Source organism: Salvia hispanica, chromosome 5 (genome assembly GCF_029641045.1).
Source record: "Salvia hispanica isolate PSC_SH4W2 chromosome 5, Shi_PSC_v1, whole genome shotgun sequence".
Taxonomy (NCBI): Eukaryota; Viridiplantae; Streptophyta; class Magnoliopsida; order Lamiales; family Lamiaceae; genus Salvia; species Salvia hispanica.
Window position 1 is genome coordinate 22027340 of NC_142696.1, and position 70820 is coordinate 22098159.

General features: G+C 35.2%; 8 protein-coding genes and 1 pseudogene across 9 annotated transcripts; 5 read left to right on the plus strand and 4 right to left on the minus strand.

Moving 5' to 3' along the window:
- Nucleotides 1–11926: 11926 nt before the first annotated feature.
- Nucleotides 11927–13155, plus strand: MYB59 (myb domain protein 59). Of its 2 annotated transcripts, none has more exons than XM_048082978.2 (3): nucleotides 11927–12171; nucleotides 12287–12416; nucleotides 12483–13155. In XM_048082978.2, exons 1-3 carry the CDS (start codon nucleotides 12048–12050, stop codon nucleotides 12895–12897), a joined length of 669 nt encoding a protein of 222 aa, XP_047938935.1. In that variant the 5' UTR covers nucleotides 11927–12047; the 3' UTR covers nucleotides 12898–13155. The 2 variants fall into 2 exon arrangements, with proteins under 2 accessions (XP_047938935.1, XP_047938936.1); XM_048082979.2 differs by having other exon boundaries at nucleotides 11953–12200.
- Nucleotides 13156–14457: 1302 nt separating this feature from the next.
- Nucleotides 14458–16343, minus strand: LOC125191377 (small ribosomal subunit protein uS8-like). The gene is made up of 4 exons (XM_048088923.2): nucleotides 16199–16343; nucleotides 15201–15351; nucleotides 14957–15117; nucleotides 14458–14768 (listed from the first exon to the last, which is right to left on the minus strand). Exons 2-4 carry the CDS (start codon nucleotides 15331–15333, stop codon nucleotides 14670–14672), a joined length of 393 nt encoding a protein of 130 aa, XP_047944880.1. The 5' UTR covers nucleotides 15334–15351; nucleotides 16199–16343; the 3' UTR covers nucleotides 14458–14669.
- A 913-nt stretch (nucleotides 16344–17256) lies between these two features.
- Nucleotides 17257–19937, plus strand: LOC125188975 (Protein-tyrosine phosphatase-like, PTPLA). Its single transcript, XM_048086110.2, has 9 exons — nucleotides 17257–17551; nucleotides 17613–17698; nucleotides 17801–17848; nucleotides 17919–18007; nucleotides 18441–18494; nucleotides 19182–19249; nucleotides 19329–19378; nucleotides 19488–19576; nucleotides 19677–19937. Exons 1-9 carry the CDS (start codon nucleotides 17493–17495, stop codon nucleotides 19779–19781), a joined length of 648 nt encoding a protein of 215 aa, XP_047942067.1. The 5' UTR covers nucleotides 17257–17492; the 3' UTR covers nucleotides 19782–19937.
- A 137-nt stretch (nucleotides 19938–20074) lies between these two features.
- On the minus strand, nucleotides 20075–21190 carry LOC125188974 (aquaporin TIP1-2-like). Its single transcript, XM_048086109.2, has 3 exons — nucleotides 21010–21190; nucleotides 20664–20914; nucleotides 20075–20593 (listed from the first exon to the last, which is right to left on the minus strand). The coding sequence occupies exons 1-3, from the start codon at nucleotides 21140–21142 to the stop codon at nucleotides 20219–20221; spliced, it is 759 nt and encodes a 252-aa protein (XP_047942066.1). The 5' UTR covers nucleotides 21143–21190; the 3' UTR covers nucleotides 20075–20218.
- A 5920-nt stretch (nucleotides 21191–27110) lies between these two features.
- LOC148926453 (uncharacterized) lies at nucleotides 27111–27640 on the minus strand (annotated as a pseudogene).
- Nucleotides 27641–29196: 1556 nt separating this feature from the next.
- On the plus strand, nucleotides 29197–29790 carry LOC125198773 (RING-H2 finger protein ATL16-like). Its single transcript, XM_048096422.2, has one exon. The coding sequence runs from the start codon at nucleotides 29197–29199 to the stop codon at nucleotides 29788–29790; it is 594 nt and encodes a 197-aa protein (XP_047952379.2).
- A 252-nt stretch (nucleotides 29791–30042) lies between these two features.
- RIBA3 (monofunctional riboflavin biosynthesis protein RIBA 3) lies at nucleotides 30043–32120 on the minus strand. Its single transcript, XM_048096419.2, has 6 exons — nucleotides 31778–32120; nucleotides 31470–31694; nucleotides 31063–31388; nucleotides 30850–30979; nucleotides 30471–30767; nucleotides 30043–30380 (listed from the first exon to the last, which is right to left on the minus strand). The coding sequence occupies exons 1-6, from the start codon at nucleotides 32087–32089 to the stop codon at nucleotides 30117–30119; spliced, it is 1554 nt and encodes a 517-aa protein (XP_047952376.1). The 5' UTR covers nucleotides 32090–32120; the 3' UTR covers nucleotides 30043–30116.
- An 876-nt stretch (nucleotides 32121–32996) lies between these two features.
- LOC125197922 (11S globulin seed storage protein Ana o 2.0101-like) lies at nucleotides 32997–34626 on the plus strand. Its single transcript, XM_048097049.2, has 3 exons — nucleotides 32997–33219; nucleotides 33299–34019; nucleotides 34270–34626. The coding sequence occupies exons 1-3, from the start codon at nucleotides 33024–33026 to the stop codon at nucleotides 34421–34423; spliced, it is 1071 nt and encodes a 356-aa protein (XP_047953006.1). The 5' UTR covers nucleotides 32997–33023; the 3' UTR covers nucleotides 34424–34626.
- Nucleotides 34627–51280: 16654 nt separating this feature from the next.
- On the plus strand, nucleotides 51281–53433 carry LOC148926454 (uncharacterized). The gene is made up of 3 exons (XM_089059135.1): nucleotides 51281–52396; nucleotides 52465–52540; nucleotides 52691–53433. The coding sequence occupies exons 1-3, from the start codon at nucleotides 51281–51283 to the stop codon at nucleotides 53431–53433; spliced, it is 1935 nt and encodes a 644-aa protein (XP_088915261.1).
- Nucleotides 53434–70820: the final 17387 nt, after the last annotated feature.

The following is a 70820-nucleotide window of genomic DNA, read 5'->3' on the forward strand; positions in this document are numbered from 1 at the left end:
CTTAACGACTATTTTCTGGCTGATCTTGATGAATTGTCAGATAATGAAGGAAACATTCTGGTAAGTATATTAGTGTTCTATTAGCATGTGAAGATGGTGTCTATCTATACAATATATAAAAGGGGGAGTTTTGATTTAAAAAATTATATTAAATTAAATATAGATAATTTAAAGACCAATTTACAAGATTATCATTTAATTTAAAAAATTATATAAAATTAAATATATATAATTTAAAGGCCATTAAATGTTTATTAAGTGGACTATATTATGCATTTTGTTAACTTTAAATAACTCTCCTCTCCACTAAAGGCCATTTTATGTTTTTATGTAATGTTAAAAGAACAGATTTCTCGTGTTACTATTCTGGTAGTTGGAGCTAATTTCCACATAACTGCTTAAAAAAATATCTGTTTCTTATGTTGTTGCATGGATGGTAATTACTGTTCTCATTTGCAGTTATCAAGAGACAATTGAGAATATTACCATGAGAATGGGTGAAGGAATGACAAAATTTATATGCAAGGAGGTAGAAATATCATGATAGCACGGTTTCTCACCTATTTTGCCATGATTATGAAGTTATTTGTTACCTTGCCTTTGTGCCACATCGATCTTATGAAATCTAGATATGAAAACGGTCTACCATACCACCAAAAAATTCTAATACAAGGAATTGTGATAGAATTTTGTCTTCCTATTCCAATTTAATGTTTATACATTATTGATAAGGCTAATTTCATGCATCGGTTATATGGTGAAAAGCGTTACATTTTGCTGGGTCTAACACGGTTTCTAAGCCAGGTGTGTGACAAAATCGCTAGATCAAGGAGATGCTGAAGGAAACAGTCTAGCGAAGGAATGAAGTAAAAATGAGCAGAATCTAAGGAAAAAGAAGGCTTGAAGAAGGGAGTCAGTAGCTGAGGGCAACAAAGTCCATCTATACCTCGCTGGGCCCCACTCCAACGCCTATAAATAGAAGAGCATGCAACACACAAAGGGGACTCTTTTTTCACTCACTCTTAGCTCACACACAACACACACTTGGGAATGGGAGATCTGGGGTAGTTTCGGTTCCGAAGGGGTTTTATTCTTCATAAATTTCAGTCGTAACACCGTCCGCGTGAGGGCGAAGATACAATCTCTTAATTTTCAGTTTGTTTTTGCACTTTTACGGTCGAACTTCACTTTTGGGAGTCGATTTAGTTGTTGATGTTACTGATTGTCTATTCACTTCTGTTAGTTTGCGATTATCTGTGATATTTCAAGTTGATTCACGTAGATCCTGCTGTTGAGAGTTTATTTTAACGAGTTATATGTCGATCTCTGTTTTTGCTGCTGTGGTGCTCGATCTGGGAATTTTGTGATAGATCTGTGGTTTGTTGATTGATTGGAGGTTGTTGTTTAAATCTGAAGTTATGAAATGTTTCTTTTGGCCGGAGTTTGTGTCGGACGCTTGGATCCGGAGTGGATTTAGCGTCTGAGGTTGGATCTGAAGGGAGGAGGTCGAGTTGTGCATGGATTTTGAGTTTTCTGCTTGCTTTCTGTTTTACTTCGTCTAACATCTGTAGATCTGTTTAGTTCTTTATTGTTACTCATCAAAATGGTTTAGATTCAGTCTGCTCTGTTCCGATTTCGCTCATGCTGTTTTTCTTCTGAGTTTTTACGCAAATTGGTTGAAGAAGATGATGTCGCTGTTAGTTAGTACCAGAGTTAGTTGTTTTTTCAGCTTTTCGTCCGTACTCTGCCTTTTCAGTTATGGTCCCCACAGTCAGTTTGTTACCCATATCTAGGTGATTAGAGTAGTTTGTTCGGTTTAATTTTCGTACATGCTTTTGCTGTTTCGCCTAGGTCTAGCTGTTAGCGTAGCATTTTAAATTCCCAAGTTAAGTTTATTTTCCTCAACCCGAAAAATGCGTGGCAGCAGCCAACCCCAAAAACAAGTCCAAATCCTTGAACATGATTGTTACGCATCCATCTCTGTGGGATCGATCCCTACTTCCCTATACTAGGTTTAGTAAAGTGGTTGAGGGTTTTTGAAAGAGTGCTCTGTGTGTCCGACGACCAGGATTTTTCGACGACCAACGAGTTCCTAGACCGCGTGATCTAGTGGATTTGCTGGACCAAGGAACCCTGTTATATTCTTTCTATGCACACAGCGTGTTAACCAACATACCGGTCATTTCAATTATATTATATGATTTGTTTCAATTTTATTATGCTTCAATGTTATTTGTATAGATTTTTTATTCTCATATAACTAAAAATTGTTACCCATATTGTTGATTGTTTATAATGATTCTAATTTGGTTTAATTAATTTAAAATTAAAAAGTATCTGATTTGTTCCAAAATTATTATGCTTTAATGTTGATTTGTATAGATTTGTGATTCTCATACAACTAAAATTGTTACTCATATAGTTCACTATCAATATTGATTCTAATTTTATTTAATTAATTTAAAATTTTATATTAAAAATATATTAATCTGTGCATAGCACAAGCGTGATACTAGTTTTACTATAAAAACAAAAAAATATTTTAACCCAATTCTATATGCAGTTATGCACACACAGTCACACACTAGTATAGCATCTGCAGCGGTGCTCTTATGCAAGAGCATCCGCCGTGCCGTGCTCACCGCTGTGCTCTTGTCGAAGGCACGACCTTGCTCTTAGCTAAGAGCACCGTCGTGCCGACGGCAAAAGCACGAGCAGCCGATGTGGCATGCTCTGATTGGCCGTTGATTTATCATTTTTTTTGTTTTTTAATTCGAAAAAATCTGAAAAATTCAGATTTAATAAAAAAATATTTTTCACTTCCCAATAAAATATATCCATTTTTTATACATTTTTAATTTATTTTTTCATTATTTTTATCCCAAAATTCACAGTTTCATCTATAAATACCTCCATTTCAATCCAAAAAATCACACTATACCAAACAATTCTCTCAATCATAATTTTTAAAATTTTAATTATGTAATTTTTAATTTTTAATTAGTGCTATCTTAAGGGAATCGATCGTGCAAAGTCTCAAGATAATATCTCATGCAGAGTCTCAAGATAATGACACTGCAAATTAAAAGTAAATAAAGTGTTATTTGAAAAACTCTACGGTATATAAAGAAAAATTGGACAAAAGTGGAAAATATGTTGCTAGAAATACTCCATGGTACAGAATAAAAGATATTTACAACCTTGGAAGTCTATCAAATGCAAACTCATAGTTGAGGGCACCCAAATTTTGTTTAATGATAAATCTTCTTAATTTCATCATCTCAAATTTATTAATATCCTGTGCATCATTTTAGTAATTTTAGAAGAGCTATCTAAGATGATGAGGAGGCAGCGATGGAAGCGAAATTGGCAATCCTGTCTATATAAATTGATAACAGAAACTAAATGGCATTCATGTTCTCTTCGTGGGCTGAAGCTTAAGTTTAACTATATGGACTTTAGTTTAGAAAAGCCCATCTTCAACTCGAGATGTAATTTATTACTCCCTCCGTTGCACAGTAATAGAGTCATTTTGTCATTTTGGTACGTTCTATAGTAATAGAGTCATTTCCATTTTTAGGAAAAGTCAACACATTTTTCCACGTCCACTTTACTCTCTCTTACTTTTTTCTCTCTTCATCTTTCTACTTTTTTCATTTCTCACTTTACCTTTACTTAACTCACCAAACACAATTTTTCTTAATCTCCTTATTGAAAAGAAACGCCTCCATTACTATAGAATGGAGGGAGTACTAGTTTCTCGTTGTTAGGTTACAAAGAGTATTCGGCTAAACTATAACTTATCCCATAGCATCATTCGATCATAAAAATATTGATAAATATAACTTCTTACTGTATAAGGACGGTATTAGGATTTCGATCTCATATTCTCATGAGAAAAAATTTTATTTTAATTTTTTTCTATAGAGTAATTATTCTTATTACAAAGGTATTGACTTTATATGGTAAAAATGACTTTTTACGGTGCTAAATGTTACTACCAAAAGTTACTACTAGACTTGAGAATTTAAGAAAAATGGCCAAGTATAAGTGATCGATACTCCAATTGAAAGAATAAATTATTCTACTTAAAGAAAATTCACTTTCATAACCCTTATGATACTAATTAGGGCCACTAGTTTGTCTTATTTGTTATGGAATTGTAATAATTAAGTCCGACCAAATATGTTAGTGGCCAACAATAATTAACCCGTCTCGATCTCTTTTTTTGTTGCGCTGCTCACTTTCGTGATGCATGTCGCACATTATTCACGGTTCTAGATAATAAAGTTCTTATTTCACAAATATGGAGTAATTTTTTTTGGTTCTTTTCTTCTTCTTTTAGTATTAATACACAATTTTATCCGGTGCTTGGATACTCGAATATAATAGAGATAATAAACTTTTGAGATTCATATATTTTTTCCTTATCTTTGAATGGTCAATTTGTATAGTAGTAGTAATTTATGTGAATTAACTTATGTTTCTTCATGTTCTTATTAGTAAGCTAAATTAAATCTTTATTTTTATTTATATATTTTTGGACCTCCACCATATCCAAATGGGAGAAAAGATCTTGGGTTTACAAGCAACTTTCGAATTTATTAACCTGGAAATCATATCAAATAGTACTACTCCTACTATATACATCTCCTAAAATTAAATTGTTTAACCTCGATAGCTCATCTAATTTTTTATTGAGATATATGATTGAACATAAATAACATCATGGAGGGAAAAAGTTAAACTATTTACATTTTTAACTGCTCCACTAGAAATCCTGATTACTATATTTAGTAGTGATTAACGGTCCTTAATCGCATGAATAAAAAAATGTTAGACATCTTATTTCCGATGATGTAACGTTTGTCAACTTTGATTGGTGTCATATTTTTTGGAATAGAAATGGGCAATTTACTACGACCACTAACGCTAGTGCTCAATCAATCCTCATTTTTCATGCCACGAAATTCTTTCCACTAACAAATGTACTTAAAAGAATTTAACAAGGAAAAAAAGGTTGGATATTGGAATCAATTTAATATCTTATCTTCAGCTTGTATCAGAGATGTTACTACTTATCGCACTTGCTTTCGATTGTTTTTCTCCCATGTCATAATTCATTGCTAATATCTTCTTAATTTGTGGTGTGCTACACTGTTTTCTATACCGTGCAATATATTTCATATATTCTGAAAATATGATTTTTGTGGGTTCTATAATCGTATGATTTTTTAAATTTAAATTGGAACATTATATTGTACTTGTAATTATCTTAATAAATATGTGCATTATTTGGATGCTCACTTCTTGATGAGCGAATTCACGTGTTAAATTGATAATATGAAACCCCAAGATTCCATTACAATCGTGGATTAATTATTTGTAGTTTATGATTCGATTCGATTACCAATTAATTGGGCTCGACTATACACGAACTATATTAGTTGTAAATTTTAATATTATGCTCTCTCTAGTCAACTAAGATAGAGTCATTTCCGTTTTCCAACAAAGATGAATTACATTTTAAAAAAAAATACATAAAATTTCGTGCCGTTCCAAAAAGAGTTATTTTTCATAAGAGGCTAGGAAGGAGGAAGTACTCCTATTATATAAAAATATATTGAAAAGAAAGCGTCTCGAATATTATGTTTATAAAACAATTTAACTTCATAAGTTCGGAAGACTATAATGAAGTGTGGATTAAATTTTAGTTTTAAGTTTTAATGATTGATGAGTGTTGTACTATTCTCAAACACTCTTTGTACCATAAATGTAGTTTCCTGAAAATGGGAAGTTTTTATTTAAGGAAATTTCTTTTTTCTTCAAATAATTGAAATCCATTTTCCACTAACACTTTTATTTTTATCTTTCTTACTTTATCAATTTTTTATTAAAATTTGTGTGGTTTCAAAAGTTTTTAGTTTAAGTTAACATATACTTATATGGATAAAAATCCACCCTTCCACGATCGAGTAGATTAAGTCCACTACCTACGTTTTCCCAAGGAGTTTGGATCCAAATCCGGATTTATTAGAAGGAAAGATACACATGCATATATGGCTAATTAAGTTGATAATTTTAGGGAATTTGTTGTTTGTTTCAAGAGTTGATAATGGCCTTACAAGGGTAGGAAAAGATTCTATATATTGAAGTCATCACATATTGTCATTTGTCACATGTAGATGTAGTGCTCCATTATAATGTAGATCTAGAAGTTGAAGGAAAATAAGCGGACAAACATATGAGAATCAAAATATCTCCATAAATGTAATGGCTTTGAATATAGACGTATATAGGGCTGGGGAAAAATATCGAAAAAATGATATATCGCTCGTATCGTATTGAAAAATATCGAAAAATTATTGAATTTTCGATATATCGTAATTTTCGATACGATACGATATCGTATCGTAAGTTTTCGATACGATAACGATATGAATTTCCTTATATCGCGATATATCGTTTTATATCGAAAATACGATATATATCGAAAATTTTCGATTTATCGATATTTTCGATATATATCGATATTTTATTTTCGATATATATCGAAATTTTCGATATATATTGATATTTAACGATATATCGAATTTCAATACGATATATCGAAATATCGATACGATAACGATATGAAATTTTTTTATATCGAAAGTTCGATATATCGAAACTTTCGATACGATAACGATATGAAATTCTTTCATATCGATAATTTCAATACGATACACGATACAACGTTTTCGATACGATATATCGTATCGACCCACCCCTAGACGTATATTAAATAAAACAATTGAGCTAATTAGGGGGTATAAAATATATGGCTTGCTGCGTAGAAAATAAGAGAGTGCCCGAAACATTTCTTTTAATTAATTTTTTTATGATATTTTTTAGTCTAAATATTTACGTACTGTATATGTAACAAAATTAGATGTATCATGTAATGATGTAACCAATTCGAATGACTTATTACATATTAATTCATTAATTCCGCTGCAATTAAGGTCCCACTCTTTTTTACTTCCTTCCATTTTTTAGAATTATTACTAAATTTAGTACATAATTAATTTAAAATTAATTTATAACATTCCAGCTCTGACCTCTCTCTTTTTCTGTGAAAGAATAAATAGAATTCAGTACTCATTCTCACTGATCATCTTCTAACAACACTTTTTCTTCTTACATAACTTAAATTTATAGAATAATCGATAAATGTCGCAACTAGTACTCAGTCATTCTAAATGAAGTACTTTGTATTCTGTATTAGATTTTATACAATATTGTTTGTAAATTAGATATAAAAGCAGAATAACTGAAATAGTAATATTTTTATTTTAAAAATATATTACTATTAGAGTTGCACATTATAAGAAGAAAACATTTCATACTAACACGACAATGGCATATGTTGGGGAAATATTAGTATTTTAATTTAGGATAAATTGTGTATAAAGTCATGAATTTTTTTAAAAAAATTGATTTTTTCCGTAAACTTTAAATTTTTGGAGTATGAAAAATCATGAACTTTACCCTCATGCTCCGATTTCCCAAGTCGGGTTTTCCGACTAAGTAGTGTGCTGACGTGTGTATTTAAGCTGACGTGGATGTTGAGTGTGTGATGACATGGCATTCCTTTTTTTCTTTTTTTTTTTTTTAAAATTTTAAATTCTAGATTACCACTTGAGAAACTTCGCCACCTGATTCACTTGGATTTTACATGGTTTTAGAGGGTAGTTTTACTTGGTTTTTGATCGTATATTGTGTATTTTGAGACATGGTTATAGCTACTTCTCTATAATATTGGTATTTTGACCATTTTGTGAAGAATGTGTAGAAAAAGGGTGGAAAATGAGCTTAAATGCGAAAGGAAGCATCGGGATGGAAAAAGGACGAAATTGCAGTACAAACCTGGCGACTCGCCAGGTGCATCGCCCAGAATTACCGTACGTTGCTGGCGACTCGCCAGCTTCAGAGCTTAATGAACCTGGGGACTCGCCAGGTTCGGCCGACAGTGCCATACATGGAAATTCGAGCCCTAGTTAACATAAATATGCATGGGACGCCTCCTACACGATTCTACACGCCTCCAACCCAAAAGTATCACTTTTTCACCTAGGAAGAAGAGAAGAACGAGCAGAGGACGAGTATTCATCGCAAGATTGAAGACGAGGCCTCCAATCCGCCCAATCCAATTCCAGGAGTTCATCTTTTAGTTTTATTCTTGTTCAAACAATGTTTTTGAATATTTCTTTAAATATTTCTTTGACTTTTGTGATGAACATGAGTAGCTAAATCCTTCGTAGAGTTCTACGGGGGAGATATAATGATTCTTATGTTTAATTGATTTCCTTTTTCTATGCCTTGGCTCATGTGGTTATTTTGACTTCTCTCGTGCTTATACATTTATTTGATTGATCACCTTATAAATGCATGTTGATTTTATTACAACACTCGGGAGATGAGTAGTTTAATTTGAAAGAAGAGAAGTTGACGTCTTTGCCAATATAATCGACAGATTTGAGCCTTTGAATGAAGCCAAGTATCTTTGGAGCTTTTAGGAGTTGTTACCTTAGTTTTAGGATGGACACTTCTTTTCTAGGTAGCAATCTACAAATTTGCCAAGTCACACCTCCGGTATGCCAAGTAGGATAAGTTTGTGCCGGTAATCTATTGGGTCAGGTCGGATGAGAAATTTACACTGTCAGGTAAGTTCATAACTTTTCATGCAACATTTAAAGTTCACGGAAAAACCAATCTTTTTTTAAAATTCATGACTTTACTGGCAATTTACCCTTTATTTTACAATAGGTAAACTAATATAGTGGTTATCGACATATAAGTTCGTTCATAATATTTCCGAAGGCATAACACGTCTGAAAATTCAACAATGATTTTGGTGTATAGTTTCCGTGTCAAAACCTGTCAATATTTGTCGATGAATCCGTTAAAAGTAATTTTTGCCATCAAAAAGTCCATCGGTAATCACTAATGGAATGTTCATATGCGGAAAAGCCATCGGTAAACTCCGTGTTTAAGCCATCTCCAATCATTTATGCCAAACAAAAACCCATTTTTGAGTATACGTCGCACAAAAAAGTAGTTTTACTCCAACCATTTACACCATATTAAAATTTTACGTCATTTTTTAGCATTTATCTCACAAAAATTTTGCAGTAACACCATATTTGATGTTATTCCATTGAAAAACCAAAAAAATGAATTTTGGATTTTGTGTTTGGTTGGAGAAATTATTTACACCAAAAATGAGTTTTGGCGGTACTCGTAATATTACGTACTGGTAAGAGTATTTTCCTTGTATAAATGGAAGGGGTTAATAACAAAAAGAAAGATCACTCATCACTCTCTTTGAAAATGAAAGAACATTTAGAAATATAGATTATATGTTTGAGAATTCATTTAAATAATATTAGCGTGTGGTGATAATTGATTCATGTTTAATACTAAAAGCAAAGGCTTGCCTAAAATACTGAGGTATGGTCACACCAGAAACGAATTGGATGATGCAATATTCCATCTCCAATTATCTGTGTTTGTCATATTGTAGGATAGTGGTATGAATACTATTCAAATCATATTAATATTCAATTGTATACTCGACACCCTTCCCTTCCTATCCTTTCACTTCATCTAATCATCAATGTGCGTACTAGATAAAGATAAGATGGCTTTAACGCCAGATTTGATGAATGGTTGACGAAATTTTAGTAAATACGTATAATCATTCTATTTTCTACACTTTCATACTACAAAAGTATTAAATACAAAACAATATAATTTCTTGTTTATTCATATATTTAAAAAATTTTAAATCACATTTTTCGTCTATTAAGCCTCATCGACTCTTTCTCCAACTCTAGTATGCATATATAAACTATATATGAATATAGGAGGGATTAATATGAAAACTATTTATAAAATCATGAACTCGAAGCATATCTGAAATTGCTGAAAATTAATCAGGACCATTAAACATAATATTCAATAGCGTTTCTATTAGTGAATATTGCATGAACGACAAGGTTCAAAAGTTGCAGAATCCTACCAATTGCAACAAAACATATACTCATACATATATAGTACTTCAAATTATAAGATTCGCTTATGGATTTGCTCAACCTTTCTAAATGATTAAGTAAATTGTGGCTGTCATCCTTCTCGATTATGTTGCTTTGCTGTGCAGCTGCCTAATGGCGGTTGTTCATTAGTAGTACCAAGTTTTATGTATATTTAATTAACTAAACATCTATGATTAGGAGAAAAAGTTTGGATTAAGTCAAGATAAGAAGATAATCTATAGTACCTATGTTATGGAGTATTTTGTTAACGAAACTATACGCCTTTTGTATATGCCACTTTGGTTTGGCGATGAAATTGTTTGATGAGTTGATTCATGATGGTTTAAATTTATAAAATAGACTTCTAATCGAATAAATTAGTTAATATGGTATTTACTAATTAATTTACCGGCGTGGGATATGGTGGTTAGTTCCGAAGTTGGGGGCGTAATGTAATACTAATATAATACTTATTATTAATTTGTGAATATACTAATGATCATCAGATAATATGCATAGATACAAATTAATGTCACTTTTTAGAATATATGAATTCAAGTGATATCAATATTGGAATTTTATTCCACAATATTGTAAGTATATAGAAAAGGCATTCTAGAAATTTCTCTTAGACTATAAATTATGACAAAAAAAAATCAATATTTAGATCATGAAAATCTATAGTGGATTCATCTTATTGGATGAATCCATGGCCCTAGCTTCGGACCCAAAAACGACAATATATTCGATTTTCTAATTTATACAATTTCTTAACGAATTTATGGTTTGTAGTTTATATTTTGAAAGTATTGTCATTTTGTTGGCCCAAGAATCAACGAAGAGACAAGAGCTCTTGACAGTGAAATAAGAATTCAAGAAAATGACCTAGGGGTCTCTCCCTTTGATTAACCTTGTTTTGTGCTTGCTCATGGTAGCTTTCTCTAAATGGTTTAAACATTGGGTGTCTCTCTTGGGTCTTGCGCTCTTTTTGCTAGTTTTTTTTTTCCTCTCTTGCGGGTTTAAGGACTCGGATGTTGGGTAGTCTTTGCTTTGGTTGTGCTTTGGTGGACGTTTTGTTGAACAATAACTTGCTGCAACTGCAAGCTTGAGCATGTATTTTTTCTCATACAAAAAAAGTCCTACAAACAACCTCATGAAGTGCTGTTTTAAGTAAAAAACTATTCGAATATTGTGATTCAGACTCTTAAGTAAACAACTATATTAGTGATGTTTTTAAGTTCGACTAAAAATCTCCATGGAATTAAAATCTAGGCTATAGTTAAAGGAATAATTGTCATTATAATTTCTAACATATACGTAAAAGCAAAAATTGTTCGGATCCAATTCTGATCGACGAAGAAATCATAATCATATTCATGATCATGCATAGTAATCACCATGGGACTCGCTTAAATCTCTTCATCATAGTCTGACTTCTCATACATATACCCTTTGTTCATTTGTCTTAAGCTAGATAATCCAAATTCAAGCAATTAATACTCTTTTATGTGGAGTGGGAGTATAAAATAAGGTGAATAATTGAGTCCCCATAAAACATGGCATAACATATGGTATATACTTGTGGAAGAATCCGTGGAATAGTAGCATTGTATGGGAATGGGAGGAAGAGAATGAAACCGCGGGTGCGAATGCAAATGGAAGGCCACTTATGAATGTTACGTCAACATATCAACCACTTATCTAAAGAAAAGCAAACAAAAACCCACCCACACCCACCACCTTTATATATATTGCCTTCCATAACCATCTTCACATATCACCACCCCACAATATAATTTACTATACACTGATCACTACCCCACTCCCACACCCACCACTACTAGTATTAGTATAGTAGTACTACCATATATATATATATATATATATATATATATACTCGATCGGCGTGTGAGTGACTTACATCGACAAACAATCAAGCTAGCGAAATTAAAGAGAAGAAGTAAAGAAAGGATGACGGGGAAAGAAGATGAGTCAATGAGAAAGGGGCCATGGACAGAAGAAGAGGACGTTCAGTTGGTGTTCTACGTGAACTTATTCGGAGACCGGCGCTGGGATTTCATAGCCCAAGTTTCAGGTTTGAAGGTGGCGGGAGACGCGAAATAGGTAGGCTTGTTTGGGGCATGGATTCCCTTCTTCCATCGCCCTTCGCTTAAACCCTTGTTTCTTTCTTTCTTTCTTTCCATTCCTAGGTCTCAAAAGAACCGGCAAGAGCTGCCGTCTCCGCTGGGTCAACTACCTCCACCCCGGCCTCAAGAGGGGCAAGATGACCCCCCACGAAGAGCGCCTTGTTCTCCAACTTCACTCCAAATGGGGAAACAGGTTAGCTTGTCATATGTTTACCTTCTCTAATCCACATATAGTGGCTAAACTGAATTTATCTGGTAGATGGTCGAGAATCGCCCGCAAAATACCTGGTCGCACTGACAACGAGATCAAGAACTACTGGCGCACCCACATGAGGAAGAAGGCTCAGGAACAGAAGAAGAAGTCCACCATTCCCCAATCTCCGACCTCCTCCTCCCTCACTTCCTCCTCTTCCACGGCAACCAAGGGCCCCAGCTTCTACGACACCGGTGGGATGGAGGACTTTGTCAGCAAGAAGCCGGCTGCGGAAGATGTCTACTCCATGGATGAGATATGGAAGGACATAGAGCAGGGCAGCAACTTGACAGCCCAACCAATCACAGTATGGGATTTCCCAACGAATGATCTCAAAGCTATGTGGTCCATTAATGAGGAAGAGAGCAAGATGCTCAACTACGATTCTTTCCCTTTTTACAATCACCATATGACTGGCTAACATTCATTTTTTAAGGTATAAATATAGTAATTAAGAAGATTTGTTGATATGTGTCGTTTTCATAGTATAAGCTGGCAGGTGCTAACTTTTTGTATAGGTTTAGGGCTCCAGCAGTTACTTATCATGTCGTTAATCTTAAGTAGTTTGGTTTGAATGTTTCTAATAATAGACGAGAGAGCTAGCTTCTAATAACCTCTCTTAATTTGTACCTATCTGTCTGGCTACATGTTCTGATATAAATATATATGCTTTATGTCTTGTTGAATGAGTTGGAATATGGTGTGCTTCATGATGGCAATCATAATTTAATGGAATCAAGAAGATATTTTTCTAACAGAGGAGATGAGAAGATTCAAGGTTAATTATGACGAGTAATTCAAATATTATGTATACAAAGAAAGTCAAGGTAGACGGCTGTTTGTTGTGTGATTGTGAGCCATGGATAGAGCGCATCGCAATCATATTATTATACACTCGAATTTTAATAATGATGAAGGTGCAATCCACAACAGATATTCATATATAGTGCTATTCATGGGTTTGCTTTCACGCACTTTCTACTTCATTTTTTTAATCTTTCGTGTAATTCACTTGCCATCCCACCATTTTTCCTCACCAGTCTCAATTTCGTCGACACTAATTATATTCTTTAATTTATATATATACGTGTCTGTATGTTTGATTGTGTGTCAAAAACAAACACATCAGCAAGGTGAGATAAGATCATTCAAGGGAGGCGTAGTGGTATAGTGGTGACACAAAGATATATCAGTACGATACAATTATAAAATGAGACGAAGGGAATTTGGGTGAATATCCATTCCATAAGGAATAAGATGCAAAAGAATATTTATGGGATGTAGATGAATGTTGTACAGATCAGGTAATTTAAGCAGATTGCCCTTCTCACCACCGCCATCCTATTCAACATTTTTAAGCCTTCTTTACAATTCCACAAACACTATTTTATTATTGGGAAATGCATCCCAAAATACTCTTTTTATTTTTAGATAGGGAGTCTGACACAAAAACTCAAAGAAATTGATTTTAAGAATTAGCTTAGATATAAAAGAATTCACATGAAAGCATTCTTTTACACATGATTTTGTTTAATATGTTAAAGAGTGTAATAAAGTACACAAAAATAAAAATAATATAGAGTGTGTGATATTACAATTTTAGAAATATGTAACTCTAAATAGGACATCCCATATAAGCAATAGAATAAACTAATCCATAGTTTGCTAGTGGGTTAAATTTTCAAGGATTGACATAGATGAATAAAAGTAGAAGTATATGGCTATATGCTAATCCATTGTTCGCTCAATAGCTCATATTTTGAGATATGCCCAAGCCCTGATTATTTCCATCATTTGAACTAAGTTAACTTGCATCATAACCTATTAAACATTGAGTTTCATAGAAATAGAAATAGAAATAGAAATAGAAATAAGAATATTCAATCATATATATCATGATGAAACCTCAGCATTTATAAATCATAGAAGTTCTACCATGTTTAATGAATAAAATAAGTGGTTTTAGAAATGAGGCATTAACTCGCGAGACAGAACAATCGTCAACATTCAACTTGAAGAATAAGTATGAAACAGTCACCAAAATTTATAACAATGACAATCCTTAATGTAGTCAACACAATAAGTATGAAACAGTCACCAAAAAGAAATGCACCTAAGCCATTGCAACCTTAACAGGCCAGGCCAGGCCAGGCACGCAACTGTATGAAGGCTGCTACAGACATCATGGCCAGCCTAATAGAAGAAGCCCAGTACTTTACCTCCAACATTTTTCCTCCGAGCTTCCTCATGATCCATGATACCAGCAGATGTAGTCAACACAATATAACCAAACTGCAACAAAAGTAATGAATAATGTTAAACCATTTTCCTAATCTTATTCTCAGACAAATGAATGTTTGACAACTAGAAAAGAACCAATGCAAAATGATATATCTAATCTTATACTTTGTGCTTAATGTACTACTAATCGTAATAGTCTATGGCTACAATAAAGAAAACATCGAGGCAACATGTTCTACCTGTCTTGATGGAAGGAGTCTAGCAGTCCAAGGCTCAATTTCTTTCACACCAACATCAAACCGAGGGCTAATAACACCACACTTGTTTAGCCTTCCGTTCAATTCAACCACAATCTTTCCGGACCTGTGGTCATCAACAAACTCGAACTCGCCTATGTATCCTGGAATGACATACACATAATGTTTAATGCATGCAAATAGGAAATAATTCAAATAAAGACTGATGCTGGAAAAATAGTCATACCATGCTTTTGCATGACCAAAAGAAACTTGACGATGACCTTTGATGAAGGCCTGATCATAACCTGACGTTTCCCCCTTTTTTCAGCATTGTACATGCTCTTGAGAGCATCATTCAGAACGCTGACTCTCACCATCTTGTGAAGCTGCCTTACCTGATTGAAGACAGCAGAAAAAACAAGTAGGCATAAAAATAATTTTATGATCCCGATTAGACGCACAAAATAATTGAGTTGACTATGTGCAATGCATTGCATCATTCGAGATAATGAGACAAAAGTTCCAGCCAAACTAAATAGTTTTGCATAGATGGTGTATCACGAATAAAACTATGGATATGTGCAACTAGAAAATGCATTCAACAGAAGGCAACTAATGCACAGTTCGATACACAAAGGATATGTGCAATAACATTTTAACAGACATAATTGCGGTAAGTTGCGCTGTGCCAGAATCATGTAAAATTCATAATTCAAAACCACAGCTGAAACTTTTATGTTCAGAGAGAAGATGCAACTATCAAAAAACAATTGCCATACATAAAACAAGCAAACCACACAACCTTGCCCACTTAAATATTTCAGAAAGCTTATGCCAAAATATTCCCAGCTTAGATATTTCAGATGATTCTCTAGACTGTAAAACATTTAACCAAGGACTCTAACCGGATACGATCAAGTATTACAAACTATCATCTTAAAGAAAAGGCATATATAGTTCACCACTCTGTTTAAATATTCGATTAAACACATGATAATCTGAAGCAAAATCGAATAGGAGTTAAACCTCAAGAAACCAAAACTTTGAAATATAGAATCTCCCCAAATATCGGACAACTACGATTACAATGACAAGCAGTTCATACCTTCACCCAAAACAAACGTCTACGTAATTGAAAACAAAAGATCGAACATTTAGCAACGAAATATTCAATTTACCACCACAATAAGTGAGCTGCGATAGAAATTAGCGCAATTAGCGATATAGATGACGAAGGATAACCTGGACGAGGAAGAGGGGGAAGTGGCCGCCGCAGCACCGGGCAAAGTTTCTTTTCTTCTGTTGAGAGCAGTGTTGTTTGTGGATTAGGGTTTGGGCTTATAAATGAATTTCGCTGTCAGTTTTCCTTTTCTTTTTCTATTTCGAGATTTACCAGAATACCCTTTATAATGCTTAGTCCATAGTTTTTGAAATCGGATTGGACTGGTAAGCACTAAAATGAAATACTAGTAGTATTACACAAAAAGATAAAAAAACTAGTGAACTGTAAAACACAATTCAATACATCATATGTAAAAAATATTAAATCTATAATCCATATCTATTATTGAGAAAATATATACTACTCCATCAAGTATTTATATCATCCAAATTTATTAACCCAAAATAAATAAGCCAATTACTATATCTTGTAGGGATAAGGAAAAGGAAATCGCTTATTTGAAAAGCACAGTACTTATTTTGACGCCAGGATATGTAAATTATGAGTACTCCATTTATTTTAATGTTTAAATTCGAAGAAGTCTGCACAAATTTATGGAACTCCAATCATTGGAAATTTATGTTTGAGATCGATCTATTCATCTAATGTTTCACAACAAAAGTACTCCCTCCGTCCCGCTTTAGCAGTCCCATTGACTTTTCTGCACTCGTTTTGTAAAAATGATAATAAATAGTTAAAGTGAAGAAATAATAAAGTAAAAAAGAGAATAATGTAGATAAGACTTTATTATTTCTCCACTTTTTTACTTTATTATTTCTCCACTTTAACTATTTATTATCATTTTTATAAAACGAGTGCAGAAAAGTCAATGGGACTGCTAAAGCGGGACGGAGGGAGTATAATATCATCTAATGTTCAAAATGCCGCCATCCATTGCTAGAATGAAAAAAAATTGTACAAGTATGTAAAATTATTCAAAGGTCCCAAACCGTAGATTCAGATTATGATTTATGCTATAAATGAATGACAAAATTTCATACTAGCCAAAAGAAATAAGATTGATGCATATTTATACTCAATAATTAAAGTTCAAACAATTGACAAAAATGATAAACGAAGTGAGAGATCAAATCAATTGAATTGGCCTGGGGTTCACACTGAGATTCCATTTGTTGTAGGGTGCAAACGAAGCACCGGTTTGCAGGTAAACATGTGGATCCGGTGCGAGTGAAAAATTCAACCGCAGAGCCTACTTTGTTAATCTGATGAGGTTATAGAGTTAATTATCGAAAACGATATAAATTTAAAGTAGTTGAAACCAACCACGCTGACGGTCATCACCACACATTGGAAATGTCACAACTGCGGAGCGCATATCTCTTCTTCTACAATCTCGCCCAAGCATTGGGATGGTATGATTCCTTCCCTCTACCTTCTCATTTCTCAATCTGACCCTTGTGTCCCAATTCACAGGGCTTTGTCTCTCTTCACAATTTTGAACAACTTGTCTTCCTCCAACTCAACCAATGCCGCCTTCTCTTCTGCCGGTGAACTAATCTGTAAGTGCCCACCAACAATTTTTTTTTTTTTTTTTTTTTTTTGCAGATTGGGAGTAATTATTTTCATGTGTTTCTGTTTTTGTTCTTGATTTTTGGTGTAAGGCATTTTGCAAAGTCTTGCCTTCTTGGAAGTTATTCATGGGGCTGTTGGTGAGTTATAGGTATTTTTAGTCACACCCAGTTTCACTGTTTTCTAAATTTTGGAATTTGAATATTTGAGGAATTGTGCCGAGTGGTGTGTTGCTTCCCTTGATGCAATGGGGAGGAAGGACTCACTTTTTGTTTGCTATTGTTCGTCGAATTTCAGAGGTTTGTGTTCTCGACTTTATAATGTTGTTTCTACATTAAAGTTTGCATAATTATCGATATAAACTGTTGAAAAAGTTTGGGCTTATGCAGTAATATTAGGTTAAAAGTTAAAACAGATGCCATAACGATAATTATTTCCTTTGTCACAAACCAATGTATTTCCCTTTTAGTACTCCCTCCATCCAACTTAATGTCTACATTCTTGAGTGGCACGAGATTTTAGGAAGAGTTGTTAGGTGGAATAGTAGAGGGAAAAAATTAGTTGAATATTAATGAGGAGAGAGAAGAGAGGAATTTATTTTAAAATATAGAAAGTGGATATCTTGAGTGAGACAAACTAAGAAGGAAAGATGGACATCTTGAATGAGACGAAGTGAGTATATTTTACTTTTGGGGATGAAAAATGACAGGAATTGCCATTTCTTTGATATAGGTGCAGGAACTACCGTCGGTCTTCATCACGTTTGTTGCTTGGGCTGTATCTGAGGTGAGTTGGGAGTTCTACTGATTCCTCATTTTGTTTATGTTAGTGAAATGAACTCAAAATTAACATGAGATCAAGATATGAATAGCTCTTTTATATGTCAGTAGTTCATCTTCTTGTTTCTGTATGAAATTGCTAATGCACTATACATACTGCAAGCAATAGTCAAGATTCTTGATGAGTGAAATGAAAAAGGTGTAATGTCTGGTTTGATAAAGGTATAACAATTTCACGCACCGAATGAAAACACCAGATATCTTCTCCCACCTGCATGTAGTTCGCAGACTTATAATGTTGAGTTGATTTCCCTATCCCAGCAATACAAGCTAATGTCATATTCTATGTTGAGTAGTATAAGCATAAATCTACTTCAGCCTTTATCTTATTTATATGCATTCACTTCTGTTTACTCATCTCACTGTTTCTATCACAAAAGTTAGCATGATTAGTATTTTGTGAACTTCAAATGAATCGAGAAAAAGGTTGCAGATTTCTGTTTCTGGTTGGCCTCACAAACCCAACGGTGTGCATTTCACGAGCCTGGTTCTAGAAGTTATGATACTTCTGTTTTGTGGTCAAGGAAAATTTATCTGATTAATAGTCCAAATCACGTTATGTCCTCCATTAGCTTTCTTGACGGTCATTTATGCTGCATATATAAGGCATTTTGCATCACGTCTCCTGATGTAGGTGATCAGGTACTCACATTATGCACTCTACTGCATCGGCAGTTCACCAAAATGGATCACTTTAATCAGGTACATGTTCTGATTAGCTTTTTGCAGGTTGAGGAAATACACTCCCCCATTTATTCTATGTAAATCTTTGCTTTGTTAGGTACAATGCATTCATAGTCTTGTACCCTATTGGAGTTTTTCCTGGTGAAAGTAAGCTTATTAACTACTTAGTTCTCATTCTAAACATTCAGTAGTACATGTATTTAATGTTGTGGTTTCACATATCTGGACTAAAATTGAGGGCCCATGGTTGCTGCAGTGTGGCTTATGTACCAAGCGCTTCCGTTCATAAAGAAGGAAAATCTATATGCAGATAGCCTTCCATTCAGCTACTACAACTTCGTGCTGGTATGTCTCACTTCCTCAAAAAGATGATTAATTCATAGATAGTATAGTTTCTTTACCAGAACCAGCCTAGTCAAAACTCATGATTGAACTCTTTGTGCAGCTTCTTCTTTTCTGCTATCCATTTTTGTGGTTGAAACTTTACCTTCACTTATTCAAGCAACGTCGATCCAAACTTGGAAAACAAGAAAAGAAGAAGCGGAGCTGAGAATAGATCGTTATTAATCAATCTGCTGCCTCAAAAAAGGTAGCTTTAGTGTTTATTTTCTCTTGCTTATCCTGACACTCAAACAGAGTGAATACGGTTGACAGTTTCAAGCGAACAAATAGATCGTTATAAATCCATTTGAATTTGTTGTTCTTAGTCCATTTAGGATATTACTAGCTAGTAGTATATCATTTGAATTTGTTGTTCCTAAATCATGTCATTGAAGAAAATTTTAGAAAACATAATCCCCACTGGAGATTTATTTTGCATTCACCCTTGATCACACATGATGATTGAATAAACAAGGAAAAAACTCGAGAATTGATTCCAAAGAAATAAGACAAGTGATAGCATACATGATAATACAAGACAGTTGGAGGAAAATGGAAACAACAGACACTGCACAAAGGGAAAAAAAGGTAAAGAGGAGAAATAAATTAGTAATCTGTGGTAGGGAGCTGGTCATGGGTGCTCTGGTTGATGAAGAGGAGCTCATAGACAAGAGCAGCGATGGCGGCGCCAGCCAAGGGGCCGAGCCAGTACACCCAGTGGCTGTTCCATGTCCAGCTGACAACAGCCGGGCCAAAGGAGACGGCCGGGTTCATGGAGGCGCCGTCGAATGCGCCTCCAGCAAGGATGTTGGCGCCCACAATGAGACCGATGGCGATGGGGGCAATGGTCCCGATGTCACCCTTCTTGGGGTCCACCGCGGTCGCGTACACGGTGTACACGAGGCCGAAGGTCATCACTATCTCGAAGATCACGGCATTCCACTCCGACACTCCGGATGAGAGCGCGAAAGCCGATGTCTCCTGCATTCATATGACCAACGATCAGAATCATATCGATGAATCAATTACAAATAATGAATAATGTGCTCACCAATCCACCGGTGGCGAAGTTGAGGAGCAAGCATGCGACAACGGATCCGAGCAATTGGGCGATCCAGTAGATGAGGCCTCGGAAGAGGGAGATGTGGCCGCCGATGAAGGCACCGAAGGTGACGGCAGGGTTGACGTGGCCGCCGGAGATGTTGGCGCCAACGGAGACCGCGACGAAGAGGGCGAATGCGTGGGCTATGGAGGCGGAGATGAGGCCGGCTGGGGTGGCTGCTCCGCCGTCTGTGAGTTTGGCTGTTGAGGGAAGGAAATTGAATAAGAAAAATTAGGTGGTGATGATGTATGATACTATATATTATACTATGTAGTAGTGTAAAGGGGATTAGTACCGAAAGCCATGCCGGAGCCTTGGCCGGCGAAGACGAAGATGAGCATGGAAATGAACTCAGCAATGGCGGCCTTGATGCCGTCGGGCTGGCTGGCCTCAGCCAGAGATCCGAGGGTGATTCTAGCCAGCGGCATTGTGTGATCTGATGCTTTGCTGTGATTCTAAATTATGGTTTTGTGGTGTATGTGATATGTGCATCCACTCTATTTATATATGCTCACTCTCTAAAACACCGCCTCCAATTTCTTCTCATCTTGCCACGTGTCATTTTCGTGGAGTGTAGTGATACTCCACATAACTGACTTTTATCAATTTGTTTTTTCTAAAATTCAAATATTCATTTAAAGATCAATACTCCTATTACAAAGTACTACATAAAAAGTAATTATTCTTACCTTTTTATCCCATCGTTCACAAACAAGAATGTTACTAAAAAAATACTCCATATCTAATTGTGGATTTGGTCTGAATATGTTTGGTCGTGAATTTAATCGTGAACTTACCGAGTAAAAGCAAAAAAAATAATAGCATAAGCCAAAAGTGTAGCCTCACTAGAGAAAAGTTTAGTTAAATATTAAACACACATTTAATCATTTATTATCCCCCATATACTAGGCTTTATTTATTGAATACCCTAAAAAACCATCACAATTTTAGCCGATCAGTTAATTGCTTGGTCAATCTCCTCATAACTAATTGAATTACTATAAGTTTAGCTTAATTAATCTATAGCTAATTAAACAGAAGAAAATTTCGAATTGAGGTTAAAACAATCGTTTTTGATTTGTATTTATAATACCAAACATCTCCTTACATTTTATTTTTGTTTAATATCTAATTCGTGCTCCAACCGAAAAAACCCCAATTTTATACTCCCTCCGTTTTTTAAAATAGCAACTATTTCCATTTTGGGATGTTATTTGAAAATAGAAACTTTAGAATTTTTCTATATTAGGACATAGACCCCACAATTCACTAACTCCACTTTCACTACTTTTTCTCTTCATCTCTATTACTTTACTCATTTTTCTTTTCCTTACTCTTACTTTACCAATTCTTCTCACTTACTTACCCATTGTGCATTAAAACTCGTGTCGTTTCAAAAGTTTCTATTTTGTTGAATGCGGAGGGAGTATGTCTCTATATGTTGCTATTTATGGTCAACCCAATCAAATGGATCCTTTGGGTTTTAGTTGACTTTTTATTTAGTTTTGCATATAAGGATAGCATTTGACAATAATGATTGGTTAAAGCATTACAGATTGGTAAAAAAAAGCACGAAACTGAAATTATCAGTGTGGGCTCAGTATTCACACGTTTGGGGGTATTCTTTTTACCGTATCAATCCATTTCTTAACTGAATGATACTATCGAGTATATGTAACATGCTAATAGGATAAAATGCTCCAATCACTTGAAATCTTAAACTATATATGCACGATCATCCATTATATACAATAATACACACAAGCACGATCATCCATTAAACTGCCACAAAATATATTATAGCCGACCATGAGGTGGGAAGGGTCCACAAATGATTGCTCATTGAGAGACTTACATATTGTAAATATATCCCCCAAAAAGAATAGTAAATGAGTATCTATTATTTTTCAAATTCTCCTGATTACTACCCGTCGCTGTCACCTTATAATAACTAAAACTTTTGCGATAATGTAGAATCTAGGCCTTGTGTGTGGTTCATTCCTTAAGCATGAGATCAGAGGTTCGATCCTTATTCATGTGAAAGGAGTAAATTATTTAGCTAATCCCATATTACTTGATTTCTTGTCTTTTGGCGGTTGACATGAGCAAACTATTTAGTCAGTCCTGTACCGTTTAATGCACTAGCAGTTGGAATGAGAGAAACAAAAAAAAGTTTTTCATATTCATATACTCCCCCGTGTTTAAGAAATAGAAATATTTGAAACGATACAGATTTTAATGCACAATTGGTAAAGTAAGTGAGAAGAATTGGTAAAGTAAGAGAGATGAAAAGAAAAATAAGTAAAGTAAAAGATAGAGAGAAAACGTAGTGAAAATAGAGTTAGTCGACGCTTTGCGTACGCCGAGAATATCAATTTATTCAGAAAATTATAGGAAGGCAAAAAGAGGTTCTAGTGACGAAGGTCGTATGTATTTACAAAAAGGAAACAATAATGTCAATAAATTTACAAAAAACTTACGGCAACCCTTATAGCATCACCCACAAACAAAGCCGAGTGTGACACCAGACTTGTGGTCGGTTTTGGTTGGTCATTTTACTTAATTAATTCATTCCCAAAAAAAAACTACAATAAAATTGCAGCCACAAACCTTCTTTTATTTTCTTAATAGTAGTATTAATCTTTTAAAACTAAAGATAAACAATGAAAAGTCCATAACTAAAGTTCCTTTTAAAAAATGTTTTCGCCACTTATCTTGTGAGATGAACAACACACATCAACGTGTTTTTAAATATATTTTCCGTCTCGATTATGCTAAGATGCTTTTTTATTGCATGATGATTAATTATTTTTAATTCAACAAAGTAAGAAAGGAGCCTCTTGATAATGAGTTGTTCTTAGATTAGAATAATATATAGTCGGCGAATAGTGGAATTGGTTTATATGGTTATATAGTTTTCTCTAATTCTTTATCTTATCTCTTAATTATGTTTTTGGGCGGCTAAGACAAATTAAAGAGATTAGAGAGGCACAGTAGTGATAGTTTTATTTAAACAATAATATTCTCCTCTAACAAACCCGATAAATTTATAATTCTATCTTCCTAGCTGCTGAATATTTTTTCCTAGCTGCTGAATATTTTTAAGATGGATAGTGATAAAATGCAAACTTATATATTTTATAAATTTCAAAATTTTCAAGATTTTGATTTCAATACAATGTCAACGCAATGTCAATATGGTATCAACCGTTGACATTGTGTTGATATTTTCTGTTAATGTTATTTTGTCATCGGTTGACATTTTCTAACAGTCAACGCAGTGTCAATGTTAACACAAATCATAGTTTGAAGTTTTACAATTTTAGAATTTGCATTTGTAGCCTTAATTCCTTTTCTCTAATAAAGATACATCATGCCTAGTATACCATCACATTTTATCACATTATTAATATTGAAATACACTTTTCTAACCTTCTATTTATGAGTTGACTAAATCTGGGTTAACTGAAGATAAATTTGGGGTGAACAAAATATTTGTAATATGAAAGATTTGAATCAAGTTGAAATATTAAATTCGGTTAGGATTTTTTTAGATTTTCGGAATAGATCAAGTTTATTTTTCTTCGAAATTCGGATGATTCAGTTCGATTCAAATAAAGTGCCCATTTTTTCTTAAATAGCTTGGGTACTAGAATGTATTTTTTCTAGCCACCGTAAAATTTTGATCGTGTTTATTTTACTATGAATTAAAAAAGCTGTATGTTTATTAAATGATTGATAAAAACATGGTCAAACTGGTTTACATGTAAACTATTGGTTAGTGGACGAAGCCCGCCCCAGCCACCACCTAGTGGCTCGGGCGTGGCGTTAGCCACTATTGCGTTAGGGCATTCACAATGGGACGCCTTAAGCGACGCCCTATGCACCGCCACGTCAACATTTTATCCTCCTCCTATTCCACCTGCAGTGGGGCTGACTATAGCCCGTCCGAAGCGACGCCCTAAGCATTTTATTATTTTGTATTTATATTTTTATGTTTGCAAATGTAAATAAAAAACAACACAATTAAAGGGAAATTCTAATTTTACTTAATTAAAAAAAAGTTATAAAATAAGAAATAAAAAAAGCACTAAATACAAAAAAAGGAGGCTAGTCTAGAGAAGTCTCAACTTGCGGCTGAGGCCATCGATCATCCGCTGGATCCCGTCGATATGAGCCGGGTTGGTCGCCTGCATGAGGGCGGTGTGCGCGTCCAACAACGTCCGGTAGTCGGAGGAGGCCGCCAAATCCGCGTACGCATGGGCCGCAGTCGAAGTCGCGGACGGCGTCGAACTCGGGGTCGGCGACGGGGCCTGGTCAGACGGCGCGACGGAGGTTGATGTGGCCGTGCCCTTGCCCTTGGCAGCATTGACGCCAGGGGGACGCCGGGAGGACATTGGTGTGACGGAACTCTCATCCTCGAACACCGGACTGATGAGGTCCATCGGAGATGGACTCGGGGTCGGAGTAGTTCGTCATTCCCGGGGCGAACTCTTCACATACCTCCGTTGTAGGCAACTTCTGGGCTCGTGCCTTGGTCCGCTTCTTCTTGGTGGCGGACCCAGAAGCGGCGGCGGCAGAGGGGCGGTGTGGAGACGGTTCCATATCGGACAGCCCGTATGAGTCGGTGGAAAAGTCGGGATCGTACTCGGCGCTGGTGTCGAATGGCCGGTATTCGTCGGGTTCTGTACCCGGCCATCGTGCACCACCGAACATCGGACTATTCGGATAATCTCCGGAATCCATTTTGCTTGAAAATGTAGTGAATTTGATGAGAGTGAAGTGAGAAAAATGAAGTGTGAAAAATGAAGTGAAAGAGGAATATATATGTTTTGAAAATTTAATAAAATTAAAAAAAAAAAACTAAACCGCGTCGCATCGTTCGTCTCGTCCACAGTGGCGGACGATGCGACGGACGATGGGTATCCTCTGCGCATCGTCCGCGGGCGATGTATCGGGCGCGGACGATGGGTTACCCATCGTCCGCCCCATTGCGGATGCCCTTAGGCTAACGCGACGGACAAGAGGTCGGGCGCGGACTAGCACGGTTAGCTTATCGCTAGTCCACTATTATGTGGACAAGCGATCGGCTAGCCGATTTTTAATTTTTTTCTAAAATATCCTATTCCCATTTTTTTTTCTTTGTTTTTTTATTTCTCCAATTCATTTCGTTGTTGTTTTTGGTCTTATTTTTCTTGGGAGGGTTAGGGCATTGACTAGGCTATTGCTAGACTGTTATTTGATTAGCCTATTGCTAGGTTATGGAATATGAATGATGATGTGGCAGAATGAATTTTTGGCTAAACTATTGCTAGCTAGTCTATTACTATTGTTGATGTTCTAATAAAAAAATATATTCGTATTTATTTTTGACTCAATCTAAAGGGTTCATACTCCTGAGTTCTGTTTTACAAATTAGTGAAAAATCCCAATAAGTGGAACCCAGATATGTTAACACATAAAATATATAGACCAATTGTTATTTAAATTAACTCTGCACTGATTTGAATTGAAACTGAAACATAAAAGTATAGCACCTTTTTAATGTAGCAAGATTAAATATGACTCCCTCTGTCTTAGCCGACGAGTTGTATTCTCTTTTGGATTGTCCAAGTTTAGTTGAGTCATATCCTTTTTTTTGGTAAAAAGTAGTACTAGTACATTTCATTCTCTTTTACTATAATTTCACTTACTTTATTCTCTCTTCATCAATTTTACTTTTATTTTCTACTTTATTTTCCATTTATTTAATTCATTTAAAACAATTTTCTTAAACCATACTTAAAAAAGAAACACTTCTATAAGTGACGGAGATAACAACAAAACCACATGGTATTAACATTCAAAATACAGTTATATCATTTTGTCAAAAATAACATTGTTTTGTGGTCATATTATATTTGATTTTATCATATCAGTTAGTACAATTTTATTAATTATGAGATAATTGAAAAAATTTAAATAATAAAGATCTTATATATTAGTTTCAAAGGTTATATTGACTAAAAGTTCGCGAAGAGTCTAATATAAATGATATAATTATCTCTAAAGAAAACTATTACGATCACATAAGCGTAAAAACTTATGATCATGCAAATGTCTATTTTTGTTTTTCCATTACATTATATCGGCCCAAATAAACCTTGACAACGTAAAAAATTAGGACTACTGCCATTCGAAACTTATTAGGTAGGCCCAATAAGTTAGTGCATTGGAACTTTTCTGATTTTGGGCCTAATTGCCAACATTGTAATTTTATCACATATTCAACTTTAGTTTTTCCCTTTTTACTGTCCCAGAATTAATGATGGTATAAGTATTTACTTTCACCATTATACTCCCAAACCCTATATATGATTTAAAAATTGTATACAAAATAAACTAAATTCCGATTATAGAGGATCTATAATGGGAATTTCTCCACCCAAAAGAGCCACAAAATTAAGCTCAAACATCTTTAGTTTGAGGACAAAATTTGAGTATATATAGAATTTTGAACAACCCTTATTACATAAAACTAAAACAAATAACTCTCCTTTATTATAAATATCGAAGGGCAGCGCTTCTTCTTCCAGCCTATCAATAGTTGCAATTTCTTATGGAAGAGACAGTTAGAAAAGCTTGAATGAATGTTAAAAAAAGATAGTAATATAATGTCTTACTTCCACATTTGGTTCCACGAGCTAGTGATGCAGAAACAAAAGCTGCCTTTTGCATGCTGATTATCTTCTCAACTTGGCTATTGACATGCTGGCAGACGCATGGCAGATCGGCGTTCCTAATGATGTTGCAGCAGCCCTGAGACGGGGCCTGCTGAGGGCCCGGTCGCTGGACGAATCTGGAGCGCGGAGGCAGTGGAGAAGATCATGCTTGTGCACATCACCAGCATCAGGTATGTTGTAATCCCTATTTTCGCCATTGCCTCTTCCTTGTAGTTGATGCTGATTGCTGCCTTTGCTTCGGTAGATGTGACTTTAAATAGGAATTTTGGATCTCAAGTTGGATTCATGAAGTTTGCTGCCTTCACGTTTTCTTTGTGCTCCTCAATTTGATTCTTTCTTAAAAGATGCCTCTTTTTTTGTGTTAAAAAGTTTTTTGAGCAGCCTCTTTGGCACACTCTATTTTTTGTTAAAGTTAAAAGGTCACGAATTTGAGTAATGGAAAAAAATATGAAAGCAAAAAGGTCATGAATTTTACTTGTGGCGGGAGTATATATTACTCCATGAAATTTTAGTAATGAGAAAATATTAAATATATATCTTAAATTAAAGGTCATAAAAAATCTTTAATTTAATGTAAAATCATAAAAATTCATTTATTAATAAATGAATTTTTTAATACAAAAAAATTGTTTTATTTTTCATATTAATACACAAATGAACGACTTATAATAATATATTAAAAACAAATCTGCACTTGATGTTCTTGTTTTGTGTTTTTTCGTGATACTATGTTTTAGTATTTATTTGTAATGAACAACTTATAATAATATATTAAAAACAAACCTAGCTGCTAATAATAATAATAATAATAATAATATAATAATAATAATAATAATAATAATAATAATATGAAATGTTAATAATAATAATATGAAATGTTAATAATGTTAATACTTGTGCACTTGTGATTGTTTTGTGAAACAAAAAACTTCAAAATTTCTACTTGTATTTCATTATTTCCGAAGATTTTTTTCACATCTTGTCTCACCAAGTTGTTAGTAGTTGTCCTACAAAGTGCCACATTAGTATTAAAGTTAGAAATTTGAAGATTAAATACGGAGAAACCAAACTATGTTAGCAGATGACCACACTACAGACAAGCATTGCTCCTAACATTATTATTCGGTGGATAAATCACAAAACAACTCGCTTTCACTTCTTCAATCAATTTTTATGCAGTTTTGTTTTTCTCTCTATAAACACTAAACATGCTTAAAGAATAATTGAACTATAGCTAGCTAAACACAGCACACAGTTCCTTCAAATTATGCTAAAACTCTTATGGATGTGCAATAAGTATTACATTAGCTGCTTTATGTAGTCTTTGTATTTGTAACACTGATTTTTTATTCAAAATAATGTAAGTAGTAACTTATTTCAGTTTCAGTGTGCAGCATGGAGATTGGTGTATTTTGTTTTTATGCATAAAAAAATCGTGTGTAGCTCAAAGATCAGAAGCAAGATTTGTTGCATAGTAATGTCATATGTTTTACTGTCTTTATTATAATACTACATGGAATTGGATAACAGGGGAATCCGATAACACAGAAGATGAGAAAACTGTGATAGATTAGTTGTCTAAGGCCTTTTCTTGGTATTTCCATTTAGAAATTGTTTCTTCTTTGTTATCATCACCGGCTAACAGCCTACATTTTGTTTTGATATCAAGTTTTGACACTCACAAAGAAGACAGTTGAGTGATTATCTGAAAGACAAGTTCCTTTTGAACCTGGTTTCTTAGTTGATTAGATAGCAATAGCATGTCTCCATCCCCAACAGAGTCTCCCGTGGGCGCCGATTCTTCAAAGTGGGATCCTGAGGTTATCGGCATAGTTGGCCTTGTTTGCAGCATCTTCCTGCTATTCAGTTACTACAAGATACTGGAAAGGAACTGTGCCACATTTCGTGTAATAGGTTTATCGCGAAATCCAGAGCAACGAAGGCGCCTCAATCAGCATCTTGAGGACTTCTCCTCCCAGCTCCAGAGCAGGGGTCTAGACTCCTATGTCATGCACTCCCTTCCCATTACTCAGATCAAGAAGTCGAAGGATGGAGAGTCGAATCCTAGGAATTCAGCGTGTGCAGTTTGTTTGGGTGAATTCGAACAAGAGGAGTGGGTGAAGCATCTGCCTGTTTGCTCTCATGTGTTTCATGTCTCATGCATTGATACTTGGTTTCAGACTCATTCCAGCTGCCCTCTCTGCAGATCTTATGTATGCCAGCCCGATACGCCTTGTGAATCATCAATCAACATCAACATCTATCTCGAGGCTTTAAATAGGGAGGACTTCCATCGACAGACATCAGAGCATTACCAAGAGCAACGTGATCCTTCACAACGAGTAACAGCTTAAGGCCATTTGTTAGAGTTACAAAAGGGTTGATTCTAGTGTGGTTTTTATAGGAGACTCTGAATAGGGAGGACTTCCATCGACAGATTCAGAGCATTACCAAGAGCGACGTGACCCTTCACAACGTGTAACAGCTTAAGGCCATTTGTTAGAGTTACAAAAGGGTTAATTCTGGTGGGGTTTTTGTAGGATAGTCTTAGTTGGAAAGTGTGTAATGAGATTTGAACCAATAGTGTTTTCACATTTCATACAATGTAAGAAAGAATTTGCATATTGATTAATGGATACTCAAAAATGTGAATGGATACATGGTCACATGCAGGATATCATCAGTTTTTGTTGTTTCCCTCTGTTGGATCTTGTTTATCAGTATTTGATTTGATGAAGTCAGACAGTGGCCCTTGTACATCAGATCCATAAACATGACCCATCTTCACGCGTTTCGTCTCCAAATACCGCATGTTATCCTCTGTGATGGGGGTCAGCACAGGAACACGCCCCACAACTGCCAGACCGTAGCCCTTGAGACCAGTAAATTTGGCCGGATTGTTCGTCATCAGGCGCATGGTATGAACTCCAACGTCTCGTAGAATCTGATTAAGAACACAAAAAGACACTTTCAGTGTGAGGCTTTTCCTTCCTAGAACAGTGATCAAATAAATTAGGTCAGAAGATGGATGGACCTGGGCGCCTATCCCATATTCGCGCGCATCAGCTGCAAAACCAAGCTCGAGGTTTGCTTCAACTGTGTCATGGCCTTGATCCTGCAAGTTGTAGGCCTGAAGCTTGTGACCAAGCCCTATCCCACGCCCCTCGTGCCCTCGTAGATACACTACAACGCCTCTACCGGCTTGCTCTATCAACTGCATTGCCAGTTCCAATTGATTGCCACAGTCGCATCGTCTTGATCCAAAAATGTCACCTGTCAAACACTCCGAATGAACCCTCACAAGAACATCCTGTCCATTCCCTATGTCTCCCTGAATCAACAAAACCATAAAACTTGGAACTTACTTTCACATATAACACTCTTTCTCTTGATAGAGAATGCTTGTTTTATACCTTCACAAGCGCTATATGTTCTATCCCATCCAGTTTCGAACGATAACTGTGAACCGCAAACAAGCCCCATTTAGTTGGCAAACGCGAAACTGCAGTCCTTTCAACAAGCTTTTCCCTCTTTCTCCTATACCTGATATCCAAATATTTCATCATCAAGTCACAAGCAGCATTAGATATCTAACTTTTCTCAACATTGAGAGCAAACATTATTACCTTATGAGATCAGTGATTGAAACAATTGGAATGTTATAATCCAAGGCCAACTTTCTCAAAGTGGCAATCGAGGCCATGGAAACATCTTCTGAATCAACTACGGCCGATAGAACTGAGACTGGCTGCAAACCAGCTAGTGTTACCAAATCAACAGAAGCTTCAGTGTGGCCAACTCTACTTAGAACGCCACCCTTCCTATACTTGAGAGGGAATACATGGCCCGGCCTTCTGAAATCCCCTGGCCTCGACTCAGGAGAGGACAGAGCAAGCACTGTTTTTGCCCTGTCTGAAGCGGACACTCCAGTAGATGTTCCAACTCTAGCATCCTATATAATCAAAATGTTCCTAAAAGTGTTTAATATCTCATTAAATCATTAAAAATGAGAAAGAGTTGACATATATTATACCACAGTGACAGTGAAGGAAGGAGCAGAGGAATTATCTTCATTTTGAGGGGACATCAAAGGGAGGTCTAGCCTCTCAAGGTCCTCTTCCTTCATGCCGACTGAGATTATACCCGAGCCGTTCCTCACCATGAAAGCAACCGCCTCAGAGCTCACATGAGAGGCCGCCATGACAAGGTTTCCTTCAACATGATCATCACCATCATAATCATCTACAACAAGCACAAACTTGAAACAAAATTCCCACACCAAATAATCAGCACAAGATCGATCAGACACAGAAGTTGCATCACAAAATGGGAAAATCAAACCTTTTGTTGGCGCAATGCAGAAAGAGCTTGGTCAATGGGAGAGTAGCCTGGAGATGGACAGTCAGGATCGCCCTCTGCATCGCTCACGAAGAAATCAATGGTTTCTTGAGTAATTTGGGCTTCCAAAGTTCCGAAGGGAGGAGGGATAGATTCATCATTTGATGAGAAGGTGTCTGATGATCCAAGGGCTGCAAGCTTACACGCGGTTTTATGAGGCGGGATCGGTGCGAGGTGAGTGTGAGTTGAGTGCGGGGATTTGGAGGTGATGAAGATGTGAGGAAACGATGATTGCTGAAGAGCAATGCAATCCATGTTGCTGCAGCTTATTCAGTTTCGTTACTTTGGTTGAATATATTATGTGTGAGAAAATTAGAGGCCTCTGATTATTGTCTAGTGTTATCCACTGCAATTACGTACGGAGACTTGGAGCCACATGAATGCGTGAGAAATGGCAAACAGACAAACTTGAGAACAAATCTACCACTGTTTCGTCACGTATACAAATTCGTGTGTGAACACCAAAAATATTACACTAACTAAACCATTATCCAAAATGTGTTTTCAGAGTTAGTGGACTTAGTTTGGATTTGATTTAATTGATAATCTAGTACTTAAATTAAATTAAATGTAGATAAAAACAGGGATATTAAGGCTCAAACTTGTAATTATCCAGTGCAGTTTCTCGGTTGGATGACAAAAGCAAATTATACTATTACTAGTACTCCATATCTTTTGTTCTTGTTTGAAGATGATAGTATATTTGTTCTTTTAAAACCACCAAATAAGTATCCAAAAGATAAATAAATATAATACTTTTGTAAGTTTGACACAAAAAAAATCCGATAAGTTTATCTTAGCAACGTGATTTACGTTTAATCTTCACTTTTAATATTGCAAAAAGCTCAATCCACATGAATTAAATATACAGATAGCCATACGTGATCTAATTTTACTCTGAACTCATATAATATATCATCTTACAAATTAAACAATATCCAAGATAACCAAATCACCACCGATCTGAATTATTTAACATCCATAAGGATTGATCTATATCGCTGGTTGAAAACAAATAATTGGTTGGGCTTATTCTACAATTAAATCTAAAAATACGCGTACTCTAATTATATTTAATGGATATGCATTGACACCGGTAGTTTGACAAGCTCAAATCCCCCTATATATATATTCATTCAATCACTAATTCCAAATCATCACTTGTGTTTCTACCTTTACATCACAAACAATGGAGATCGATTTGACACCCAAGTTGGCCAAGAAGATCTACGGCGGAGATGGTGGCGCCTACCACTCTTGGTGCCCCAGTGAGCTCCCCATGCTCAAAGAGGGCAACATCGGCGCCGCCAAGCTCTTCCTCGAGAAGAACGGCTTCGCCCTGCCCCGCTACTCCGATTCCGCCAAGGTTGCCTACGTTCTTCAAGGTATTATTCATTTTTTTAATTGATAAATGAACATAAATTTAAAGGTCGCATAAAACATGTCTATTAATTAAAAACACAGGCAGCGGAGTGGCCGGGATCATCCTGCCGGAGAAGGAGGAGAAAGTTCTAGCGATCAAGAAGGGCGACGCCATCGCCCTCCCCTTCGGCGTGACGACGTGGTGGTACAACAAGGAGGATACCGAGCTGGGCATCCTCTTCCTCGGCGACACCAAGACCGCTCACAAGGCCGGGTGCTTCACGGACATGTTCCTCACCGGCCCCAACGGCATCTTCACCGGCTTCTCCACCGAGTTCGTGGGCCGTGCCTGGGACCTCGACGAGGCCACCGTCAAGACCCTCGTCGGCAGCCAGTCGGGAAAGGGCATCGTGAAGCTCCCCGCCGACGCCAAGATGCCGGAACCAAAGAAGGATCACTACTCCGGAATGGCGCTCAACTGCATTGAGGCGCCCCTTGATGTTGACATCAAGGGCGGAGGCAAGGTCGTGGTGCTCAACACCAAGAACCTGCCCCTTGTCGGGGAGGTCGGCCTTGGAGCCGACCTCGTGATGCTCAACGGGGGAGCCATGTGCTCCCCTGGCTTCTCCTGCGACTCGGCCCTGCAGGTCACCTACATTGTTAGGGGCAGTGGCCGCGTCCAGGTCGTCGGAGTCGACGGCAAGCGCGTGCTCGAGACCACCATCAAGGCCGGTAACCTCTTTATCGTTCCTAGGTTTTTCGTCGTCTCCAAGATTTCTGATCCCGATGGCATGGACTGGTTCTCCATCATCACCACTCCAAAGTTAGTAACCTCATTTTACCTTTATTATTATAGTATTTTTTTTTTATGCAAATGAATATGAATTTAAAGGTTATTCAAAATTTTTGGCATCGTACATCAACTATCAACTCACACAATTATTATTATTATTATTATTATTATTATTATTATTATTATTATTATTATTATTATTATTATTATTATTATTATTATTAACTCTGTGAATGTTGATTTTGAATCCGGATTGATTGATTGGTTGGTTGGTTTGTAGCCCTATTTTCACGCATCTGGCGGGAAGGACTTCGGTATGGAAGGCTCTGTCGCCGGAGGTGTTGAGGGCGTCGTTTAATGTTCCGGCGGATGTGGAGGAGAAGTTTAGCTCAAAGAGGAAGGCGGAAGAGATCTTTTTCCCGCCACCGAATTGATCCAACGTCTTCTTTTTTTTTTTCAATCATTTTTTGTTCTTAATAAATAATTAGCGATGAGCTGATGAGCATTTCAATTTGCACGGATTTTGGAGTTATTTATTCTATTATTGTTAGGTTTCTTTCATAAACTTCAACTTAAGTTTATTGCAAACTTGTTTACCCGTTATTTTGCGAATTTAATTTTTATTTTTCTTGTTCAACTGTGTTTCTTAATATTGTTTCTTATTGGTCGAGGAAAAAATTCCACAATTGCAATAATATTGTTTTCTTTATATTGTCCTAATAGTAAATACTACCTCCGTCCCCCAAATTTTGACCGATGAGTATATAATTTGCACGGATTTTGGAGTTATTTATTCTACTATTGTTAGGTTTCTTTCGCAAACTTCAATTTAAGTTTATTGCAAACTTGTTTACCCATTATTTTGCGAATTAATTTTTTATTTTTCTTCTTCAGCTGTGTTTCTTAATATTGTTTCTTATTCGTCGATGAAAGAATTCCACGATTGCAATAATATTGTTTTCTTAATATTGTTTCCTTTTAGTAAATACTACCTCCGCCCCCTAAATTTTGACACACTTTGACCCGACACGAATTTTATGAAATGTAATGGAAAATGAGTTTAAAAAGTTGGTGGGATGTGGATCCTACTTTTAAAGTACTCGTATTAGTTTTATAATAAAATGTGAATAGGAATGAGTTAGTGGAATATAAGGTCCACTACAAAAAATGGTAAAAAGGGAAGTGTGTCAAAATTTAAAGGACGGACCGAAATAGTTAATTGTGTCAAAATTTAAAGGACTGAGGTAGTACTAAATACCAATAGAATTTGATAGATAGTCTTTCTCAATCCAACTGTGTCTGCCATATTGGCTTAAGTTGACTTAGGCTTTGAGTTTTAAAAAATATGAGCACGCACTAAAACAAATTTGTTCTTTTATAGGAAAATGATCAATACAAAAATCATTTCAATATAAAATTCAGACCAAATTCAGACCATGAGATTTTTCAATCTAATGGTCAATAATTAAAGAAAAACAAGGTGGGTCATTATAAAGAAGTTTTAGGTCATATTATAAAATTTGGGTTTGAGGTCATGTTAAGATCATTTTATGTCATCCTTATTATAATGCAATAAAAATAAGCTTACGATGACATAAAAGTGACCTCTGTATGCTTGGTTCTGTATTTTTGTATTAAGAATGAGTTTTACATAGATCAAAACTCTTCTTTTATATATTGATTTTATGGGGTGTGTTATATTGCTAACTCACCCCTAAATTGCTAACTACAATTAAATGATAGGCATTAGATTTTTAAATTAAAGGTGAAGATCATTTAACCCCTTGAGTATTAATATCATGCACAACAAATATCAATAGGGGTATTAATGTCAATTAACTACAAAATTAGTTATAACTAACTTTTAAAAGAAATCCCAAAAAACTTTAAATTCATATAACACATATCAAATTAAAGATAATTTTATAAGGATTCCAACGATATCCTACATGCATCCAACGTCAAAATTTGAAATTTTTTTTGAAATTTTGAAATTTTTTCGTACAACAGAAATGTCAACATACTATATAAAATATGTTAATATAATACATGTAGAATGTCAATATAAGCAATGAGTTAACATTCTTAAAGCATTGTGTTGACATTCTCAAAACATTGTGTTGATATTTTCGAAACACTATATTGACATTTTCATCCAAAACCCTAATTTGGAGTTTTTTTTTTATCTTTTTCGATTTAATTAATAAAAATAAAAAATTACACGTGGCAAATTGTAGACTACACGTTTTCTTAAATCCTATGACCTTAAATTAGTTGTAGTTATCAATTAAATGATGAGTTGGCAATTGATCACTCCCCTTGATTTTATAATAAAATTTGAAAGTGAATGAGACCTTTAATTGTATAAAATAAATGACATAATTATTCATAATTTGAAAAAAAAACTTAGAGAATATTTTGATTTAAATGACATTTATTTCTCGTTATTATTACTTAATTTATATTTCGAGTTATGGTATGGACTATGGAAGATTGTACCCTATAATAATCTGCTTGATTTGGAGTTTACCTAATTGAATTCGATACAAATTACTGCTCATATAGAAATTTCTTGATTTTGTCATGCTTATCCATGATTGATAGATAGGAGTATGATTTTGTTCAATCAATCGTGCGAGAATTGCTTTCCTAGACCCATACAGAAAATAGGAATCAAGGTTTTCAGTGCTCACTGTCTACACTTGTATCTATACACAGATGAACTTGAATGAATTTGCTTCAACTTGACTAGAAATCTGAATTGGGTTGGTTATGTTTTTCTCTCGGCTATATGTTTAATCTCGAATCGATATGCATTAGAGTGGCACAGTGGCGGATGCGCACACAGGAACAAGTGGGCACAACTGGACCCCTAAAATCTTTCAGTTTAATGCTATATTGGTACCTCAATTGACAATTATCGTTTGTAGCCTTGTTGAAAGAGTCTCAATTTTGTTCAAACACAGACCCAAGTTCGAACCCTCATAACGTAAAAATTTGTAAGAGCATCAATAGCGGACTAGCCGACGCCCTAGCCACCGGCGTGTGGCTAGGCGCTCGGCTAATCCGCTATTGCGTTAGGCTAGCCCGACGGACGAAAAACCAACACCCTAGATCGCTAGAGCATGAACTAACCGGCTAGCTGATCGCTGGCCGCCTATTGCGCGACGAGTGATCGGCTAGCAGAATTTTTTAATTTTTTTTATTTATACTCTATATTTACAATTAAATGCACTTCATTTTTTAAATATTTGATAAACAACAACAATTAAAATGAATTAATCGAATTTGTCAATTTATTTGTTGGGCTAGTCTATTGCTAGCCTATTGCTAGGTTTTTGTTTGGTTAACCTATTATTATGCTGTGGGAAGGACATGATGATATTGCAGGAGGAGTTTTGGCTGGGCTATTACTAGTCTATCCCTATCGTGGATGCTCTAAATACATTTTTGATAAACTTTATTGGCCTTAATCACCGCTATTGCACGATACACACTGTTCTTTTCCATTTGATATTAGTATTATATGTTCATTGCTATTTAATTTTACTATTTACTTCTTTGTTTTCAGTGATCCATTAACTAACACTCGCTCTTTTCAATTTATTTTGCCATGTATTATTTAAATCGAATTCGGATACGTATGGGACCGCAAACCCTACTTGGATTAATGTATACCTACGGTAGACCGTGTGTCATCTTATGGAACGGCCGGTCTGGTGACTTGGATTATGGCCACAGTCCATGTCATGGATATGCAGATATGGTTGACATCTATGGAAAATTGGCTGCACAACCGTGATTTTGAATGAGGAAATATTTTGGTGTGTCGAGCCTTTCTTAAGCAAAAACCCCGATGGTTACTTGATGATGACATGATAAATATTTTGATAACTATGTTTCAGGCATAAGTCCATTGAGTATTTTATAGTACTAGCCCTGCATGTGCTTTCCTTATGTGCAGGTTGAGCGGCGACGAACTTTGGGTGGTGTTGAGTCGAACCTGAAAGTCTTGTTGGTTTTTATTTAGGACTTCGAGGGTCGTCATGTCTTCACACATGACGTCACTCTTTCTCTTAAAAGCTTCCGCTAAGATAATACTATTTTTCACAACTATTTTTTGAACACAATTTACTCTTGGATTATTAATTATGATAACTGTCGACTTTGGATTTAAATGTTAAGCTACTCTGACTTTTCCTCTGTTATTCGGATATTAAACATTTTGGGTCAAACTCTTTATCGAAACCCTAGAAAATTCCATTTTCTTAAAGTCTTATTAGTTGCGACCAACCGCATTTATTAAGCCTATAAAGGGCGGTCGTGACAATAAATCTAAACTATCAATGATGAATTGAAGAAGCTCCATGATATATAAGCTTAAAATTCAATCAAAATTGAACGACTCCTGAATATAAGTATAAACTACTCCCTCCATCCCATTAAATATGCAATATTTGCTTTTCGGCACGAGATTTTATGTAGGGTTGTTTTGTGAGTTAATGAATAGAGAGTAAAGTAAGAGAGAAGAAAAAGTAGAGGGAACATTGTTTCCATTTTTAGAACGTTTCATTTTTAATGGGACAAACCAAAAAGGAAAACGTTTCATTTCTAATGGGACAAAGAGAGTATTTCTCTAACTGAAGATCTTAGAAGTTAAGTATCGAAAAGTTCGATACCCAACTTGAGAGGGAGTGTTAGAATGGAGAAATAAATTAAGAGAAATCAAAGAATCCATGCAAGAATCAATTGAAAAATCATACTGATATCATCCATAATTAGAGTTGAATAAGGAAGGAAAAGATCAAGAATTTAATGTATTTGATTATATTTATATGTAGCATAGAATAATAAACCATTGTAGCATTCGAGTAATACACATGTATTGTCTCTACGATGATTTCATTTTTATGTTGTTTTCTGCAATGTTTAGATGGCTTTCCCGAGAGCATGAAACAGAACATGAAACAGAACGTAGATGGTTTTCACAACATGTTTCACAAATAACATTAAAAACAAACAGTAGCTTTTGGATCAACATGAATACCTTTTCGACACTGTTATTTGCAAACTTATCAAATTTTCTGTCTTAGAAAAATAATAGGCTAGTTTTCGTCATTTGGATTTGATCACTTTTCACACTATTTAGTTGAATATTTATATAAGAAGATGTTTTTTAGCAGGGATTGGAGCATTAGGTTTGAAGGCTGCTTAATGAAGGCATGAAGAGGAAAATATGCAAGAAAGAGGGCAAAATGACAAGAAATGGAAGAGAGTGAAGGAAAAAGGCAAAGAGGGCCCAAACTGCCCTAGATGTTGGACAAGTCAGCTTAAACCATGGGAAAATGATTGAAACCACTTCTACACACTTTCAATGACAGATCTCACTTGCTACACACACCCATATCAGCCCTTGGAGAATAAAAAAGAAGGAGAAATATCTTTTATGTATTAAAAATACTTTAACTTATCAACAACCACTTATCACTTTAGCTTTAGTTTAGTTTAGTTTAGGTAATTCTCTCTTTAGAAAACTTTTCTCTCTTCCTTAAGAAGGGAGATTTCAAACTCAAGGCTGCTAAGATCTTTGTTCACCATGAGTTAAAGTAGTACTCCCTCTGTCCCATTTAAGATGACTCATTTCGTTTTTCGCATGTGTTAAAAAATCATAATAAATAGTTAAAGTAGAGGAAAAGTAAAGTAAGAGAGAGAATAATGGAAATGCAAGAATAGAGAATATTAATGGGAAAGAATATAAGTGCAATTAGTGACATATGTCCGACCCCATGGGAAAGAAAGGAGAATATTTTAGACTAATGGAAGTGCGGTTAGTGACATATGTACCGACCCCATGCTTGAGTGTCCACAATAGAGTGGCACAACCACGATTTCGCCAAGGCACAACTACAAAATTCATCCACAGCCACAAAATTTTGTCCAGCCCAATAGTGCCCACTCCACGGTCACAAATCACATTATTTTATCAATTGTTGGTACTCCCTCCGTCCCACAAAAGATGTCACATTTTCCTTTTTAGTTTGTCCCACAAAAGATGTCACATTTCTATTTTTGGTAAAAGTTCTCTCTCACATTAATATAAAAATTATATTTTCTCTCTCCATTTAACACACAAAACAAAACCTCTTAAAATCCTGTGCCATCCCACAAGTGTGACATCTTTTGTGGGACGAAGGGAGTATATTTTTATTGGATTAGAATAAAAATTATCCGACTAAAATAATTAGAAAAAAAACATAATTTATTTAAAAAAAAATAAAAACCAAATCTTCGTTGTATTATGATACGCTCGGATTTTGCACTATTTTAGGACCCTTATTTGGTCTGTTTTTAGTGTCTAAACCATGATTCATGTCTATTTTTCGTATATTTTATCTATTTTGGTATTTTGACATGTTTTGTGAGAATTGTGCATATTTGAGCTAAAAAGATAGAAAAAAGTCGAAGATGGAATTCTGGCGCATTCAAAGAAGCCCAGCGGCCCGCTGCGTGTGTCGCAGCGACCGCTGGACCACAACGACCGCTGCGTTTGAAGCGGTCCGCCCCGGAAAGTTGTGCTGAAAAGTCTGAAGACGCCCAGCGACTGCTGGGACGCGTGCAGCGACCGCTCGAGAAGATCCCGTAGCCACTGGACTAATTTGCAGCGACCGCTACCCAAATCCACAGAGGCTTCGGACAATCCACAGCGACCGCCGGCCAAGGTGCAGCGGTCTGCTGCGAGAAGGCGGTTTACGAATTTAATTAGATTTCTCCAGATTTTACCAAGATTAGCCCACCTTTTCCTTTCCTCCATAGGATTTGACTTACTCCCTATGATACCCCCTTAAACCTCTTCATTCAAAACAACACACTCCTTACTTTACAATTTTAGAGCGAAAATATTTGAGAGTTCATCACTGTGCAAGAGGTTGAAGACGAAGTCAAGTGAAGATCAAGGCTACAGGATTCTACCTTTGGGTTTTATCACTTTAGTTCTTATTACCTTCAAACTATGTTTTTAGATTATTCTACCATGTGTAACTAAATTCATATGATTCTAGGGATGTGTTAGTAACATACTTTTGGTTTATACAATTCCGTTTTCTATTTAATATCCATTTTGTTTACACTTCATTTCCTCCTTAAGTTGTTCCTTAATACTGTTTGAGTGACACATTCGATGTTGATTTGCTATAACTTGCTACATAATCGTGGGAGGAGGTTGGCGAGTTAGATCTACTTAATAGACACTACAATTAGCTTCCCTTAAAACGGTACTGTTAATTGTGAGTGAGGACTTTTCAAGGGTCTTAGGAGCTTCTAGGAGTTACGTATCTAGGATTGACAACCCTAGTGTTAGTAATCTACGCTTGTACTGCATGGGCAGAACTTATGTGACTCGTCCTATCGAAGTATAGACCGTGCTAGGGTATTATAGGAGGAATTTGTATAACCATAGTTGTGAACGCACATCCCTGGAATTCTCTTATCTCATTTATTCAATCTTTAGTTTGTGCTACATTCATTTGTTTTCTACTATCAATTTAATTGTTTTCACAAAATTCTATGGTTCTCCAAATAGTAAAAGAGGCTTAGTAGAAGATAGCCAATTGGTGATCTTATTCCCCGTGTTCAACAATCCGGTACTGAACTTTTAGCTATACTAGATCTATCCTGTATACTTGCAGGTATTTTTAGTGCTAATAAATAGTGCATCAAGTTTTTGGCGCCGTTGCCGGGGAATAATTTGACTTTGTGATTGATATCTTCCAAAGGACGATTTTACTACTTTGGATTTCACTGCTTTCTTTTTATTTTTCTTTTTCTTTTTAATTTAATGGACCTCTTCACAGGAATGAAGAGTCCATACCCTGAAGAGCAGTTGGGCGGAATACTACAACCCCGATCAAGGGGGATCATATTATGACCCAGACTGCTCTAATGTCTCATATGACGCACAAGATCCTTATATAGAAGATAATGTAGAAATTTGTGTAGGAATGAAGGAGCAAACCTCCTCCAAATGGGAAGAAATATTGGAAGTGATCATCATCGAGATCGAGGAAAAAAAGAAAGTGACAGACCAATGGTTGCTCAATCTGAAAAGGAACACAAGTCTATTGGAGAAAGGGCTGACAACCTTAACCGTGCAAGTGGGGGAGTTGGAGCTCCACATGGGGGCATTAGCTACGGCAATAGGGAGCAGGCACATGCCAGGAATGCTGGGGTTTGGTGCCCCTTGCACAGCGGAAGATTTGTACAAAACAAATAAATCAGATACGGATCTATTTGACCGATTATGCGGTTAATCAATTCACATGTTAAATAGATAATTGCATGCTATAACGCAAATAATTCATGCTCAAAGAAAGTAAATCCTAAAACATGAATTCTACGGTTTAGAGTTACCGATTTATTCTCCAAAGAATCGTCGATTGCTCGCGCCTTCTCCACGATGATCTTCAATACTAGACCACGAATCTTCTCTCTGGTTCCCGAACTGTATCTCGATATCAGGGTGGGTTGGTCTTATCAAAATACTAGGACTCGAATAAAGAAGACAGAAGAAATCCTTCTCCAATTAGGAGAGAAATTCGAACTCCTCTAGGTAGAGGGAGACGAAAAATAAGGGTAATAATAATGAATGATTTCTGTCTCCTTTATTCTCCTATTTATATTAAGTTCCTTTTGGGCCCAGACAGGGATCTATGGAAGGTTTTGGATATGGGCTCCCCCAATTAGCTTTTTACTAATTAAATTGAACCCACAATTTAATATAAGTTATAATTGGAATATTACGAGCAGCCACTACAGAAGTAATATTGAACTCTCCCCATCCAAATTCGAAATTACAAGTAATCCGGGTTTCCGTTGTTTATTATTTATTTCCCGCGCTTAAGATATAAATGTCCATTAATTAATTAATGTCTGCTACGGACTTAATTAATTAATATCTTATTAATTCCAAGAGTGGACTTAGCAAGAAACATTTATTTATTATTCATAGAGCGATAAAACTCCAACTGGCCAGTTTTCTGAATAATAAAACCTTGTTCGAGCTCCTCTTGAGGACATTATCAAACGAGACTCAACTTGCGCACGTTTCAACATAATAGCAATCCTAGCACCGCTAGATATTAATCACCACTACCCAATATATCAGGATTATTGGGTTGCGAAAAACCCGCACCATTTGATAAGTCAAAGTAGTGCATAATCAATACCGTATGCTCAATACTAACATATGTAGATTAAGAAATAATATTTTATCAAGACCTAGTCTTTCAGTAGATAGCATAAAGACACGTCTTGCTGTTAGATCCGTTCAGTGCTATACCACACCAATGTCATCTTATTTCAGTAAGGCTTAGAAATACGCGGACTGACATTGCAACCTTTCACGATAGGTAGCCAAAGCCTATCTAGGTTGTGAAATTCTTCTTTTTCTTTTGCAAAGCATTGCATAGATCTGACTGTGTTACCTTAAAGTGGACGACGCCCACAACCGGTCTACTAAGCAAAAGACTTAGACTTTGTTTACTTCTTGTGCATTTAAATGTTTATAAAACATCTTATAAATGCACAAGCAAATACAATGTAATAATATACTGATTCTATTCGTGCGAAACTGCTCGAATAATACTGAATCGGGTTAAAAGTGGATTATAGAGTTTTACGTATACAAGCAAGATTCTATTTGAGCGAAACTTGCTTGAAACATACTTTTCAGTATACCAAACCTAACAATCTCCCACTTATACTCAAAACATGCTTTCGAGTATACCCACTGCCAAAAACTCTCCCACTTATACACAAAGCAGGTATTGATACTAGATATATCGAACTATCATTCATTTCACAAGGTGAAAGAAAAATCTGTTTGGTTGTTCTGTGATAATATCTTTTTCACCATAATGTCTTTGATGCGTACTTGATCTTTAATTAATTTCATCCCCGTATGTGATTGCTTAGCTTAATAAACTCGTGTGTCACTCGTGTTAGCCTTCACTAGAGTAATTTAAAATAATACTCATAGACATACTCAAACTTACGATTAAAGCTATTAGGAATATATTCTAAATTAAACACATATTCAGAGGATGACTTACTCGATCACTGATTAGTCATAAAACTAAGACAGTGTAAACCCCAAGGACATTACATGAATGACCGATAATCTAGAATATAGTTACTAGTCTTTCTCAAGCACTAGGGTATATTCATTACCTGAATCAAAATCCTTTGCCATGGTTAATATGATATATACTTGCAATGCATAAGCACAACTAATATCAAACTTAGTACACATTATAGCATATATGAGACATCTATCTCCAACACTAGTCTCATTATTCTTAATCTCACTAAGCGTCAAACGACACTTGACTAGAGACAAGACAATTCCATCTTGAGAGGTATGAACCTTTTCATGGAATTTCTAATGCTTAAATGTTCCAAGCAATGTGTAGATATAGGATTCCTAAGAGAATCTCAACATTCTTTCTAGCATCTTAAAAGGACTTAGATGCTAAGAATGTAATTAGTTTCTCTTAAATCATTTATCTTAAACTGGGTAGACAACCAGTTTCCTACGCTAGATGTCAATCTTAGTTGTTTGCAACTTTTGTAGATTTCATCATCGTAGAGTACCAATAATACCACATTTAATTCACTTTCAACTTCCTAGTGCTTACAGTACTGCTATGGGTAAAAGTCAAATTCCAGACATTTGACAATTTTGATAAAACACATATACTCTGATTTAGATGCTTGCCTAAGACCACAAAGGTCTTTATAAGCTTCCAATCATGCGTTTCTTGCCCTTAATTACATATCCATTAGAATGTTCTAGTAGATGATTTCCTCAAGACTTCTATTTATAGAAGGCTGTCTTGACAATCATAATACATACATTCTAATTTATGTAAGTTCTAATAGACAATAGGATCAAATAAATCCTGGCACAACGATAGCGAGAAAATAATTCTCTTTGGGCATAACCCATTGTCATTGTCTAGCCTTTTGAGATCCATATTTACACTTGCAAATATACTAGCTCCCACTGACTGACACAACCGATAGGTAGTTTTGCAAGTCTTGTAAAACATGTTGTCTATCTTAGATTGTAGTTTGAAATCTATCACCTTTTCAAGGATGAATATCCAAATGAACCAATACTACATTGTAGTTAAAGGGATTATGTTCAAGTTGATCTAAGACTGAGTCTTACGACACTCTTAGACCCATGAACTTGTTGTGTTCCAATGGAACGCTCCCACTACGATATGATTCTTACAATCTTAGGTACTGAAGTTGATTTTATTAGTGCAGGAGTTTCTTATGGTATGACTTCTTGGTAATGTGGAAAATCTGATATCTCTCTCTTTATTTTAAGAGTTATCACGCTGTTAGGCTTGTAGTTCATCTCTAGATCTTCATACAAGAATTATATCTTTGAAGATTACAGAACTTATAACCTTACATCATTTGGGAAAAACCTTAAAACATGCCTAAGTACTCAACTCCAATTTCTTGGACACTTTTCCAACATGTGTTGGAACAACATTACACCTTGAGATGTGCTAGACTAGAGTCGCTCTAGTCCACAACTCGTGTTTTGTAGAAGGTACTGATGTTGGTAGTTTCTTTAATGTTTATCCCATCAATGATAAGATTTTAATGAGTACAACTCATCACTTAATCAAACTTGTCTTAGAAAGACTTAGATTCCTTCTTACATAACTATACCATTTATTAGATGAATGCTTGGATTCGTTAATGGAGATTAGACTCCCACTACTGATCATAACCCTTTACTCGTCTCCTTATGGTGTAAACCATTGAGACTTGCTAGTCTTTCTATGTTGCACTTCTATAAGTATTCTGAATCTCTTGAAAAATCAAATGATTCTAACTTATAGTGCATCAAATAGACTTTCTCAACTCTCAAGCTATTCAACGATATGTTAAAATCTTGATAGTCTAGATCAATTCGAACAATTTCTAAGTATTTTCTTGGCTTTATGGCTAAGAGCCATAAATACTTTATCATTCAATGATTAAGAAGTTGATGTGTTGTTGAATACTCAACCTTGTCGCACTTATATTATTTTAATACTATGTTGCCTTAAGTATCAACCATAAAACAATAGTTGAGCATTAATAGCTCCCACTACAACAGAAACCTAACTGGATCAAGATTTCTTACTTAGAAGTTGCATTGTCATGTAAGTCATTGTCCTTCTATAAAATAGGTCAATCCAACTCACAAAGCATCTTTTCTCGCTTTAAACAAACTTTGATGACAATTCAGGCTCTCCCATTTCCACATCTAGTCTTTTGTTCAAATGAACTAGGACTTAAAAAATGTAGCCTTTATGAATTTGTCATCTATCATGTTACTTTGCTCTAACAGTAACATAACGACTATTATTCTGAAGATTTTCTACTTTTCAGTTAAACCTTCTTGTAGTCATTTCTTGTTACTTTAGGCGATGACTTATGTCAGAAACTATTTGAGTGATCAAAAGATTCTCAAAACATTCTGTTACTCTAGGATATTCCAATCAAATCATCTTGACAGATTCTATTGATATCCATCTTTCATCGTCATTAACCAAGACTTGTCGAGCTACTTAAAGGAAAATAGCTTGACCTTATTCCTCAAAGAGCTTGTCAAGTACATGCATAATGCATTCTCGAACATTCTTCGTGGAATTATGTCGAGGAAATGGAGGACATGAATCATTGAGTATAAACTCCAAGCTTTCAGCAATGAGAATCTTATCCATTTTCGTTTCCGGTCTACATAATTTAGGCATTCGAGTTTTCTTTCTTTAAGGATCGCAGACAAATATTAAATGACATAATGAAGATTTGGCAAATAAACTTATTATCACATACTCATGCTCAATACATAATCACAAATAACCACAAAACAATTATGTATCTTACAACAACAAAATTAATAAATTGTATCCTCATTTGGAGGTTAATACGCATTAAAATTTTGACAATTTTACTGGTCACAACACCGACGCATTAAATTGTATCCTCCTTTGGAGGTTAATACGCCTAATGTTGCCTAAGCAGGACCATCAGATTTAGCATTACAGAATTTTATTTCTACAACACACTCCCATAACAATGTTCATGTGCTGACAACAAAACCAAGCTATCTCATAAATTCTGATTGAACCCTGAAACTCGCAGTTCCTTAGGATTATTGTCCCCACTCTGCAGGTGGCAATAATATTGGGAGCTACTTTTTAGTTCATTCTATTTATTAGAAAATCAGCTTCACAAAATTTGGCAGACCAACCGATGGAGACCGTATACAACGCACTTGTTGTAATCATCACTTAGATATTTTGTATGGTTTTTGCATAATTATCGCATAAGCAGATAAAGCAGAAAATCCACTTAAAATAGATAAACACCAAATAAACAGATAAATCTATTTAATGCATGACATTTTAAACACTCAGGATAATTAAGGACAATTATTTAATCTAATCAAGGGAGAATCAATTAAATAATTAAGTTTTATCTTGGATAATGTTTATCCAATTCATTTAGGATTTATCAAGATAGTATGTACTATATAAACCCATTTAGGATTATTCTAGATTTTATTTCAATAAAATCATATCCTATAATTCAAGATAACGTTGATCTATGATTATCATTATTTAAATCGTACTAGGATATTACCAGATAGAAACAATTCCACCATTATCTATAAGATAAAAAAAAATCCTATCAACCAAGATTTATACAAATCTAATTCTATTTAGAATAGACATCCAGAATATATCAAACATTTCTTAGGATTTCTTAGATAAATAAATTTATCTAAATCCAATTAAATAAGGATTTCTTATGTATCATCTTTATCCTAATCTATCTAGGATATAAATCCAAAGGATAAGGATAAATTGGATTAATACTTATTTTAATCCATCTAAGATTTGTCTTAATAGAATTAAATCTATTCAAATCTATAGGATAAAATAAATTAATATAAATGTTTATCCTAATTCATCTAGGATTTATCTTGGAATAAATCCATACAAATCCATAGAATAGGATAATATTATATTATTATTATTCAAATCTATCCAAGATTTATCTAGGAATAAATCTATATAAATCTATAAGATGAGAATAAAATATTATATTATCACTATCCAAATCCATCTAGAATTTATTTATGAATAAATTCATATAAACTCATAGGATAAGAATAAAATAATATTATCATTATTTAAGTCCAACTAGGATTCGTCTAAGATGAATCCACATTAATCCATAGGATATAAATAAAATTAGATTGTCATTATCCAAATTTAACTAGGATTCATCTAGGACTTAAATCCCTACAAATCCATAAAATAAGGATAAAATCTATTTAATCCATGATTTAATTCATAAATTAAATCTCATATAATATATAAAATCCACAAAAGATATATTCAAATCTTATTTCCAAAATTGAATCCAAGGATTTGAAATCCTAATCAAATTTGGAAAGCGAACTTTGACCGAACCTTGCATGGCTCGGCTGGACTCTCACTGAATCCATGGCCGCTGCCACGTTTCTGGCCAGATCGCATTCGCCTCTCGAGTCCGGGAACTTCCCACAAAGGGCTCCCACTCGAATCGCGACCCGCTGCTGTTCTGCGTCGCGCTGCTGCGTCATCATTGGTGCTGTGACGTCTCCGGTGCTGCTGCTGCGTCGTCACTTGTGTGACGTCGTCTACGCAGCTGCTGCTGCCCCAACACGAAACTGCTGCTGCGTCATCACCGTTGCTGCCAGCGACCCGTCGAGACAGCCTAACCTGACAGCTTGGGCAGCCTGAAGTCCGGTCGCCGCCGCTGTCACAAACGGACTGTCGCTGCTGTTCGTGCTGTTTCTGCGTCGCAGCCACTGCTCCGCCGCTGATTCTCCGCGGCTGACCTGGCGCCCCTGCTGTATCATCGCTGCATCGCAGCGAACACGCTCCGTTCCGACCCGTCATATATTGAGTTCGGAATTTCAATTTACGTAATCAATACTTAGAGCAATGACTACATGTTTGGGAATTGTTTCAACCGTCCAAGAAAAGTCAAAACCACAAAAAACGGCGCACTCTTTTAATCGTTAGACTTTCTCAAACATTGCATACTAGAAATTGAATTAAACAAACAGTGTCGTTCTTCGTTTCAAAATCAAATAAAACGACAAACACGTCCATGCAATTATCACCGACGGAGAAACCCATGCATTCAAGCAATTCATATAACATGAAATTAATCCACATAATCAGAGCCAAAAATTGGCTGTGATACCAATTGCTGGGGTTTGGTGCCCCTTGCACAGCGGAAGACTTGTACAAAACAAATAAATCAGATACGGATCTATTTGACCGATTATGCGATTAATCAATTCACATGTTAAACAGATAATTGCATGCTAGAACGCAAATAATTCATGATCAAAGAAAGTAAATCCTAAAACATGAATTCTATGGTTTAGAGTTACCGATTTGATTCTCCAAAGAATCGTCGATTGCTCGCGCCTTCTCCACGATGATCTTCAATACTAGACCACGGATCTTCTCTCTGGTTCCCGAACTGTATCTCGATATCAGGATGGGCTGGTCTTATCAAAATACTAGGACTCGAATAAAGAAGACAGAAGAAATCCTTCTCCAATTAGGAGAGAAATTCGAACTCCTCTAGGTAGAGGGAGACGAAAAATATGGGTAATAATAATGAATGATTTATGTCTCCTTTATTCTCCTATTTATATTAAGTTCCTTTTGGGCCCAGACAGAGATCTATGGAAGGTTTTGGATATGGGCTCCCCCAATTAGCTTTTTACTAATTAAATTGAACCCACAATTTAATATAAGTTATAATTGGAATATTACGAGCAGCCACTACAGAAGTAATATTGAACTCTCCCCATCCAAATCCGAAATTACAAGTAATTCGGGTTTCCGTTGTTTATTATTTATTTTCCGCGCTTAAGATATAAATGTCCATTAATTAATTAATGTAAGGACTTAATTAATTAATATCTTATTAATTCCAAGAGTAGACTTAGCAAGAAACATTTATTTATTATTCATAGAGCGATAAAACTCCAACTGGCCAGTTTTCTGAATAATAAAACCTTGTTCGAGCTCTTCTTGAGGACATTATCAAACGAGACTCAACTCGCGCACGTTTCAACATAACAGCAATCCTAGCACCGCTAGATATTAATCACCACTACCCAATATATCAGGATTATTGGGTTGCGAAAAACCCGCACCATTTGATAAGTCAAAGTAGTGCATAATCAATACCGTATGCTCAATACTAACATATGTAGATTAAGAAATAATATTTTATCAAGACCTAGTCTTTCAGTAGATAGCATAAAGACACGTCTTGCTGTTAGATCCGTTCAGTGCTATACCACACCAATGTCATCTTATTTCAGTAAGGCTTAGAAATATGCGGACTGACATTGCAACCTTTCACGATAGGTAGCCAAAGCCTATCTAGGTTGTGAAATTCTTCTTTTTCTTTTGCAAAGCATTGCATAGATCTGACTGTGTTACCTTAAAGTGGACGACGCCCACAACCGGTCTACTAAGCAAAAGACTTAGACTTTGTTTACTTCTTGTGCATTTAAATGTTTATAAAACATCTTATAAATGCACAAGCAAACACAATGTAATAATATACTGATTCTATTCGTGCGAAACTGCTCGAATAATACTGAATTGGGTTAAAAGTGGATTATAGAGTTTTACGTATACAAGCAAGATTCTATTCGAGCGAAACTTGCTCGAAACATGCTTTTCAGTATACCAAACCTAACAAGGAACGCTTCCGAGTCTACCAGAGATCAATCCTAAAGTAAAGTGCCATGCTGTGCAACTTCGAAGTGGGACCACATATCAACCTCCGGAAGCTTCGGATCTAGGAAGGGGGATAAAGGAGAAAGAAAAGGGGCCAATCAACCTGAGGCCGGCCGCTGATCAGCTGCCAGCGACCGCTGCACCACCTCACAGCGGCTCGCTAGAAATCCTTCAGACCGCTGGATCAGATCTGGACAGTAAGACCGACACATCGCCAGCGACCGCTGCACCACTTCGTAGTGGTCCACTACCCGAGACTCAATCCGCTGACCCAGTATTCCCGTCATCCCATATCCCCAGAGATTGAAGAGCAAAAAGTTGGATGCCCAATTCAACAAGTTTTTGGAGGCAATAAGCAAAGTCCACATTAACATTCCATTGGTGGAAGCACTGCAACAGATGCCGAACTATGCTAAATTCTTGAAGGATGTGGTGGCTAAGAAAAGAAAGTGGGGGAAGTACGAGACTGTGAACCTTACGAAAAACTGCAGTGCTATACTGCAGAAAGTGCTACCAACCAAGCACAAGGATCCAGGGAGTTTTACTTTATCTTGTGTTTTGGGGAACAATGTAGAAGGTAAGGCATTATGTGATTTGAGAGCAAGTATTAATTTAATGCCTTTATCTTTTTACAGGAAGCTCGATATTGATAATCTCCGCCCCACTTTGATCACCCTACAGATGGCAGATAGAATAACAACAACACCAAGGGGGATCGTCGAGGATGTTTTGGTAAGAGTTGGTGAATTCATTTTTCCCACTGATTTTGTAGTGTTGGACATACAGGAAGACAAGAAGGTGCCCTTGATACTAGGAAGACCATTCTTAGCAACTGGAGGGGCCATGATAGATGTTCAAAATGGGGAGCTGACGTTGCGGCTACATGACGAAAGCATCACCTTCAACATTTATAACGGCCTGAAGTTTCATGGAAAGGAAGGAGCAGAGGGCTATCAAGAGTGCAATATCATCCAAGTAGTCACGGATTGCGTGGGAGAAGTGGAAGTCACCTATCATCGGAATCAGGATACTTTAGAATCGTGTCTAGTGAATACTTTCACGCCTTCTACTGATTCTTCTTCATGTGACACTAATGTGTGTGCTATGGTTGCAGAGCTTGAGGTACTTCCCGAAAGGATCCCTCTGTTTGGGAATACATTCTTGCCCTTGCGAACTCCCGAGGAAGAGGAGGAGATGAAGAAGGCTATAGGGAAACTACGAGGACCGCCTAAGGTGGAATTGAAACCGCTCCCCGAACATCTCAGGTACGCATTTGTAAGGCCAGATAGCACTTACCATGTTGTTGTGTCCGCTGCCTTGAGTAATGAGAAATGTGATAAGCTGCTATGTGTTTTGAACAAGTATAGGTCTGCCATAGGATGGTCCATTAGCGATTTAAAAGGGATTAGCCCAACCACATGCATGCATAGGATCCTTCTTGAGGAAGGGCATAGACCCCGTGTGCAAAACCAACGTAGGCTTAATCCAATCATGCAAGATGTAGTGAGAAAAGAAGTAATTAAAATGTTAGATGCAGGAATTATCTATGCTATATCAGACAGTGAATGGTTAGTCCTATGCAGGTAGTAGCTAAGAAGGGGGGGATGACTGTTGTGCCCGGAAAGGATGGTGAGATGATTGCCACGAGAGTAGCCACAGGTTGGAGAGTTTGCATTGATTATAGGATGTTAAATGTAGCCACTAGGAAAGATCATTTTCCCTTGCCATTTATTGACCAAATGCTTGATAGATTAGGGGGATACGATTATTACTGTTTCCTAGATGGTTATTCTGGTTAAAATCAAATAGCGAACGCTCCTGAAGATCAACATAAGTCTGCCTTTACTTGCCCATATGGGATATATGCTTATAGGAAGATGTTTTTTGGTCTTTGTAATGCTCCTGCTACTTTCCAGAGATGCATGATGGCAATTTTTCATGACTTGATTGAAAGGGTAATGGAAGTCTTTATGGACGATTTCTCTGTGTTTGGCAAAACTTATGATCACTGTCTTGAAAATTTTGCTATGGTTTTACAAAGATGTGTCGAGACTAACCTTGTTCTTAATTGGGAGAAATGTCATTTCATGGTAAAAGAAGGTATTGTTCTGGGACACAAAGTATCATTTGCAGGGATAGAAGTTGATCGAGCCAAGATTGCAGCCATTGAGAGATTGCCACCCCCGTCCAGCGAAAAGGCCGTGAGAAGATTCTTGGGACACACAGGGTTCTATAGAAGATTTATCAAGGACTTCTCGAAAATCTCAAAGCCTCTTTGTAAATTACTTGAAAAAGATGTGAAATTTAATTTAACGTCTGATTGTTTGCAGGCATATGAGGAGTTGAAGAAGGCCTTAGTGAGCGCACCTATCCTCATTACCCCAGATTGGAGCCAACCATTTGAGATCATATGTGATGCAAGCGATGTAGCTGTTGGGTTCGCTTTGGGGCAGAAGATGGATAAGATTTTTAGGGTCATTTACTATGCTAGTAGAACCCTCGATTCTGCACAAGCAAATTATACGACCACAGAAGGGAGATGCTTGCTATAGTTTATTCTTTTGACAAGTTTAGGGCTTATCTCGTTGGAACAAAGACTATAGTTTACACTGACCATCCAGCTATTCGTCACTTGTTCGCAAAGAAGGAGGCAAAGCCAAGGCTAATCCGCTTGATCTTACTACTCCAAGAATTTGATGTAGAGATTAGGGACAGAAAAGGATACGAGAATGTAGTAGCAGATCATTTGTCCCGGTTAGAGCACCCGGTAGAAGGAGAAGATTTATCACGAGAAATCAATGAGGACTTCCCCGACGAGCATTTGTTCTATACTCAAAGAAAGAAGTTTTATAAAGAAGTTTGTCCAATACATACGCGAGAAGCTCGATAAAAGCCTAATACCAAAATCCTATTCTATTACATTAGATTTGAGACATGCTACCCTCGACAACCGTTCCATAATTGAGGTATATTTTGGCAAGGAAATTTGGTAGGTTGACGAGAGACCATCACTGACTCTTGCCAAGAGTTGTTCCTACAATAGAAACTGGAAGGGGTAAGATAAGTAAAATAGTAATAAAAATCTTTAATAGATTTGATAGAAGATCAAACCCAAATCCGGATTCCAGAATGGAGTAAAAGATAAGTAGAAGATAAGAGACCATCACTGACTCTTGTGCATGCACAGCGGCGGCAGCAATGCATTCGGAGGAGAAGGCGACGGTGGATGGGGCTGCGCGAGGCGACAGCAGCCTCCGTGGTGGCGGCTGACCTGAACGAGAAGGAGATCTGGAGATGACGGCGGTAGTGGTGGCTGCGCGCTCGCTGCGGAGACGGCGGCGGTGTGGAGTAGGCAGAGAGGGAGAGAAGAGAGGAGAGAGAGAGAGGGAGAAGCCTCCGCCGGCGACGGCGGCGGACTGCAGTGCTGGAAGTGACGGCGGCGGATGTGAGATGAAGAGGGAGTCGTTCCATTTTGTGGAGTGATTTAGGGATTTAGTGATGAAGGAGGAAAGGGAAAGCCTTTTTATATGGGTCTCTTTTATTTATTTGTCTTGGCCCTTGAAGTAATAAAATAGGGAATAAGTTGGTTGTAGTGAAATGATCCCAGAAACTCTTCCGTAAACTTATTTAATAGCTCTTAACGAAAGGGTTTTAGTTTTTTTTTTGAAAAAAAAGGCCTATGTTGAGTACAACTAAACTTTTATGCATATTAATTAAATAAGTATAGTTTCTCTTAGTGAAAATCTAGCTTAAATACGTGAACTGGACATATGCCAAATTATTATGATGTGGAATTTAATAGAAGGAACATATGGTGTTAGGTGCATTCTCAAATTTCTACATTTTTTTTAATTTAAGAGCTCGATTTATTTTTCTTTTTCAAAAAAAGGGGGGGGGGGGGGGGGGGAGAACTCGCGAGGAGTGTAACACCGAGAAGCAAGGATTTAACGTCTAAAAATCTCGGGAAGCGTACGAGGTGAACTTTTCTATCCTACATACTAATGTGGATAAAAATAAAGTTATTTTCAAATGATTTTGAAAACTCGAACTTATGTTCGTCGCTCATTTTCAAATGATGTTGTCTTGCCATAAATGTTTTGTATGATGCCTATCTGTTGTTTACTTTGGCGTGAGGCCAAGTGATTTGTGAATCGAATTCGGGTCCAAGTGAGGGTGGTGTCCCTACTTGGACTAGTGTACACAGGAGACCTATGGCCAGAGGGCAGGTCTGGTGACCGAGGAAGGTGGCCACCTTCCCGGCACAAAAATGTTGATGTAACCGTGAGAGAACACCATCTCTACGGCACAAGATGATCAGATATGGCTAAGTACAGGAAAAGGGCCCAATGGGAATATTTTTAGTACGCTCGGATTTTTAAATAAAACCTCGAGTGTTACTGTGATAATTGCTTGACAATAATTTTTCAAATGTATATGTGTATATTTCGGCAATGTGTTCACTGAGTACTTTTTGTACTCAGCCCTGCATGTATTTCTAAATGTGCAGGTTGAGCGGTGGCGGGGTGAAGTGAGTGCTGTTGATCCACCAAGAATAAACTCTCGGAGGTTCATGTCTCCATACATGGAACCGAGTTCTTTTGCTTCCGCGGTGCCTTTTTAAAGGCAACGTTTCTTTTATCTAAGACTCTGATATATTCTATTTTGTTTAAAGACCTCTTTAATTTGAATATGTACGAACAATCGCTCGAGTCTGCATGATCGTGCGTATCTTGTGTTAAATACTGTTTCCTGCATTTCAGCTTTAATATTAAAGTATCGTTTGGCTTTTATTCTTCTCATTTCCCCCACTTCTTTCCCCCTCTTCTTCTATCCCCCCCTAGTCACGGTACCCCGAGCTAGATTATCCTTAATCAGCTACGGTCGTGACAATATCACCCTCAAGCAAATGGGCAGACCGAGCTTGCCAATAGGGAGATTAAATATGTCTTACAGAAAACAATGAGTACTAATAGGAAAGATTGAGCATTCCGTTTGGATGATATGTTGTGGGCATATCGCACTGTCTACAAGACTCCTATAGGTATGTTGCCTTACCAATTAGTCTTTGGGAAGTCATGTCATTTGCCTTTTGAGATGAAGTACAGGTCTTATTGGGCGATTAAGAAATTGAATCATGATTTCCACAAGGCTGGCGAGGAAAGACGTCTCTTCCTAAATGAGATGGAAGCATACGATAGCTCGTCCACCTACAAGGAAAGGATGAAAGTGTACCATGACCGGATGATCAGTCCGCGAGAGCTCACTTTGGGGGATGTTATTTTGTTACACAATCTACGCCTCTCACTTTGGGGCAAGTTGAAGTCCAAGTGGACCGGCCGTTACATGATCAAGAAGATTTATGACAGTTGAATTGTTGGGCCCAGATGGTAAGCTGTTCCAAGCAAATGGCACCGTGTGAAGAAATACTATAGTACGGACAAGGTGTTGGAGGAGGAAGTTGACTTGGAAGAACCCCGAAAGGACTAAAATAGGAAGAAGTAGAGCCAACGACTTTAAAACAAAGGCGCTTGTTGGGAGGCAACCCAACAATGTTTTTGACAAATTTTGATTAAGTTTTTGGCTATTTTTGTCTTAAATTTTCGTTTTTAAGCCATGAAATTTTTCGCAAGTTTCTGGACTCCCGCCAGCGACCGCTGCACAGCTCGCAGCGGCCCGCTGGCCATGCACTGGAAAGGGCTGACTCGTCCGCAACGACCGCTGCAGAGCTCCCAGCGACCGCTGCCCATCTATAGTTTCCAGCGCGATTTTTTGAATTCTCGCCCCGTTCGAAAATTTCAAGGTATCTTTTTTGCTTTCTAGTTTACTCACGTCCCTACCGACTCTACAAACTTATTTTACACTTTGTTGTAAATAAGTTTAGGGAGATGAAGTTGTGGACCGTGAGTTTAAGGGTTTTTTTTTGTCTTAGTTTTTGTTTCTATTTTTGCTCTTTGTTTTGAAATAAAACCCGAATATGAATCATTGTGAAAAACCTTGAAAAGTGTCGTGAACTTAACATGAAGAACTTAGAAACACGCATGCTAAGGGACACACTTTAGACCGAGTTGCCGATGATATTACATTCCATCTATGTGTAAGTATGGTTTAACGTTTTGATTTGATGGTTTGGTAAAAAGGTGCATAAGTAGTGAATTAATTGTTCGCCTTGAATCATGCTTGTTACTTTGTGAGATTTGAGCTTTTAATTTCTTTCTTGTGTGATTTATCTGTATTCATGTATATGTTTCTAGAACTTGCTCCTAGTCTGCCTAAGTCTACATAGTGTTTAAGTTGATTTAGGAGGATGATAGGCCATCTTTTCTAGCCTACTCTTATACCCAAATTTTCGACCCTCTCAAAAGTTCAAAATTTTCCCTTTGGAGCCAATTTTGAGCCTTTAAGCCTTTTCTTTTGAAGCCAAATTAAATGGGGATAATTCATTGGGATAGTATAGTTTCTATATCTTTTGTAAAGGAATTGGAGAGATAAGGAGAAAAAGTATAAAAAGTAGTGTGCTTAAATGTAGAGAAAGTACAAGTTGTGAAATAGTGAAAAGTTCAAAAGTATGTGCTTGATCTGGAAAAAAAAAAAGAAAGGAAAGAAAGATTGTGAAAAAGAAAAAAAAAAAAAAGAGAAAAGAAAAAATCAAAGGAATTTGGAAAGTGAGAAGAAATATAGACAAAGTCTAAGTTTACTAAGATTTGAATTGTTGGTTGAGTGCTAAGTTTGATGTGATAGAAATTGATCAATTTTGCTATGTTTGGGTTTAGTAACTTTTTAGCCAAATATTCCTCACCTACCAAAGAGCCTACATCACAACCAAAAAGAAACACCTTTCGGACTTTTGATGCTTAATCACATCTAGTAGAGGAGAGATTAGACTTTGAGCAAGCATATGGTAAACTTTGCATGATGCATGATGTGAGTGCTATACACTTAACCTTTATACACTTTGAGAGTGAGAGAAAGAACACTTCCCATCTTTGGAAGTTTTCCACGTGTGAGTGCTTGAATTCAAGGTGTTCCACGAGTTAGTAATGAAAGTACACTAATAAGCATTGCTTAATTTGATTGCGTTAATGCATGTTTAAACTGCCCTTTCATCTTTTGAGGCAATGATGACGTCTAGTCCTTGTGCATTCTGTGCGTCTATATTTGTGTCTTTATTGTTTTGTTCGAGGACAAACAAAAATGTAAGTTTTGGGGAGTTGATACGCTCGGATTTTTTGCACTATTTTAGGACCCTTATTTGGTCTGTTTTTAGTGTCTAAACCATGATTCATGTCTATATTTCGTATATTTTATCTATTTTGGTATTTTGACATGTTTTTTGAGAATTTTGCACATTTGAGCCAAAAAGATAGGAAAAAGTCGAAGATGGAATTCTAGCGCGTTCAAAGAAGCCCAGTGGCCCGCTGCGTGTGTCGTAGCGACCGCTGCGTTTGAAGCGGTCCGCTCCGGAAAGTTGTGCTTTGAAAAGTCTGAAGACGCCCAACGACCGCTGGGACGCGTGCAGCAACCGCTCGAGAAGTTCCCGTAGCCACTGGACTAATTTGCAGCGACCGCTGCAGGATGTGCAGCGACCCCTACCCAAATCCACAGAGGCTTCGGACAATCCACAGCGACCGCTGGCCAAGGTGCAGCGGTCCACTGCGAGAAGGCGGTGCATGAATTTAATTAGATTTTCTCCAGATTTTACCAAGATTAGCGCACTGATACGCTCGGATTTTGCACTGTTTTAAGACCATTATTTAGTCCGTTTTTTATGTCAAAGTCACTCTACACGTCCATTATTTGCATATTTTGTCTATTTTGGTATTTTGACGTGTTTTGTGAGAAATGTGCATAAATGAGTCGAAAAAGGGAGCCAAAACGCCAAGTTTGGAAATCTGGAGTCAGACGGCGACCGGCGACCGCCGCGGATGTGTGCGGCGACCACCGGCGCCCGGCGGGCAGATCAATGCAGCGGTCCACCTCGGAAAAATGTGCTTGAAAGAGAAGTCTCGTCCAGCGACCGCCGGAAGATGTGCGGCGGTCCGCCGCCGAGGGAACAGACTCTCTGGACTCCAACGCGGCGACCGCCGACCAAGGTGCAGCGGCCCGTCGAAAAAAGGCGGCGAATCCGAGAAGCCCTAGATTTGTGCCCATTTTTACCATATTTTGGAGATTTTTTCCTTCTACAACAAGGCATGACTTTTCCCTATAAATAAGGCTCCAAGCTTCATAAAAAAGAGAGAACTTCTAATTGCAAAATACTTCACAGAGATCAAGACCTAGAGTACTTCATTGGTGCAAGGAGTTGGAGAAGGATTTCAAGAACATCAAGAACGACAAGGATTCAACCCACAGGTTTTATTTGCTTTAGTTTTATGTTCAAATTGTCTTCCCTTCAATCTATGTTTTTAGCTTATTCAATTATGTGTAACTAAACTCATAGGATTCTAGGGATGTGTTAGTAACGACTTTGGTTATACAAATTCCTTTTTCTATTTAATATCCGTTTTGTTTTTACTTTGTTTCTTCCCTAAGTAGTTTTGATGCTGCATGATTGAGTGACACAATCGTGTATGATTTAATATAGCTTGCTTCATAACTGTGACAGAGTTCTAGCGAGTTAGATTCACTTAGTAGACGCTACAGTTAGCTTCCCTTAAAACAACACTGTTAATTGAGAGTGAGGACTTTTCAAGGGTCTTAGGAGCCTTTTGGAGTTACGTGTTAGGATTGACAACCCTAATGTTGTAATCAACGTTTGTATCGCATGAGTATAAGCTAGGTGACTCGTTCTATCAAAGTAATAACTGTGCTAGGGTATTGTAGTTTGGAATTCGTATAACCATAACTGTGAACGCACATCCAAGGAATTCTCTTATCTCTCATATTTTATCTTTGTGATTTAATTGCATTTAGTTGTTTGATTGCTTTTAATTGTTTTTACTTTCAAAAAACCCAAAACTTCTCTTATTTCTCTAGATAGTATTTGACGCTTAGTACATAATAGCCAGTTGCAACTATATTCCCCGTGTTCGATATCCGGTACTGACCTTTAGCTATACTAGATCTACCATGTATACTTGCAGGTATTTTTAGTGCTAATAAAAAGTGCATCATGCACCTTTTCCTTTCCTCCATAGGATTCGACTTACTCCCTATATATACCCCCTTAAACCTCTTCATTCAGAACAACACACTCTTTACTTCACAATTCTAGAGCGAAAATATTTGAGAGTTCATCACTGTGCAAGAGGTTAAAGACGAAGTCAAGTGAAGATCAAGGCTATAGGATTTTACCTTTGGGTTTTATCACTTTAGTTCTTAGGTTTAAATTGTTTTCCCATAAAACTATGTTTTTAGATTATTCTACCATAACTAAATTCATAGGATTCCATGGATGTGTTTGTAACATACTTTTGGTTTATACAATTCCGTTTCCTATTTAATATCCATTTTGTTTACACTTCGTTTCTTCCTTAAGCTGTTCTGTAATACTGCATGTTTGAGTGACACATTCGATGCTGATTTGCTATAACTTGTTTCATAATCGTGAGAGGAGGTTGGCGAGTTAGATCCACTTAATAGACACTACAATTAACTTTCTTTAAAACGACACTGTTAATTGAGAGTGAGGATTTTTCAAGGGTCTTGGGAGCTTCTAGGAGTTACGTATCTAGGATTGCCAACCCTAGTGTTAGTAATCTACGCTTGTACTGCATGGGCAGAATTTATGTGACTCGTTCTATCGAAGTATAGACTGTTCCAGGGTATTGTAGGAGGAATTTGTATAACCATAGTTGTGAACGCACATCCCTGGAATTCTCTTATCTCATTTATTCAGTCTCTAGTTTGTGCTACATTCATTTGTTTTCTACTATCAATTTAATTGTTTTCACAAAATTCTCTGGTTCTCCAAATAGTAAAAGAGGCTTAGTAGAAGATAGCCAATTGGTGATCTTATTCCCCGTGTTCGACAATCCGGTACTGACCTTTAACTATACTAGATCTACCCTGTATACTTGCAGGTATTTTTAGTGCTAATAAATAGTGCATCATATTAATAAAATGGGAAAATTGTACAAAGAAAATTATTGACATCACACAAACAACACCGCCGCGCATATCACGATGTGCCCGCTACCCTACGTGCACAGATCTCTTTAACCAAATCAGCCTGGAGTTGGACATGTCCTGTTTCCCTGTGCATATCGGTGAAAGCCTGGAGCAAGTATTCATTACTACGTGGTACACCCATCTGCAGGGGCGCGGTGACAACACCGTGACTTGAACTAGCACTATCGTTCGATATCAAACGCTCTGCAACCGATCATTCATCATCAATTATCATGTTATGCAATATGATACATGCATACATGATATCGACGACATCTTTTCGTGGCAGAATCGTGTTGGGCACCGTTTAATGCCCCCATCGCGCTTGGAGCACACCAAAAGCTCGCTCAACATCCTTCCTAGCACCCTCTTGACGTTGTGCGAAATAGGATTTCTTCGGACCAACCGGATGCCAGATTTTTCTTGACAAATACGGGCCAACGAGGATATATCCCATCTTCTAAATAGTAGGCCCTGTTGTACTGCGTGCCATTAGCCACAAATCTGACCTCCAGATCCTCACTCCACACTCGTCATTGAAGAGATACGACGACTGAACGTTGATGTCGTTGTTCGACCCTGCAACACTGAAATACGCATGTCAGATCCACAACCGGTAGTCAGCAACAGCTTCCAGGATCATCGAGGGGTGTTTGATTTTGAATCCAGTAGTGAACTATCATTTCTAAGCCAATGGGAAGTTCCTCCACTCCCAATGCATGCAGTCTATGTTGTAACGATCATATGACTAATATGTGGAAAATCAAAAGGTGGCTCAATAACTCAAAGTACTTAGAGCATCCGCAGTGGTAAGTTGTCCGTCCGTGCCAGCGGCAGGGCGGTGCTCTTAAATAAGAGCACGTCCGTGCCGCTGAGCAGACTTACGTGGCGGGCTGCGATTGGCCAACGACAATTTTATTTTTTTATTTTTTTTTCAAAAATTCAAAATTAATTAAAATAATCGTTTTAAATAAAAAAATATTTTTCCACTTCCTAATAAATTATATCCGTTTTCTACACACTTTTAATTTATTTTTCAATTTTTTTTCCCCAAAATTCACATTTTCCTCTATAAATACCCCCACTTGAACACAAAAAAATTTCCACCACACTACACAATTCTCATCTAAATTCTCTCATCAATTCTCATCTAATATATTTTCTAGGATTTTAATTATGTATTTTTATTTTTTAGGATTTTAATTATGTAATTTTTATTTTTTAGGATTTAATTGTGTATTTTTATATTTTAATGTATTTTTATATTGTAAAAATGTATTTAGTAATTGAAGTATTTAAATTGAATAATATGGGACGCTTGAGCTTATCCTTGCGGAAGAACATGGATGTGGGTGGTGCTCTTGCCTAAGGACAGAGAGTAAAAGTGGGTCCGGGCCCACCTCCGTGCTCTTATTTAGGAGCACGGATGAGGATGCTTTAGGGAACATTCGAATTAATAAAATACCAACACATTTTTAATATCGTTAACAACTGAACATATTCAACTCATATACTTTCTTCAGGGGTGTGATCAATTGCTAACTTTCTTAAGTTGCTAACTTGTTAACTCATCAATGCAGTGTATTAAAAATATCAACACGACGATATTAAAATGTCAACATATAATTTTGTTGAACTTCAATATAATGTGTTGATATTATGTGTTGACATTTTTAATGCACTGTATTGATGAGTTAGTAGAGTTAGTAACTTAAATAGTTAGCAATATAAAGCCCTCCTACTTTCTTCATCTCATAAAAAGAAAAACTCTTTTAATTTTTTTCATCTGTCCCATAATAATAGAACATTTCTATTTTTGGTATATACTATATTTTTGGTATACCACACTATATGAAAATTAATACCATTATCATTCCAAAATAAATCAATAAAGTATCTTTTCTTACTGAAAATGTGATATACTACAAAGTAATTACTTTTGATACGATAAAAGCTATTTCAATATTTTGGTACTTTTGTTCATCCCTAAATATAATTACGATTTAAAATATGTTTTAAAGGCAAAACTTGAAATAAATAAGTAAAAATACATAAATAAATCAATTAAATAAAGTTAATTGTAGAGGAATGTTGTCAAATAGGTGCCGATAGGCCCATAGGTAATGCAATGATGGGTCATTGTGGGTTGTTTGTATTGAGGGCGATATCATGAATAGTAGTAATGACATATGGATGATTCTGAACCGTTAATCCTACCAACTTACTTATTTGCATTCAACAGTTTAGGACAATGACATCCAATTAAAAATCGGTCATGATTTTATTTTTGGAAAAAGTATGTGGCCATATCCATAAAATAGCATTTAGTAAATTAAGATCTCATATGTATTAATTATTCAAATATCTCATTTAATACTTAATTAACTTTACACTATTACCCTTTTTGTTTAATTATAATTGTTTTTTTATTCCGTTTCTCTAATCCAGTTCTAACATTTCTTTTATTTACTTATGTTTATTCATTTTTTGTTTTCAGCAATTATTATAATATAATTTCATAAATCAATAATTATTATTTCATATACTACTATGATATAGTGGTGTTTGCATAATTATATGTTTATCGGTATTTTAACACAGTATGCCACTTAGTTTCTAACTTTTACTTTAGAAATTATTTAATCTTTAAAGTAGAGTAAAACTTCTAAAAATATGAAATTTTCCATTTTCCGTAAATCTCCATCGTCTCTCACTCTTTTACAAAACTCAAAATCCTTGCCACATTGCACTAGTGTATTAATGTATGAGCCTACAATATACTAATGAATTTAAAAATAATTAATAATATCAAAATATAGCGTTATACTCCATAATATTTATTAATCAATATAATTTCCAATTGTAATGTGTGATATAATCTAATAATAATAGCAATTAATATTAATATTATTTATTATTATTAATATATATATTACAATATGCCATATAATATTAAGAGTTATTATTGCTTTATATTATTGCTACTACTTCATAACTTAATAATCTGTTACTATTACCATTATAATATAGTATAAGGTACTAGTTTAGTACGTTTACTTATTACTTTACCTTGTACATATGATGTTATAAATAAATAGTGATAATATAAATTAATTACCTAGACTCAAAATAAGCTAGCCGATGATAGATGACCGGACTACTTATAAAATTATGATTATTAAGATTAATTTCATATATAATTATTATATTATATTTATAGTACTTGTACTAAATTAATTACTAATTAAATTTACTCTCTTTCAAAATAAATACCTTATCATTTAAGGTTTTATTCAATTTTTAATTATTTCATTTTATAATCTAATAGTAATCATTTTTCAATTTAAATTATATTAGCCACAATATTCGTTATTCAAAATAATGTAAAAACATAATATTAGCATGAAATTTTATTTGAAAAGACTTTTTACCGTATTTTGAATCACTATTGTATTCTTGATCCTACATAGATGATGGTATGATGGGTAGTTGTTACATTACCTATATGCAAAGGGGATGAGATCCCCTGCGGTACTCATTATAAATACACAAGGTTATGAATGAAACGCATATTATTCTATTTATGTACACTTTTTATGGAGTATTTGTTATGAACTGCCCAATTTCTACACTTAAACAAAAAAAAATATTGTTTACATTTATAAATATGAAATGCTACTAAATTTATTTATATTTACAAATATGATACTTGTATGTGTAAGTATGCTAATTTATGAATGTAAATAAATTTTATAATAATTTTTATTGTTTAAATATAAAAAAATAGTCTACAATATAAATAAAGAGAACAAAATAGAACAACCCACTTTTCATACTTTCATTCATTATCCTTTGGCCATGTTTGGTTGGCGGGAAAGTAAAGTTGACAAGGAAAATGATTCCTGGAAAAATGAATCCCGAGAATATAATTCCCAATTACTTTACTTTCTTGTGTTTGGAAAATATCAAAATTTTAAATTTTATATTTGATTTAAACGCCAAACTAAAAATATACTTATTATTATTTTGTATAAAGAAGAACAATAATAATATTTTTAATAAATTATTAATTCCAAATGATAATAATTAGTATATTATGATATTTATTATTACGATGAGTAGTATAAATATAGGTCATCCATCACAATATATAATAAATAAAATTATAATTATAGTTACATGGAGTATTATAATCATAAATGATTATAATAATTAATATTATTATTTTTATAATATTTACTAATATTATAATTAAATAAATTTTATAATTTAAATTTCACTACAATTTTATTGATTAATTATTAATTTTAACTAGTAGTATTTATTATCATTATTATATAATTTATATTATGTAATTATATTTTAGTTATTTGATAAATTACTAATTATTATTTTTAAAATAATGATATTGTATTAAATATGTAAGAATCCTAAAACCGAGAAAAAGAATATCTAATAAAAATTAGGATTTAGAATCCTGGAAAGTTGTACTAACTTTTCTTGTTCTCAGGATTCTAGTTAATTTTCCAGTTTAAGGAATCAATTTACTATCTCATACAGAATCCTGGCAACCAAAAACATCTTTAGTGTATTCTTGCACCGCATGGGATCTCATAGCTATGCAAAGTGCATAATTTTTTTTTTTATAGATGTAGTAATTGCAAATTTGATATATATTCAACAACAACTGACCATCTTAATATTTAAATTTTAAATGAATATTATAGTAAACTCAATTAATAAATGGTTCAATAAAAATAATTACTAATACGAAAAAATAGCTATACTTTGTAATATTATAGTATATATTTTCATAATTTATGTAATTATTAATGAATAAAGTAATAGCTATGAAAACAATGTAATAAATTAATATTTTAATCAATGTTTAAGTAATTATACAACTGATTTAGTTTATCTACAAATTAATCAATTTAGTACTCAACTTAATTTAGAGATTAACGAGATCTATAATTCTAAAAATTGAATTAAAGATGAATTGAAATATTCAATTTATCAAATTTGAAATTAAAATCAATTGAACCATTAGTTGAATTTGAGATAGATTAAAGTAATAATTGTTGAATTATATACATTAGAATCATATTTTATAAATCAATATGGAATCAAACTCTAATATGGTTAATCATTAAAATTTTAACATAAAAAGAAAATGAAACCGATGCATTTTTACGAACTACGTTGTATAATAAATTAAAAATATAAAATATATATATATATATATATATATATATATATATATATATATATACAACTACAATGTTTACTTATATTTGCATAAAATATAGTAGGAGTTGTATATTCCAAGTGAAGGGCACAATAGTCTCAATATGTTTACTCTTTTTGAGGTGTACCGATTTTGTTGAATCAGCATTAATCACACAAATTTTTATTAATATTTTAAGTTTATGGCCGGCCACATTGTGGCCATTTAGCATCACTTTTTTATTTTTTAGAGTTAAACCATCTCCGACCATTTATAAAAAAATCAAATTTATTTTTCAATATATGTCATATCAAAAAATAGTTTTACTCTAACCATTCACACCAAATTTAAAATTTACACTATTTTTGAGTTTTTGTCTCACAAAATTTTTGCAGTAACACCATATTTGGTATTGTTTCAAAAAAAACACCAAAAATAAATTTGAGTTTGGTGTATAATTGAAAGAGATTTCTACACCAAAACTCATTTTTGGAGTATAGTTAAAGATGGTCTAACCTCAAAACCGTCCACAATATCAGTTAAAATTCATTCTTCACCTATCACATTAACATTTTCTATTTCAGTCACACAGAGTCTGGAAATATTATAGGCGGGACAAAAATTATCATACAAAGTGCGTTAGGCTCCTTTGCACCCTAAGTGTCCTATTTCCTTCTTAATCTCAGCCCTTGGATCCTTGAATTGGATGGTTGTGATCAATGCATTATTAGTCTATAATGTTGCATTATTAGCCGTTGTGCATTATTAGAATGAAAATGTGCATTATTAGTCTATAATGTTGCATTATTAGCCGCTGTGCATTATTAGAATGAAAATGTGCATTATTAAATGACACGTGACATTAATCTAACCGCCAGATGACAAAATCGTGGGGCTAGGATTAAGAAGGAAAAATGACAAAAGATATGAAAAGGATTTGAATACATCCATATATATATATATATATATATATATATATAGAGAGAGAGAGAGAGAGAGAGAGAGAGAGAGAGAGAGAGAGAGAGAGAGAGAGAGAGAGAGAGAGAGAGAGAGAGAGAGAGAGAGAGAGAGAGAGAGAGAGAGAGAGAGAGAGAGAGAGAGAGAGAGAGAGAGAGAGTCCCATTATCCACAAATCCACTCTTAAAGACCGAACCACCGAACCCTACCAAATTAGGGCTTTTAGATCTAGTTTTTTATGGATAAGATACAAAAATTTATAAATTATTTTTGCCTTCATCACGGGCCTATTTTAATTCATCTGAAGGTAAATAAGTCATACTAACATGTTACGAAGATTTAACTTCGTTCCAGAATATATTACTTCATTCTAGTAGATTTTTACTTCATTCTAGTAGGTTTTTACTTCATTCCAGTACGTAAATGTGGTTTCGCCGTCGCGTGTCGTTCTTTCTCTCTACAATATCTATCACCAACGCCATGGCGCTAATATGGTTTAATAAACACATGGAATAATGTAATAAATTATTGGAATGAAGCATGTGTAGAAGCATTTGAAGTCCTACGGGAATGAAGTAAAAATCTTATCCGATGAAGTAATAACGTTTCTGAATGAAGTAATAAACTCACCTGAATAAATTGCATTTTTAAATGTTAATGAAGCAAAAACCCACGTCAATGAATTTGGATGAAGCATATGTTGAATCATTTCAAAATCTATTGGAAGCAAGTAAAAACATATTGTAGTTTCAAGGTATTACGTACAAAATGAAGTAATAAACCTATATAATGAAGTAAAATGGGCTTGTAATGAAGCCGAAATTTTTTTCACAGCAGCACATCTCATAAAAAAAACTAGATCTAATGGCCCAGATTTGGTCTCTAGTTTGGTCTTTAAAATTGGTTCGACATTTATCACAACTCTCTCTCTCTCTATATATATATATAGGGATGTATTCAAATACTTTTCATATCTTTTGTCCTTTTTCCTTCTTAATCCTAGCCCCACGATTTTGTCATCTGACGGTTAGATTAATGCCACGTGTCATTTAATAATGCACATTTTCATTTTAATAATGCACAGCGGCTAATAATGCAACATTATAGACTAATAATGCACATTTTCATTCTAATAATGCACAACGGCTAATAATGCAACATTATAGACTAATAATGCATTGATCACAACCATCCAATTCAAGCATCCAAGGGCTGAGATTAAGAAGGAAATAGGACACTTAGGGTGCAAAGGAGCCTAACGCACCCCTATATATATATATATATATAGGGTCTTGTTAGGTTGAGATTTATCAACCTAATTGAGAATTGAGATGCAATCTCAGCCACTCATCTAGAATATTTGTAAAATGTCAACAACATGTAGTTTATGTCAACAGAGGGGCATAATTGTAATTTTATTTATTTATTTATTATATATTTTTTCAAATTTTTTTAAATTTTTTTAAATTTTTTTTAATTTTTTTTTTCGTTTTTTATTATTTATTATTTTTAAATTTTTTTTTCAACTACATATACAATTCATGTCAACTACACATCAAATGTCAACAACTTTATTCAAGAAATACTATTTGACATGAATTGTACATGTAGTTGACATTATATTGTGTAGTTAACATGAATTGAATATGTAGTTGACATGGATTATACCCATAGTTGACATTATATGTGTGTAGTTGACATGAATTGTGTGTGTGGTTGACATGGATTGTACACATAGTTAACATTATATGTGTGTAGTTGACATTAATTGTATATGTAGTTGAAAAATAAAAATTAAAAAATTAAAAAAAAAATTTAAAAAAAATAAAAATTTAAAAATTTAAAAAAAAATTTAAAAAAAATTAATAAAAATAAAAATTAAAAATTAAAAAAATATATTTATTAAATAAAATTTACTATGATATTACCATTCTGCCCTTTCATAATTAATTAATCTAAAGATATTTTCCATGTGGAAAAATCTGGACCACTCATTTAATAAAAATGAGTGGCTGGTATTGCATCTCATTTCTCAATTAGCATAAAATATCTCAATTGATCACAGCCCTATATATATAGGGTTTTGATCTATGCAAACCCATTTTTAATACAAAAATACAGAACCAAGCATATGGAGGTCATTTTTAGGTCATCGTAAGCTTATTTTTATATCATTATTATAAGGATGACATAAAAAGATCTTAACATGACGTCAACCCCAAAATTTATAATATGACCTAAAACTGCTTTATAATGACCCTTCGTGTTTTTCTTTAATTATTGACCATTAGATTGTCAAATCTCATGGTCATGATTTGGTCTGGATTTTGTATTGGGATCAATTTTTGTATTGATCATTTTCCTATATATATATATGTGTGTGTGTGTGTGTGTGTGTACATGTACACTACAAAAAAAAACTTAATTTTTAGGGACACAAAAATTGAGACCTAATCAGTTGGAAAGTTTAACAACAATTTAGAGCGCAAAAGAAAGCGTCCCTAAATTAAGAACAAATTAACTTAATCTTTTTTTTAGGAAATTTCCATTTGCATCCTCTAATTTTAGTTCGGACACCAACAATAAGGATGCCTTTTGAAGCGTTGGTGGTATATTTAGGAATACAAATTAGCGTCTTTAATAATTTATATTTTCGGAGCTAAAATCAATCACTTCTTATTTTACTATTTTTCATATTTTACTTTTTTAATTCAGAAATCAAATAACATAAATTAAAATGTCAATGCGATTAAAAAACACTAATGATAATACTTTTATTTGATTAAAATTACTACACTGAACTTCGATTACTATTTATATGAATTAAAATTTAATATTCCCTCCGTCCCGGAGTATTAGACTTACTTCTTTTGGACACATGATTTAAGGAATTGATATTTAAATAGTTAAAGTGGAGAGAGTAAAGTATGAGAGAGAAAAAAAGTAGGTGGAGAATAAAATAAGATAGATGCTTTTTGCTAGAAAAGGAAATGAGTCTAATATATTGGGACATCCCAAAAAGAAAAGTTGGTCTAATACCTTGGGACAGAGGGAGTAGTATATTAGAAATTTTAATTAATTTTGTCTTATTAATTTTAATAAAGTATTTTATTATTTATAATAGTATTTATTTTAATTTACAAAGTGAGTGATAATTAAAAAGAATTTAAAAATTAAATTAAATTAAATTATGATATGAAGCGTCGTAAATAATAAAGGTGAAAAAATAAAAGATCTTTACCAGAAAATATCTTTCATTCTATTTTTCTGATAAAAATAGATCACTTTTAAAATCGTACGATTTTTAATTAGTATATCTAGGGATGTTAGTGTAGCCCGCAACTCGTGGGTTGACCTGAATAGCTTGCCAAATTTATAGGGTTATGCTCGCAATTTCTGGCCCGATAAAATAAAAACCCGATTAGCCCGCACCTGATTAACCCGCAACCGGTTAGGGCCAGACCCGAAAATCCGATGGGCTGGCCCGAAAACCCGATATAATTTATTATTCTATTTTTTTACTTTTAATTCGATACTTCATTGATTAATTTTATAATATAGATAACTAAAAAAATAAATTTCAATTTTATATTAAATATACAAATTATATATTGAATTTTTATTATTATAATAATTGATAGATAAATT

Excerpts from the sequence above, each read along its gene's own strand:
- MYB59 (XM_048082978.2), top strand. The coding sequence starts at position 12,048 with ATGACGGGGAAAGAAGATGAGTCAATGAGAAAGGGGCCATGGACAGAA. Across the intron at positions 12,172-12,286 it reads TTTCATAGCCCAAGTTTCAG|GTCTCAAAAGAACCGGCAAG; the intron begins GTTTGAAGGTGG and ends TTCCATTCCTAG. Across the intron at positions 12,417-12,482 it reads CACTCCAAATGGGGAAACAG|ATGGTCGAGAATCGCCCGCA; the intron begins GTTAGCTTGTCA and ends TTTATCTGGTAG.
- LOC125191377 (XM_048088923.2), bottom strand. The coding sequence starts at position 15,333 with ATGGTGAGAGTCAGCGTTCTGAATGATGCTCTCAAGAGCATGTACAAT. Across the intron at positions 15,118-15,200 it reads TTTGGTCATGCAAAAGCATG|GATACATAGGCGAGTTCGAG; the intron begins GTATGACTATTT and ends ATGTCATTCCAG. Across the intron at positions 14,769-14,956 it reads GACTCCTTCCATCAAGACAG|TTTGGTTATATTGTGTTGAC; the intron begins GTAGAACATGTT and ends CTTTTGTTGCAG.
- LOC125188975 (XM_048086110.2), top strand. The coding sequence starts at position 17,493 with ATGTCACAACTGCGGAGCGCATATCTCTTCTTCTACAATCTCGCCCAA. Across the intron at positions 19,250-19,328 it reads AAATGGATCACTTTAATCAG|GTACAATGCATTCATAGTCT; the intron begins GTACATGTTCTG and ends TTGCTTTGTTAG. Across the intron at positions 19,577-19,676 it reads GCTACTACAACTTCGTGCTG|CTTCTTCTTTTCTGCTATCC; the intron begins GTATGTCTCACT and ends CTCTTTGTGCAG.
- LOC125188974 (XM_048086109.2), bottom strand. The coding sequence starts at position 21,142 with ATGCCGCTGGCTAGAATCACCCTCGGATCTCTGGCTGAGGCCAGCCAG. Across the intron at positions 20,915-21,009 it reads AGGCTCCGGCATGGCTTTCG|CCAAACTCACAGACGGCGGA; the intron begins GTACTAATCCCC and ends TTCCCTCAACAG. Across the intron at positions 20,594-20,663 it reads ACTTCGCCACCGGTGGATTG|GAGACATCGGCTTTCGCGCT; the intron begins GTGAGCACATTA and ends ATATGAATGCAG.
- LOC125198773 (XM_048096422.2), top strand. The coding sequence starts at position 29,197 with ATGTCTCCATCCCCAACAGAGTCTCCCGTGGGCGCCGATTCTTCAAAG.
- RIBA3 (XM_048096419.2), bottom strand. The coding sequence starts at position 32,089 with ATGGATTGCATTGCTCTTCAGCAATCATCGTTTCCTCACATCTTCATC. Across the intron at positions 30,768-30,849 it reads AACATATAGCGCTTGTGAAG|GGAGACATAGGGAATGGACA; the intron begins GTATAAAACAAG and ends TTGTTGATTCAG. Across the intron at positions 30,381-30,470 it reads AATATGGGATAGGCGCCCAG|ATTCTACGAGACGTTGGAGT; the intron begins GTCCATCCATCT and ends GTTCTTAATCAG.
- LOC125197922 (XM_048097049.2), top strand. The coding sequence starts at position 33,024 with ATGGAGATCGATTTGACACCCAAGTTGGCCAAGAAGATCTACGGCGGA. Across the intron at positions 33,220-33,298 it reads GGTTGCCTACGTTCTTCAAG|GCAGCGGAGTGGCCGGGATC; the intron begins GTATTATTCATT and ends TTAAAAACACAG. Across the intron at positions 34,020-34,269 it reads TCCATCATCACCACTCCAAA|CCCTATTTTCACGCATCTGG; the intron begins GTTAGTAACCTC and ends GTTGGTTTGTAG.
- LOC148926454 (XM_089059135.1), top strand. The coding sequence starts at position 51,281 with ATGCCGAACTATGCTAAATTCTTGAAGGATGTGGTGGCTAAGAAAAGA. Across the intron at positions 52,397-52,464 it reads AAGATGTAGTGAGAAAAGAA|GTAGTAGCTAAGAAGGGGGG; the intron begins GTAATTAAAATG and ends AGTCCTATGCAG. Across the intron at positions 52,541-52,690 it reads TGCCACGAGAGTAGCCACAG|CGAACGCTCCTGAAGATCAA; the intron begins GTTGGAGAGTTT and ends AAAATCAAATAG.